Here is a 72,089-nt window from a genome sequence, read left to right on the forward strand (position 1 = left end):
GGAGAGGAATTAATAGCGGAAGGTGAAGTCTGTGAAGATGTGGGAGACATAGGAGAAGAGAAAGACAAGGTACGGGAAGGAGATGGAGATATAGAGGAGGGAGTAAGGGGAAGAGAGATAGGACACCAGCTATCTAGAACTGTGGTGGGTGATGGTAATGGTGATGCAAGATCAGCAAAGGGAAATTTATGTTCTACGAAAAGAACATATCGGGAAGTATAGATTTTATGGGTTTTGGGATCAAGGAAATAGTAGGCACTCTGTGTGGGAGAGTAGCCGACAAAGATACAGGGAAGAGATTTAGAATCAAGCTTATGATTAGTGTATGGTTTTAGCCAAGGATAGCAAAGACACCCAAAACTACGTAATTTGTGGTAATTTGGCAATTTGCCGAAAAGCTTGAGATAAGGAGAGGCATTTTGTAAAGTTGGGGTTGGAAGACGATTGATAAGGTAGACAGCGGTGGAGCAGGCATTAGTCCAATATTTTAGTGGCATGGAGGAATGCATTAAAAGGGATAGGCAAGTTTCAATAATGTGTCTGTGTCGTCTTTCCGAGTAACCATTATGTTGAGGGGTATGGGGAGGGGTTGTAAGGCGAGAAATACCATCAGTAGCGAGATAATTTTTAAGGGCTTCATACTCACCACCATTATCAAAGTACAGTGTAATAAGGGGAAGTTGGAAAAATTTCTCAACAAGTGCTTTGTATCGAATAAAGACATTATAAGTGTCTGATTTTAGCTTCAAGGGATAGAACCATATGTATTTAGTAAAATGATCAACAAAAATAAGATAATATTTGTAACCATCATGTGAGAGAATTGGAGAGGTCCATAGATCAGTATAGACATATTGAAGAGGAGCAGTAGAGGAAATAGTAGAAACAGAAAAAGGAAGTTGGTGACTTTTATTGCAAGAACAAGAATTACAATCTAAAGTGGATATGCGAGAAACATTTAAATAATTTCTAGAGACAATATGCTTGAATATTTTGAGAGAGGGATGCCCTAATCGATGATGCCAATCTAGGGAGGTGGCTTTAATGCTTGTGAAAACTTAAGGTGGCTGGACTGAATTTCATAAACTCCAGACTTAACTGGACCTTGAAAGAGAGACATCCATGTGTTGATATCCTTCACACAGAAACAATTTGGTAAGAATTCAATGGAGGCATTATTATCAGCACAAAGTTGAGAGATAGAGATGATATTTCTTGAAATAGACGGAACACACAGAACATTATCAAGTTTGATAGGAGAGGAGGAATGAGGAAAGAGAAGAGAGCCAGTATGAGAGATTTTTAAACCTATACCATCGCCGATAATAAGCTCTTCGGTACCGTCATAGGGAGCATAAAGAGCAAGATTTTGAAGATCATTGGTGACATGATGAGAGGCACCACTGTCAAGCAGCCATGTGGAAGGAGATGAGCTAGGCAAGTGCGCAGTATGAGCTTGTGGAGAATTAGATGTGTAACCTGATGAAGCAGCTCTAGTGTTGATGAAGGAGAATGAAGGTGGTGTAGCATTTGGAAATTGCTGATTAAACAGGTGACATCGAGACACAACATGGCCTTGTGCGCTGCACCATTGGCATTTACCCAAGAAGGGACGAGGTTGTCTGGTTGAATTAGGATGTGGAGTTGGAAGTATTCCAGGAGTAGTGGGACGTCCGTAGTTGCGATGTTGAGGACGAGCAGAGGCTGCAAAGGCTGTAGCAGGAAGAGAGGAATCATGGTGATTTTGCTTGATGGTGAGTTCTCGGGTGATTAATTTTTCGTGCAATTCTTCAAAGGATATTGGAGTATCCTGGGCATTGACTGATTCAACAATTGAGTAGAATTCGATCAACAAGATCCTCATGCTCAATGGTTTTTCCTAAAGCAGCAAGTTGATCTGCGCAGGCTTTAATATTCTGCATATACTCTGTAATGGTGTCTGTTCCTTTGGAAATTCTGTGAAACTGATCCTTCAATTGCTTGATGTGGCCCCTGCTAGGTTTTGCATATGTATTTGCAAGGATATCCCAGAGATCCTTGGGAGTTTTGGCTTGAGAGATTAAGGGGATGAGAGTTTGAGAGAGGGAACCAACTAGGGCACCAAATAGGAGTTTATCCTGTCTGTGCCAGAATCGCAATTCAGGATTTAGGGTTTCAACTTCATTAACAATTACGGTAGAGGGAGGGGAAGGAAAAGTTCCGTCAACAAATTTGTATAGATCATGCCCTATAAGGATGGCTTGAATTTGTAGTTTCCATGAGAGGTATGTGGTGGGGGTAAGCTTAATAGTATTTGGAATGGTTATGAAAGTGAAAGGCTTGGTTGGATCATCATTGTTTGAGATTTGAGAAGAGGGATTTTGATTTGCCATGGAAATTGTGTGAGAAGAAACAGGAAAAAGAGAAGGAGAGTTGGCAAAGATAAGAAGAGGATCGAAGATCTCTGATACCATATAGAGAATATGAGAGGAAGTTGTATATTCATTGAAAAGTAGAACGATATAAATAGCAGTACAGTCCTAGAATATTGAAAGAGATAAACTAAGATATTAGTTACAACAGAAAGATTTAATAGCTAATTTACAGCTATTAAATAACAGATAATATTAGAGGATATTAACAAAACTAATCCTTATCATAATTAACACTAAAACTTAAATGACAGGCCTTTCAAAAAAAAATTAAGGGTAAATTACAAAACTAGGTCAAATGGGAGGCCCATTTACATATTTAACCTATTTACCCAACCTACTACATATCTAGACTGTTTTTGTGTGACTTTCTCATAATACCCTCAATATTTACGCGCGTTTGTCTTCCTCCCGTCTAACTTTGCAAATTCAATCTTATGTGAAGCCTGCGAAGCTAATGTTTGGTTTTACTTGATGAAATTAATTAGCATATGCGAAGCCTGTGAAACTAATGCTTGGTTTAGTTGATGATTTTAATTAGCATATGCGAAGCCTGGATGTGTGTTAAAGCTAATTCGCGAAGCGGTATATAACAAAAAATGCCAAACAACAACGAATTCTAACATTAAAATCATAACATTATCAAAATTTACAACAAGATTGCCACAATAACAACATTAAAATCATAACATTATCAAAATTTACAACAAGATTGCCATCTGGACGGAAATTTCTCTCTCTACAGGAAGTCCAGACCTTTTGGGATGAGAAATGGAAGTCCAGAACTTTTGGGATGAGAAATGGAAGTCCAGACCTTTTGGGATGAGAAATGGAAGTCCAGACCTTTTGGGATGGACGTGACTTATGGTGCACACCAAGATTGGCACAATCTCTCCAAACCAGTCATTTCAAAGTGAATGTAAGGAAATTTCTCCCTATACAGGAAGGAAAGTCATCTCCCCTGCAGCCCAATGCGTCGCCTTTCAGAAAGTGATGTTATGTAATCAACCACCTTAAGGAAAAATTAATCGTGTTAGGCAGGGAAAAAGACGATTTTGGATTCGCGAAATGAGGATTAGCGAAGCATGTGAATGTAAATGTGCAGGGAAAGAGACGAGTTTACTTCGCTAATCGATGTTTTCGCGAGGTATGCGAGGTCTGAAACGTGACGATCTACGTCGCATATCGATGCTTTCGCGAAGTCTGCGAGTGAAATCATGAACTTTTCTACTCGTAGACTTCGCGAACTAATCGATTCGCGAAGTAGATCGTCGCGTTTCAGGCTCTTTCTCTTCGCAGATCTTCACGAAATCATCGACTACGCGAAGTGTATTCATGGAAAAACGCAGAAAAAACAGCAGGTGCTTACATTTTTCGCGCCTTTCACCTTTAAAAGCGACAATAACAATATGATAAACTGGGAAAAACGATGGAAATGACGTAGAATAACCATTTCTTTGATGGTAACAATAAGAAAGAAACCAAGTAACGAGCAGGAACAGAAAGATGAAGAACCATGGCTTCGTTTTCTAGGATTAGAAAGTTGCAGAATCAAGAGATGAAGAGAAGAAAAAGAGAAATTCATTGTGATTTGGAGAAATGGCTCAGATTTCGTGCAATTTAAAAGAAGATAGGAAGATCAAAAGTCTTGGAATCATTAATGGAGGAGCCAACAGCCATTTCGCGCACCTAAGGAGAAAATGGGAGAGAACGTTCGCGTAAGGGGAAGTGGGAAGGTTAGGGGTATTATGAAAAAGTTACACAAAAACAGTCTAGATATGTAGTAGGTTGAGTAAATGGGTTAAATATATAAATGTGCCTCCCATTTAACCCATTTTTGTAATTTTTCCAAAACTTAATTGCCTGGATTTTTTTATTATTATTTAAAAATTGTGCACAATGCACTTACATTAAACAAAAGAAAATTACATTAAAGATAAAGGAAAACCCTCAACCCATCTCACCCCATGTGATTCGAACCTATGATCTCTATGGTCATAGGTAAGCTCTCAACCAACAGGCTAAGAGCTTCACCACAATTGCTAGGACTTTAATAACAAACTCTTCACGAACAAAAGTTTAACTTTTTTTTTATCTATTTCCTCATATTATTATAAATCCAAATGGAGTTATTTACGATATTGAGGTATAGAGCCTGTTTGGTTCAGGCGTTGCGGTTGCTGTTGGCTGCTTGCAGTTGCAGTAAGCTATTAGCTGTTTAATTGTTAGTGTTTGGTAAAATTATGTTGAACTGTTGCTGTTCGGATTTAAAATGTCCAATATGGACATGTTTTAAATTAATCAACAACGAAATTATAAAAAGAATAAGGTGAAAAAATGTCCATAACGTTTACAACTATGAGCAATTTTACTCTTAACGTCTAAAATGATACAATTTTATCCATAACGTAGGCAACTAAGAGCAATTTTACCCTTAACATTGACAAATTTGATCAATTTCAGACATTATTATAAAACACAGATATTTTATTTCTTATTCTACATTAATTGCACATATCAGTTAATTATATATAAAAAAAGATTTCATATTTTTTTGTGATTTAATAATAAAATTTAAAATTAATATTTATAAATTTGGTGAAATATTTAAAATATTTTTATCCAACTCGTACCAAATACAATATATATACATGCAAAGTATAGATGACAATATTTATGACTAAGAAAACAGTTTGGTGAATTATTTCTTAAATTGACCCAACTTGTCAATGTTATGGGTAAAATTGCTCTTGGTAGTCAATGTTAGGGTTATAATTGCGCCATTTTAGACCTTAAAGGTAAAATTGCTTCTAGTAATAAACGTCAGGATTATTTTTACACCTTATCCTATTATAAAATAAAAAATATGTTACACAAATTAATAAAAAAAATTTATATAAAAAAATTATTGAACGCAACAAAACGTTGTTCTTCCGGTAATTATGTTATAGAAATATAAATAATGTTAAAGAAGAAACATATTTTGTGGAAATAAGAAGGATAATTTTGTCAATAACAAATAACTACAAACAATTGTTTATAAAAAGCTCCAAAATGTTGTAGTTTCTAGAGAAAATGTTAAACGATGCGGTTATATAAATCTAACCAAACACTATATTTCATGCGGTTTGGAGTGAAACGCCAAACGCTCTTCCGAAAAGCTGAAATAAACACCTCCTTAAAGTCACTTAGGTCCAACTCTTCTATAACGCTAAGATTTATGGATTTTTTTTGGAACAATAGGTTAATATAACATAAAATTATATTAAAAATAATTGGATTAAAGTCCCTCGTATTATTTAATATAATAGGCAAGAGTTATATATATATATATATATATATATATATATTTATTGAAGAGTTAAATAGATATATGATATCATATTATTAATGTCGTTAATAACCTAACTATTTAAAAATCTTTGGGAGATGTGATTGATTATAAGAATCTACCCATCAAAATTAGTTGAAGAGTTCTCAGGTTGGATGCTAATTAAAATAGGTAACCTAGCCGCTAAAGGATTTGAAAAATTATTCGAATTGATATAGATGGTGGTTAACTTGAATAAAATAATGGAAGAAATTATGTCTTAAAGTCCTAATAATATAATTGAATTAAATCAAACAAATAATAATATATCTTTCGACATCTCAAGTATTAGTTTTATTTACTACCAGTGAACATGTCTTCTAAAATGGATCTACGTAGCATTTTCACAGATAACAAACTAAATGAAACAGTTTCACTGACTCGTATATAGGCCTTAGAATTGTTCTAAAGATCCAAAAGAGTGTCTATGTGCTAGATACACCACTGTCCAATTCTCCATTTGATAATATACCCTTGAAGGTTATTCGTGAATATAAGAAACATAAAAAGGATGACGACATGTCAATTTTTATCATGTTGGACTCAATACCCTAAGCTACAAAAAAAAAAAACATAAAAACATGAATGCTAATTCTAGGCTTGTACATATTAGGGAACTGTTTGAGAAACATATCAAATATGGGATTTCCAAGATGCTCTTCCATTCGAAGACCCAAGAAAGAACCTTTGTTATGACACAATATTTTAAAATGATAGGGTACGTTAAGAAGCTTGGAGACCTCAGCTTCGCCATGGACAATGATCTAAGTATTGACTTAGTTTTTCAGTCACTCTTAGACTATTATTCCTACTTTATTATGAACTATCAAATGAACAAACTGGAAACCTCGTTGATTGAGCTTTTAAGCATATTAAAAGTAGTAAAATCAACTCTCAAGGAAGAAACTGTGGAACTAGTAGTTGATACCTTAAAGAAGTGGAAGGTTAGAAAGCCTAGGAAAGGGCTTTTGAGAAGCACATGTGGATCATGGAAAAGTGTAAGAGCGTCAAGCCCATCAGCTCGAAAGTCACATGTCACCATTGTGGCAAAGAGGGGCATTGGAGGAGAAATTGCAAGGAATACTTGGATTCTATCAAGAAGAGGAAGCTTGATGAAGCTTCTAATTCAAGTATGTAATTTATTAAAATGCATACAGTTCAATCTTTAACTCTTGGATATTAATATTCCAAATATGGATCTTATATTTGTACAAATATGGAGGAACTAAAAATGATTAAGAACATGAAGAAAGACGAGATGATAATGTATGTTGGAAATATAGCAAAAATTGTTGTATTAGCTGTAGGGGTTACTCTCTTAATTTACCATCTTGAATTTTATTAGAAATAAAACAGTGTTTATATATTTACAATATGTCTAGGAATATCATTTCAACTAATTGTTTGGGTACTAATGGGTTTTCAATTTTAATAAAAAACAATAGTTTTTTTGGTTTATAAAGATGTAATTTATTAGTTTTCTTGAGTTTCAATGACATTTATTAACTAGAAAATGGTAATTTTATTTATCCTGTAGCTACCAAGAAACCCAAAAGTAGATAATAGTTAGCCCAACCTATCTATGAAACTGTCGTTTAGATCACATAAATGAGAAACATGTATCTAAACTCAATAAAGATGGTTATTTAGAACCATTTGATTATGAATCATCTGACCAATGTGACTCTTGTTCATTTAGAAAAATGACCAAATCGCCTTCAATAATAAAGGAGAACACACCACAAAATTATTGTCACTAGTACATATTCATGTATGTGGGCCAATTTTGTGTAACGATTTTACTAGGAACAATTCAACTTATAGAAGCTTAAAAAAACATAAATGAAGTTTCAGGATGAAACACTTTAAGAAAAACATAGTTTTTTTTATGTTTAAACTATTCCATTGATAGATGTCTCGAACTCTCACTCAAAAGCCTAACAATTAGGGGCAAGTGTATCATGTTGCTCACAAGTAATATATTCCGGTTAAGACCATGTATTGAATTCATGGGAGTTATTTTGTAACAAGTATGATACTATGCTTTAATTAATAGACAACTGAAAATTCTAAGTTTGTTTTCTAAGTTATTCTATCCATACTCTTAACTATATGAAACAAAAACTAACATGCTTGAATCTAGCACAAAAAAGGAGCAGTTGAGGGCTCAGTGGAGCAAGAGACAGGGCGAAAGGTCGAGGAGTCCTTTGCTCGTGAAAAAAAGTGAGGAGGTTGCAGAGGAAGTGATTCTGACAACTAGCGAGAGGATGAAGCGTTGAAAATTGGAAACCAAGAAACCCCAAAGTGTAGATACACTTAGTCGGATGATGAGGAGGCTATAGGGGAAATGAGAGCTTGTATGAGGAGGAGTAAGTGCAGACTGTTGTTAGTTTGGGGACCTAGACTGCCGATGCAGAAAACAAAAAGAGGTGGGTTGAGGAGGAGCAAGACTTCGGCAGGGATGGGTCCACTAAGAGGCAGATTGCTTCAAGTGCTGCTAAGGCCACCGAGTTTTCCTTGCTACATGCATTCAGTACGCACTTGTCCAACAATGTGATATTCTCCACTCTAGGTTGTAATAAAACAAGATAAACCCGGATACAAAAAGTAGTACCACATCTATTCTATCTCATATTGCACTTAGTGAACACTTGCTGAAACCGTTTCTCCCGTTCATAATCAGCATGAGTTTTAAGACTCTGTGTTTACTTTCGTAATCAGCTTTGAACTCTTTCTCCATCTTGTCGGTCATAGAAATCTCGTATTGGTCGATGAATTGCTTGAGTGTGCTATTCGAATTTACGTAACCAACAAAATAAGTATGCTACTCTCGCTCCTTTGTGTTGAGATCATTCCACCTAAAACATATCCCTGAGGTACACTAGGGCCTAACTTTCCCTTTCATCGTATAACTTCTTTAACCACTGGTTGCACTCTAAACCACACCTCTACACAAACTATTCCCATTTTATTTCGAAGACTTCATTGGAGTGGCAGTTATAGATTATGGCCTTAAACTCATTGTATCTTTTTTTTTCAAATTCTACAAAGTTCTTGAACTTTACAAGTAATTTAGACATGATGTGCCACATGCATAATCAGTGAACTACATCAAGAATTACATGTTTAATAGCTGCTCTTATACTCTCACATTGATATGTAAGTATTGCACAAGGTCCTCGTCCCATTGCTGCTATCCAAGTAGAGAAAAACCACTTGAAAGTATCAATATCTTTATTAGACAACAAGGAACAACCTAATACAATCGATTTCTTATGATGATTAATGCCTACAAATGTAGCACATGGAATTTTATATTGGTTTACAAGATAATTTGTATCAAAGATCACAACATCACTGAATTCTTCAAAAGCTGCTTTTGAACAAGGATGGATCCATACAACATCCTTTAAATTTTCTTCACCATCCTTTTGAATCAGATAGAAAAAGTCCTTATCTTTCTCCTGCATATTCAAGAACATTATGTTTATTGCCTCAACATCTCCATCACCTAGCCTTAGCCTCCTCATACTTTTAATAAAATTTATGCAATCCTTTTATTAAAAACATGTGTTCTGTGGTCAACAATTTTGAACTTCCAACAACCTATAGCTCTTACTTGTCTTTAACCCTGCTATATCAAATGCTTCTAATTACCTCTTATATTGAGTAGTCATATTCCTTTGACTAGGCATCATTCTAATCATGTCTCGAATCAACTCGTAGGTGTGCTCATGTACTACTTGAGTAACTTTACAAACACCATTATTGTCTGATGCTCATATTCTTGTTGGGCAGTCTACCCTTTTAGTCATTTTCTCACTTTCTACTTTCCTTCCTCCATCACAACTGAGTGTCCTATATCTTGTGAATTGCTTTTATCTTTGCTTGAAGATGACTAAAAAAATACAAAAACCTTGTACCAGACCATATTCTTTGTGCATATTCCAAAGACTCAAAACTTGGGCATTTCACACCTACTTTTGGACACAGTATCATCTTCAAGGTATCATGATTCACCATGATTAACATTGCCAGTATCACTTGTAAAATGTGCATTGCCCTCTCTTGATGTTCCAAACAAGGCACACGTTGTACCTTCCATTGTCCCTCCATTGTAGGTTTCTCATATTCGTCTATTGCATGTTGCTCATATTCCCTCATTGCAGGTTGTTCAACAACAAATTTATTTTTTTACGAAAATAAATCTTCCAATTAACAAATCAGATATTGGATGTGCGAATTGCTTAAGAGGAATTATGTAAAAGTTTGCATGGAGAAAGTTCGAAAGATGTTCAGCCTTAATGGCGCATGCATATTTTCTAACATGATTACAAATTTCGAGAATATGTTTGTAATTGGTTAAAATAAAAAGAACGTTATAATTACATCACTAACTTCTCGTGAGCTTAATACTTTTTGTAAAGATGTAAAAAAACAAAAGAGGTGCATTGCAAATACATTAGTATATGATACGGGCACAAACTAAGCCCTTTGCAAAACATTTTTTTTGTATCGCATTCTTTGACATGCCTGTTACTAAACATGTTGTTTTAGTATCTTTTAACAGTTTGTAACAGCCTCATTCGTTACTTAAACCCCAGTTTTTTTTTTACCATTATTGCTTTTACTACTCGTTTCTTAATGAGGTTTAGGGTTACCATACTAATATTTAATTCTTTTCAGTCAATTATTAGAATTTTTTTTCAAGAATAGAGTATTAATTAGAAGCGGATTTTAGCGGCTGTCATATTTGACGGGGAGAGGAAGATGTACAAAAAGTTATAAAGACAAGTTAGAATTTCCCGCCACAAAAAATTAATTCTTGAGTTCCATTTTATTAAGGGTACTATAGTAACTTCAATCTAACACGTAATATTTAATTGACACAATTTGCATAAAATAGCACAACTCTTTTTATATTTACCAATTGGCCATAAATAACTTTTGAGTTGCTCTTAGAGGGTTGAGTTTTTCACTTCTATGTAGCAAAGTGATTGTGGAAATATGAATTGGTAACCCAAATTTCTTCCTTTATAGTGAACCTAAACCTAAACCGTAAGTTGTCATACATCAAGATTTACATCCATCCTTTTTCGAGTATTTAAAAAGATTAAAATGGAATTACAATAAAACCTATATAAATTAATAATGTTGGTACCATGAAATTTTATTAATTTATAGAGAATTTTAATTAATTAATAAATTATTAATTATTAATATATGATGTTGAAACCAATCATAAGAAATGAAGCAATTATAGCATCAACCACTTTTTGTAATTTTTTATTACAATTTGACAAGGGTAAACCAGAACTTTTGAATGCACTGAGAATAGTTAGAGATGAAATTCAAGTAGATTTAAATTTCAAGAAAAAACAAATTACTATAGAGTCATATTTTGCTAAATTATTCTAAGTATATATCTATATCTACTTAGCATATGTATTTGAGAAATTATTAATTTATAGAGATAATAAAACAATGTATTTATAAAGGGTTGTTCCAAAAAATTATTATCTTATTAATTTATTAAAATTGATCATTTTTGAACTGGCCCAAGTCGGGACCAGAAGAAAATATTATTTTAAAGTGAATATTAATTTATCGAGTATTAATCTATGAAGGTTTTACTGTATGATTTATTGAAAAAAAAAAGAAAAGAAAATGAGATAATATTATTTGATTAAGATGGCAACATGTACTGTATCTGTGGGTATCTAGCACTATCCGGTCCTAATGGGACTACCCATACCATGTATAAAAGGGTATGAGATGGGTATGAGATCAAAACTAGTACCTGTTAGGGTAATGGGACGGGTATGGGAATACCCCCAGGGTACCTGGTACCCGTTACCCGTCATCACTCTTTTATATATTAAAAGATATTATTATTTTTTAGATGTAAATGTGAGATTTAAATCCCAAACTTTTGTTTTTCAACCATTGAGTGATATCACTAAGCTAATTTATTCTTATTAATTAAGATTCAATTTGATCAATTTTTAGATAAATGATTTATTAAATTTATACTTTGTTAAATTTGTAATATATTTTGTTTTATTTATTGATTTTTAACGGATATCGGTGAATTAAATGGAACGAGTATGAGATGCAAAAAATATACTTGTTAGAGTAATAGAACGAGTACGTATAATTAAAAAATAAAGGGTAAATTACATAGAAATCAAGAAACACTTGGTATATTACAAATGACTTAAAAATAATACAATTATGCCAAACCATAACAAACATATACAACTTTTACCCATAACCGACCATTCCTTAAAAAGAGGAGATACTTATTTTTTAGGGAAAATTATAAAATTGGGTCAAATATGAGACCCATTTACATATTTAACTCATTTACTCAACCTACTATATATTTAGACTATGTTTGTGCGACTTTCTCAAAATGCCCTTACCCTCCTTTCTCTTCCCCTTTCCCCTTCTTGGTTACGTGAATAGTTGGTCTTCCCCAGACCTTTGATCTTCCTCTTTTCCTTTATATTTCGTGAAATCTGCACCATTTCTCTACATCACCATGTCTTTCTTTCTTCCTCTCTTCATCTCTTGATTCTTCGTCTTTCTATTGCTAAAAAACGACGTCATGGTTCTTCATCTTCCTGTTTCTGCTCGTCTCTTGGTTTCTTTTGTCTTGTACAGATCGAAGAAATCGTTATTCTACATTATTTTCATCATTTTTTCCAGTTTATCATATGGTTATTGTCGATTTTAATGGTGAAAGGCGGAAAAAATATAAGTATCTACTGTTTTCTCTGTGTTTTTTTCTAGAAATTCACTTAGCATAATCCGTTTTCCCGAAGGTCTGCAAGGAGAAAGAGCCTGAAATGTGACGATTTGACTTCACGAAAACGGATTACGTGAAGTATGCGAAGAGAAAAGTTCATGATTTTTCCCTCGCAGACTTCACGTAATCATCGTTTCGCGAAGTCAAAGCGTCACATTTCTCCTCGCAGACTTCGTGAAACCATCGTTTCGCGAAGTAAAATCATCCTCTTCCTTGCACATTTATATTCGCATACTTCGTGAATCCTCATTTCGTGAAGCCAAATCTTCCTTTCTTCTGCATAACACGATTAAATTTTTCTGAAGGTGGTTGAATGCATAACATCCCGTAGGAAGGCGGTCTACTATGATGTAGAGGGGATGACTTTCCTTCTGATACAGGGAAAAATTCTCATCCAGATTGGTCACATTTACTTTGAAATGATTTGTTAGGAGTTTATTATGGTAATCTTGTTGTGGACCATGTGGAACATCCGTCCCAAAAGGTATGGACTTCCATTTCTCATCCCAAAAGGTCTGGACTTCCAATACAGGGAGAAATTTTCATATAGATTCGTCACGTTGACTTTGAAATGATTAGTTAGGAGTTTATTATGGCAATCTTGTTGTAACTTTTGATAATGTTATGATTTTAATGTTAGAATCCCTTGTTGTTGTGCTTTTTTTTGTTATATACCACTTCGAATTTTTTTGTAAAAACGCGTCTAGACTTCGCATATTACGAAATCTGCGAATTGAAATCATCTAATAAACCAAACATTATTTTCACAAATTTCACAATATGCGAAATCTGCGAAGTCAGACGGGAGGGCGAAAGACGAAAGACTAAAAAATTTCTAAGTGTTATATATATATTAAGGGTATTTTGAGAAAGTCACACAAACATAATCTATATATATAATAGGTTGAGTAAATAGGTTAAATATGTAAATGAGTCTTCAATTTGACCCAATTTTATAATTTTCTCATTATTTTAATGTTTTTAAATATTTATAACAATAAAAAAATCCAAAAGAACTCCTTGTTTGAAAAGTAGAAATCGGACTCTAGTTTCTTCCTTCCATTTTTGCTCTCTGCGAAAATGAAATTCATAAATTTATTCTTTAATTTTGGAGTCCTTTGTAATATTCCGTTAAATCATTAATTGCTATTCATGATTTAAGTCTTGAATCCATGACTTCAAAAATGAGGAAGAACATTCAATTCATAGTACACATCTACTTGAAAGATAAACACAACTTCTGGAATGGAATTTGTTTACGAAAGATACATCGCAAAAGAAATCGAGATAATCGAATAAATTAATAAGAAAATTGCTATGAATTGAATCCTGCATAAACACTAACTCTAGAAAAAGGAAATTGAAAAACAGAGAACTAAGAAGAAAATTAGAAAGACGCAGGACACAAAAGGAACACAGCAAAAGCATATAGATAGTCCCTACCCGAATATAGAAATAAATATTTAATTAATAATTAAAAAAAAAATTAATGTTAGTTAACTGTAATATTGACAAAATTAGAATTAATTCAATTGATATTTTAAATTACAAATATCATATAATGATAAATGAGAATTTTAAGAGAGAGTTAATTGTAATTAAACATCCAAAATTGTTTTTGCGTGTAATTTCTTCAAAAATTAACAGATAAGAAAGATTGACAGTACCCGTAGATACCATAGCCGTTGCCATCCCTATATTTGACAATGGTAATCGTTAATACAGTACAAATATAGTGGTGTACAGTGGCGGAGCCAGGATTTCGTATCTGGAGGGGCTAATTTTAGCCATACGGTTTTGAGTAATTTTTTAATGTCCAGCCCGTCAAGGCTGGGCAAATTTTTTTTGCTCTCCAGCATAAATTGTTTCGTTTTAGTGCATATACATATTTAATTTTCTAAAATATAACGTTAATTTCCTAAATTAAAACTCCTAAACAAGTATATTATTCTTTATTTGAATATTTACATTGGCATTTTGATTAAAGAAAAACATTATAATTAATTAATAATAATAAAAAATAATTAAATTAGATAATAATATTGATATTTTAATTTAAGGAAAAATTATAGTTAGATAAAAAACAATGATGAAAAAAAATTAATATTCACATTACACAATAGAAGAAAAAAAGAATAAATATGAGATATATTTAAACAAAAACTGAGGAATACATTACAAATAAGAAAAAAAAAATATGGGATATAAGGAGTAGATTACAAAATAGGAAAAATTAGAAATATATAATTAGACAAAAAATGAGGAATACATTACAAATAGGAAAAAAAATATGGGATATAAGGAGCACATTACAAAACTGGAAAAGAAAAAAATATGGGATATACAATTAGACAAAAAATGAGAGGAGGAGGCTCAAACCTGGGCCATTCTGGAAACCAAGGGATTGTCAAATAGCGCCTAAATCAACAGAGCAAACCCAATTTCATGTTATATAATTGCAGCCTAAAATATAAGTACTAATTAAATTATTTTGGGGCTATCCGGATTGAACCACTATAACTTAAGGGTGGTGTCGGAGTCTGAGGGGGCTGGAGCCAGAGGAAAATCCAGGATTTCTCCCCCATGGGGGCAAACAATACGACTAAAATCATTTTTTTCCAAAAAATAATAATCATAGAAAACTAGAGATCAAAGCTCAAGTTCAAGTAAAATAGTAGCAGAAATATCAAATCAAAATTCAAGTAGGAGCAAAAAAAAATACCAAAGCAGAGAGCAAATATCGGAGATGGAGTGTCGGACCAACGATCCAACTACGGAGGGATTGGCTGCCAAGTTTGATTTAATCTTAGTTAGGATTATGGATTTCAATTTAGGTTTAAGAAGAAAGAGGAATCGAGGAAGAAGAGCTAAAGAGAGTAAGAAAGACTAATGGTTTGTTTTACGACCTATTTAATTTTATATTTAAATATTCACTTTTTATTTTTTTTATTTTTGTGGTAAACAAACGACGTCGTTTTGCTTTAAAATAGAATTAAAAAATAAAAATAAAATATTAAATTTAAAACCATTCTTCATTCTCAATTATAAAACCAGTAAACGTTAAACCTCCATTGATAAAAGGGGCAAAGCTCTAAAACTTTTAAATTAATACCTGAGTTTTTTTAAAAAATGCAAATGTTAGTGGGGGCAATTGCCCCCAATGCCCCCATACTGGATTCCCCTGACTAGAGCCCCCGGGCTGTCTGCGCCCCTGGTGGTGTAATCATTTATAATGTTGAAACCATGTTTTACACTAATATTGATGGAATCCTTTGATTTTAATTGTATTGATACGATTTCCTTTTTCTTTTTTTCATAAATTTTTTGCATTTTCCTTCCTTCTCTTTCTCCACCAATCGACAATTCAAAGGAAGGCGAGTGCTCAATTTGCTAACCATTAAAATAATTAAAAAAAAAAAAGTCAAATTACTTTTTCTTTATGGGTAGTTCATTATTCCTTTTATGTGGACTTTATTATTAATCGTGTTTAACAAGATATATTATAATTTAACGGCATCTATTGTTCAACATAGTTTGTTTTAGAATAAATAATTTTGTTTTTATATTTTTATTTAATATACAATTTTAGTCATTGTGTTTTAATAATTCATTAAAAAAATTTAAATTTTATTTTATTTAACAATTTAATCTTTTAAATATTTAAATTATAAAACAATCTCAATACCTCTAAAAGTGTTAAAGGACTAATAAATTATTTATACTTTTATATATAGTAAAATAGCTCTCTCAGTAAATAAAAAAAATGGGATCTAATTCTCTTCCCATTTGTTTGGCTAGGTTAATATGGCTATATCTAACCCGTACAAACTTTTGACCTATTATTTAACAATAAGAAAGTCTTAAAGTAAATGTGGATTTATGGCTATTGGGTTCTTTGAAGGCCAATTTGTTTATTTATCACATTACAATCACATATTATCAGTGTTTTAAAAATTGGATTTGACAATCTGATAATCAATGATTCACTGGTTCAACCAAATAAAACGAAATAGTTCAATTAAATGATTTAGTAAATATTATATATATTCAAACATTTTATTTGAATTTTTAATTTTGTTTTGTATAAGCTTAATATATTTTATTGCAATTAAAAATATAAATGAAATTAAAATCACAAAAAATGTCTAAATTTGGTCCAATGCATCTTCAAATGAAAACTACATGAATTTACATACAAATTCACTTTTTTTTTTTTTTTTGAATAAAGAATGAATTGAATTAATAAGAATCAGCCACAACGGCATTACAAGCAAACGGAGGGGGGCTGTTTACCCAAGCTCCACGATCAGACACAAACCCAGCCGCTCTAGCGAGACTATGAGCGACATGGTTCGCAGACCGTCTTATAAAATGAATTGAATAATTGTCTAACGAGTGTAATAAGGCATAACAATCGCCTAGAACAATTTCCAACGGAGAGTTTATGGTAGGGGTGCGTTTAAGAGTGTATATTAATAACTGTGAGTCTGATTCAACCACTACATTATTCCACGAGCTATTCTGAATCCACAATAACGTTTCACGACACGATAAGGCTTCCGCCAGGAAGGGGTCCTTAACGTAGCCGTTGAGGCCATTACCTGCTGCGATAAACCTATCAAAACTTCTGGCAACAAATCCATATGCTGTTGTTCTTGATTCAGCAAACAAGGCCCCGTCGAAATTGATCTTCAACTTACCCTGAGCAGGTTTAATCCACCGAGCTACAGCAGCAGGAGCCGACGCCAATTTACACCTTGTTTGCGCAGCAAACTAGCAGGCATACATCGAGGCAGCAGTTGCGTACAGAACCGCCGGTGCACCACAGCGTTTATTCCACATCACCTCGTTCCCGTTACTCCATAAAATCCAACTGATAGTAGCAGCTAGTCCCAACATTTCCACAAATTTGGTTGCCAGTAGATATACCCAAAATTCCGTAAGATTACTAAAATCTTCACTCATGTTTCCCATAGGTGAGTTGTCCCATACCTGACGTGCAAAACCACATGAGACTAATGCGTGAAAATTGTCTTCATCCACAGTCTTACAAATTGGACATGTCGTAGGGACCAGGATGTGTTTGTGCCTCAGTGTAGAAAGTGACGGCAAGCAATTAGACAATGCCCGCCATAGCAAATGCTTCGTTTTCGGAATTGCTGATATGCTCCACAGCCTTTGCCAACCTAGAGGCCCCGAGGTAGTACCTACAAACAGTGATATATTGAGTAATCTATATCTAGTTTTGACACAGTAGTTGCCCTTCGAATCTAGGCACCATCACCACCCATCCTCGATAGGTCATCTGCTGAGGGGTATTGCGATTATTTCCTTACAGTCCCGATCTGTAAATAGGCCACTAATCAGGTCAGTTTTCCATTCACGTCCATCTGTAATGCATAAATCCCTCACCACCCTCACATCCGTACCCGACAGTCGAGTACTCTCCACATACGGGTTCTCCGCATCACTAAGCCACGGATCGCGCCAAACATCAATTTGCTCGCCATTACCAACCATTCGTCTCGCCCCTGCAGTAACAATATGTTGCGCAGCCATGATGCTTCTCCATATGAAGCTCGGGTTAGCCGTCATCTCTGCCTCTAGAAAGGTAGTGTTTGGATAATATCGGGCTTTAAACATACAGGCAACCAGAGATTCATTCTTGTGTAACAATCGCCAACCTTGCTTTGCCAAGAGTGCCAGATTGAAATAACAGAGCTTCTTGAAACCCATTCCACCAAATTTCTTTGGTCTACACAGACTATCCCACTTGAGCCAATAGACTCCTCTACCACCCTTACCTGTCGAACCCCACCAGAAAGAGTTCATCATCTTCTCTAAATCTGCGCACAGTATGTGTGGAAGAAGAAATAAGCTCATGACATATGATGACAAGGATTGAAGTACCGACTTAATGTAAGACTTCCTTGCCTGCCTTAGACAAGAGTTTAGATTGCCAACTGTGGATTTTAGCTTTCACCATATCCTCCACGTATCTAAACACATCCATCCTGCTACGCCCAACTATGCTTGGTAGCCCCAAGTATTTCCCCGGCGTCTCAAGCATTGATACCCCCAGGTCTAAGCTCACAGTGTTCTTAATTCCCTCTGTGCAATTACGGCTAAAAGATATAGATGATTTAGAGTAGTTTACCTTATGTCCGGAGGCTCTCTCATAGCGTATTAGACATTCCTTCACCTCTCTACTCTCCTTTGTCGTTGCTCTGAAGAACAGGTAGCTATCATCCGCGAAGAATAGGTGTGAAATAGGTGGTGCACCTCTCGCTACCTTACACCCATGTATTTGGCCCCCTGATTCCAGTTGAGATAGGGATGCAGAAAGCCCCTCTGCACAGATTAGAAACAAAAAGGGGGAGATCGTATCCCCTTATCTGAGCCCTCTGCTAGGTGTAATAGGCCCGATAATATGGTCCCCACTTGCTATGTGGTATACTGGTTTGGTGACACATTGCATGACTAGTGAAACCCATTCTGGTGCAAAGCCCATTTTAACCATCATTTGTCGAAGGAAATCCCACTCCACTCGGTCATATGCATTTGCATGGGTAACTTTAGTGAAGCAAAGCCCATTTTCCCTTGTGTTTTCCTATTGAGATAGTGATTTACCTCAAAGGCCAGCATAACATTGTCTGACAGTAGCCTTCCTGGTATAAAGGCACTTTGATTCTGAGAAATGATGTGCTCCATAGCATTACGGAGCCTGGTGGCAAGGACCTTAGACATAATTTTGTAAATTACATTACACAACGCTATAGGTCTGAGGTCAATAGCCTGGGCTGGTACAGCTTTTTTAGGAATCAATACCAAGGTGATATCATTGATATTATCTGGAATCGTACCTGCATTAAGCCATTTGAGACATTCATTAGTCACTTCAGTACCCACTAAACTCTAGTTATTCTGGTAGAAGCCCGGGTTGAAGCCATCCGGACCCGGGCTTTTATCTGGATGCATGGCAAACACCACAACACACACTTCCTCTGCCGCGAATGGTGCTAATAATGATAAATTCTGGCTATGCGATACTCTTGACCTGACCGTTTCAATCACAGGCTCAGCTACACACCCTTCCGATGTGAACAAGTTACTGTAGTAATCCAGAAGTAGCTGCTCCAAACCAGACTCCCAATCAACCCATACGCCTACACTGTTTAGGAGGCGAGTCAAACAATTCTTCCTCTTCCTGTTAATAGCTGCTGTGTGGAAGAATTTGGAGTTCGAATCTCCTGCTTGAAGCCAAACCTTTTTGGCCCTTTGTTTCCAACATACAAATTCACTTTTAAAAAACTATCAACAATTATATCAATTCATAATTTTAAATTATATTAAACTAATAAAATTATTATTTTTAAAGGTTAGAGTTTATAAATTAGGAATTCATAATATCAGGGCCGTCTTAAAAAATTTGGGGTCCCTATGCTAAATTTTTCTTAAACCCTTAATAATTAATATAATTTTGTATTAAGGTTGTAAATTTTGAACGGTTGAATATCTAAATCACATACGCATTCAATATAGTGAAAAAATGTAAATAAATCTTATTACATTATGTTATTATTATTTTTAATTTAAACTAATATCTATATATTTTACTAAGTACATCTTAAAATTTGGAGCCCTTATAATTTTGAAGCCCTGTGCGGAAGCGCTCATTGCACACCCTTATCTACTCCCCTACATAATATATTGCGTAGAGTTTTGGATTTGTGGATTGAGGTTTAATTTTTGTAAATTAGATATAAAAATATATTTTATTTATTATATATAGAAAATAATAATATATTAAGATTTGAATTTAATAATATGATTTAGTTGCCATTTTATAGTGAATTATGCTATGTAAAAACGAAACACAATTGAGCCATATACAATCCATCTGTAAATCCATTACCAAATATGTTATCCAAAGCCCAATACATTTTTCAAACGGTGAGTTACAAAAGTTCAATATTTATAATTATAAGTGTCTTTTAAGAATCCATTATAAGCCCAATCCATTATAAGTGTCTTCTCTTTGTCTTTTCCCCTTTCTAATCTTTTTTTCCATTTTTCTGGCATGTTCTATTATATTAAGCATTGGATTTGTTTTTTTTACCATGTTTTACTAATCTTCTTACCAACTATTATGTTTGTTCCAAATCCTATAATTTCCACGTCATCGGAAACAACACAGGTTCGTCCTTGGCTGGAATTTTTTATTTTAACTCTCTAATAACCAAATCTTTCATGTTGCCTTCTTTCATTTTTTTCAAATTCTTATAGAATCAGGATCATTATGGTTTACCAATTTGATAGCGGTTCACCAATTTATCACGATTCTGACTGGGTTAATATTGTTGACCTTTATACATACAACCGGATCAGATGTATAATTAGTTCGCGGTTGAACTGGCCGGTTTGGTCTGTTTTTAAAACACCACATATTATTGAGTCATTCTTCCACTCTCTTTGTGGTAACTTTTTCATTTTCTTTCTTGATAAAGTGTTTATAAAGTGTTTCATTAATTCCATGAATTTATTTCAAATGATCTAGTAATTTTTTTAAATTAATAACTTATTACATTCCTAAATTTATATAGGAGTAATTTATTGACCTCATAAACTTATTTAAAATGATATACATTTCAATTTGTTTAAATCTCTTTTGTTTTGCCACATGGATTTAAAAGTTTAATCATATCAGTTTAAGCAAATTTAAGTAACTAATGACATACTTTATAAGTTTAGGGGCATCGAGTTTTTTCGACTAAATCCAAGGAGCTCATGATGTATTAAGCATTTTTTCTTTCCAAATAAAATAAAGTATTTGTACATGTAATTAGTAGCAGTTAAATATAATCAGGTTGGCCAATGCTTAGACCAGTAGTGCATCTTCCTAGAGTTGAGGATTGGAAGGACTATAAAACTATTTAGTATACCCAATATTTACATGTAGAATAAAAAAAATATATACCATTCAGCCCAATCCAAAATAATTAATATTTTAAATTTAAACCCCAGTCCAACTCTCCATTAAATATGCGTAAGCCTAACTAGTAATTTTAACTTATTCTATTTCTAATATTTCTCAAAGAAAGAAACCCATCAACCAATAAGGACAACGTTCTAAAAAACGCAACTCTTGAGTTCTTCTCGCGCTTCAACTTAATGTTGTCTTTTTCAATTTTTTGTTTCAATCTCTAGTTCTCCTACTTCGGCAATTACTTGCCATAGCTTCCACTGCCCCATCAACATTCAGATATTTGATCTGAATGGCCACTCTTTGGAACCGTTCAGCTCACTCCTTCAAAGACTCGCTAGGCTCTTGTACCAAATAGTTAAGATCTTGCACTGTTTTACTTTCAGGAATAGAGGTGATAAAATGATCTGAAAATTCCTTAGGTATTTGCTTGAAAGATCTAATAGATCCTGACAAGAGTTGGTCATACCAGTAAGCGACTGAATCCCTCAATGTCGTTGAAAATAACCGACACATGAGTGCGCACGTCGCTGTTGTGGTTTGTCGAGCTCTTAATAAATTCTTTACATAAAAGGTTAGATCAGTCATGTCATTGTAATCTTTGAGCAATGGGTACTTGAAACCTCTTGGCACCGACTGACTCATTATTTCAGCACTCAAGGGTGTATCCACGTTTGTGGTCTCTGGCATCCTGAACTCTAGCCGCTCATCCTTTATCATGTGTCGAAGCTAACTCTTGATGAGATTATAGACTTCCTCGTTTAAGGAGGATTCACCTTCTTTTTGCTTCGACTGCTTGTGATCGCAATACTCAGGAGATCTACTAACCTCCAACTTCTTATTATGGGCCTCATAATAATGAATCAGAGATTCGATGGAATCATGACGAACGCCCCTACACCGTTTTGGGGATCTAGATTCTCTCTGCTTTGGAACATGCTTGTTAGGCGAAGGTGAATGATGACACCTTATATGCGGGCTTTTCGGTCTTTCCTTTGATCTTCCTCTAAACACCTCAGGCTGAGACTCCTCAGAAAATCCTCGCTTCCAGGGGGACATGTTGGTGCAACATGATGTTCCGTAGAACAAGCAACTAACCCTCTTCCATCACCATATCTTCTAGCATCTCTTGCTTCCTTAAGCCCCAGATGCATAACTTCCAGTTGTGTAGCATGCTCCGTCCGGAGAATGTTCATGGATTCTTGAACAGATCTCATGTTATATATCAGTCATCTGGTTAGCCCGTCCATAAAACTGTGCTGCTCAGGATCTAATGATCCTAAGCAAGCATGAATTCGTTGGTCCAAATTTGGTGTAACTATCAGTGACGAAAGTGGATGATTACGGGAATCAATCAAGCCACGATGAAATGCCGAAGAAGTTCCGGGAATATCTTCAACCCGTTGATTGAGTTGAATTACCGGCTGAGTGATAGATTGTATCGCATGCTGAATGGCATGATTAACGACTGAACTTTGAACTTGAACTATCTTTTCACAAAAAGCGCTCCACGCTTACCGCACCAAATGGTGTCATTCTTTTTGTAATTTGTCTTCTGACTGTTTCCGATGATCCGAATCAGTGAACAATCGTTAGAAAAGGGGTCGGAGGTCCGATGAACTCTCTCTGATGCTAAAGTCAGTAGATATTTGGGGAAATACTAAAGTAACTTTGAGCAATAAAATAAAGAGTTGAGTTTAGAAGTGATGTACATGTGACAGCTGAGTCTTAAGCTATTTATAGGCAAAATGTTGTGTAGCTGAATACGTGACGTTATTTGATTGTCCTATATTTCTGTTCTGAAATACGTGTGAGCTTGGGGAGTATGTCTTTGAAATCCAGCGTTTTCATTGATCCACGTGTCATCCTTAGGCAGCTCCCGAAGAGATGTTATTTAAGCGAAGGTCAGTACTTGACCGAAACAGGGTTTGTTCATGGGCCTTAATAAGAATATGCCCAAGTGTTGACTTCGGTATAAAGCTTAAAATGCTTTGACTTACGACCTAATTAAATGATACGGTATATATAATTTTAATTGAATTTATATAACAATTTGTTGATCAACAAATAAAAAATACAAAAATATAGGCCCTGTTTGGGAATTAGCTGTTAGCTGATTACATTAGCTGATTTGACTAGCTGTTTGTGTAGACCTGTTTGATAAAAATTAGCTGATTGATAATAGCGGTTTGTGCAAAAAGCCGAATAAGGGCATTTTTTTTAATATATAAAAATATACATAAAATAATTAGGGTTAAAAAAATCCATTAATTTTAATATTGCAAAACGCTAATTGAAAAAGCTCCTAAAATGAGCTTTTTCTAAATTAGCGTTTCTCATCCCAAAACTCTCTCCCCAAACCTCTCTCCACTAAACACTTCAATCAACGGTTTCAGTGGTCAAACCGTTAAAGTTGGTCAAAACCACTCTTTTTATCTTAAAAGTTATTTACCAAAAGTGAGCTAAAGCGTTATTAACGTTTTTTACAACATCCTGAACTCCACTCTTTTTTTCCCCAATGAGGTTAAAAGACTTTGGTTAAACGGACCGACTGAATGGGTCAACTTTTTTTTTTTTTTTTTTTTTTTGTGAGGCGTTTCAAACTCAAAAGTGTGAGACCCAAAACCAAGCAAACAAAATCGCACAATTAATCGGATTCTTGTTTGTTTGTATTCTTTTCTTTGATATTTCTTCCATACAGTGTATATACGAATACATGTACCATTACTTGACTGCAAAGACTTCCAAATTCCATTGAAGATATCGTCTTTCCCTTCCCAAATCCCTCATCTTTCTTTCTTTTTTCCTGGATTTTTCCTCGATTCGCATGCGATGGTGAAATCTGGAGAGACTCTGCCTGTGGCTCCGTTTCTAAAGAAATGCTATGAAATGTTGGATGATGACTCCACCGATTCGATAATCTCATGGAGCCACACCGGTGACAGCTTCATAATATGGGATATGCCTCAATTTTCGGCTCAGTTGCTGCCCAAGTACTTCAAGCACAACAATTCTTCTAGTTTCATCAGGCAACTCAATATCTATGTGAGTTCCGCTAGATTTTCTTTTCTTCCTTGAATTTAAAATCTTAGTTACTGTTTTATGCTAGGTGTTCATTCTTCTATTTATCGGTCGTTCATTAGTTTCTAATTTAGGTGTTAACATATGACTTAGAGGTTGAATTCCATTTTGTATTAGATAGAGTCGGCATATATCTCACAAATTTTTAGTTTCACCTTCATTGTTTAAGTTTCTTGGGACCAAAACGGGAGGAGCAGATTGTGACTGAAACTTTGCAAATTCAAAGTGTAATAATTGAGTTCGTTGAGTGTTGAGCAACAATTTTTAACTAGAATGGATTTCGTGACCAGATATCATAAAGTTGTCATTGTCTTATTCTGCCTAGCGCTTAGAATCTGTGGCCTGAGGATATTAATACAAGAAGTATATTGTCTTGCAATTGTTGTTTAGCTAGATTGTTTGGAGCTTTCGCTGAGTATCAGTCGCGACAATGCCCTTGTGTATAGATCAATTCTCTGTGGAACTAACTTGGTCTGGGTCATGGATTGATAAAGATCTTACTGATTGCTTGATCTCTACCTTCTGTGTTTTAGAATATTGATCTTGTTAGTCTTTTTTTTTTTTTTATTATTATTCTTTCATACTTTGTTTAATGATAGTTTTTTTTTATACTGTTTTGTTTTGAAAGAAGGATTGTTTGCTTGTATGATGTCCCTGGGACTGGGAGAACCAGGTTAGAGGATGAAATAGGTAAAGAAGTGTAAAATCTTTCTAAACTGTCATCTAGTCGTTGGCTGCAATTGTGTTGCAGACCCCGTCCTCTAAACTGTCTTTACTTGCATCTAGTGATGCTAGATTTCTATTGCCTGCTATTTGTTTTAGTATCTTTTATATGATATTATAGTTCATTAAGCATTTGATTTGGCAAATGTTATATACATAAAATAGGATTTATCTATTTAAACTTATTAGTTTAACTTTTGCCAGACTCCCTCCTCCCTTTCTGGATGCTAATTTTCGTACTAGGTATCAGCTTAGTGGCTTTATTTCCATTTATTCAGTTTCGCTGACTGGGAAGTCTTCATTTGGGGATTTTACTGTGTGCTACATTAATTTTCTTATGGAATTGACATATTGATTTGCGATTGAACATTTAATTAGGTTGTGTCCTGCTAAGACATTGCATGTTGCATCCACTCTTGCATTTCTTCAAGCTTGTTATTTGTTAGTAAAATTTCTTGTGTGATTCGTGAGGCTTAGAAATTTCGGTAGTGGAGAATTTTTGTTTAAATCCATTTAGTTTCTCCTTTTGATTGTATATGTGAAACATAATGCTAGAATGCGAGAGTTAGTGATGGTAAATATTTTTCAGGGCTTCAGAAAAGTTGATACAGATCGCTGGGAATTTGCAAATGATGGTTTTATCCAAGGCAAAATACATCTGCTAAAGAATATCTCCAGGAGGAAAAACTCTCAAGTTACAGAAAATCGAAAATTTTCACAGCAGCAGGAGAGCTCAGGTGAGCCTGGTGACAAAAATGAAAATGAGGGGATATGGAAGGAAATAGAGAATCTGAAGACTGACAAAAATGCACTGATGCAGGAGCTAGTTAAACTTAGGCAGTGCCAGGAAAATGCAGACAATAAGTTGCTCCTTTTGAAAGATCGTGTCCAAGGAATGGAAAAAAATCAGCAGCAGATGCTATCATTCTTAGTTATGGTTGTCCAAAGCCCAGGATTTCTGATTCAGCTGCTTAATCCAAAAGAGAACAACTGGCGGATGGCTGAGCCAGGAAGCATAATAGAAGAAGATGAAGAAGAAGAACAATTGGCTTCTGATGGAATGATAGTAAGGTACCAGCCACCAGCGGAAGAGATGACTACACCTATGGTTACAGAAATACCACAAGAATCTGACCCTTTTTATGACGGAATAAAAGATCCTGTTATAAGTCCTGATTTTGTGAAATTCCTTATGGATGAAAATTTCTCTTTTGAAAACCATGCCTCACTTGTTCTACCAGAAATCCCAGATGAAAGTACGTGGGAGCAGATCTTTATGGCGAGTCATTTCTTGCAGAATGTTGATGATAGAAATCAAGATGGTGAAGTGCCTAATACTGACAAGGAGATTGAAACAGCAGAACCTGGGACTCAAGTTGATCCATTGAACGACTCCAAAAATTCCGGATATTCAATGGAGCGAGTAGATAAATTTCAGAGCTTGGGGGGGAAATCTATTTGCCATGAGCCGCATTCGGAAAAGGCACAGAATCTGGAAATTGTAACCAAGCAGATGGCACGTTTGGCATCTGAAACCAACCAAGAAAAATGAATATAATTAGAAGTAGTTTTAAAATAGTTATATAGGCATCTTTTGCTCTGATCCATTGCACAGGCCAATTTTGTACCAAAACCATGTAAGTTGGTTCACACTTGTGCTTATCATACCATTATTCTACAAAATTTGCGAGAGGGCATGAATCATTTCACCAATTGCTATAATAAACAATAGGGTCATCGTTATCTTTTGGATACCTGGGATTAATTTTGTGGATCCTGTTACCTTGTGCTGATGTTTCTATTTGTTTCATTAATAGATATTTGGTGTGCTGGCAGGATCTTGTTTCCGAACACTCACGGCTGGGACGATGGCATGGCATGGCATGAGAGTTTTTGTTGCATGAAAATGAAGTCTTTTTGCAGTGGACGTATAACAATTTGTAGTTATTAGTGATAGGTGAAATGAGATTTATGAAACAAAAGATGTATTGTATTCTCTGCACTACTCTGTGGTGCAAGTGCAGCTGCGTATTGATGTTTGCCAATTGCCATAGTTTGTCCATCATGTTTATGTATGAGATAATATGTTGGACTGCAGATAGTATGGATTCTGATAAAGTTTATTTGAAGTTTTTAGTTTCTTAGGGGTGGCAATCCCCACAGGTGACAAGGAATCTCATCACCCAAAAAAAACCCTTAAGAATGATTATTGAAACTGATGTGAAACAACAAGGCTAGTTAATTCGAAAATCCAATGTCAGAAGCGTCAAATCTAGAAAAGAATTAGGAGAAGAGAAAGGGAGAGAATATGAGAATAGAGTAGGAAGAAGATGATTGTTTGTATTAAACCGTTGTTAAGGAGGAAGAATTAAAAATGAGCTTCAACAGCCTCTTAGTGGCTCATCAAATCACTAAGAGCCTTTCTATCATCTCTATTAATAGTCATGTCAGTTCATGAACAGTCTTGTTCGTTCATGAATAGTCGTGTTCATTCGAGAACAGACATGTCCATTCAAGTTTTGTTCTACTCCGGTGATAGCTATTATACACTCGGTAAGAGTTCGCTTAAGGAAACTGCTAATACATGCCTCAGATTTGTCTAAACTCATTCCTTTTAATTTATTATTTACTGATCATGTTTTCTTTCTGTGTTTATTTGTTTTTTGTTTAATCATTTTCTAACAATCGCAAAAAGGACTATTATCCTAATTAGTAAATTCGACAGGTTAATCTATCCATTTAGCGGAGTTGATGATAAAATGGTTTGTGAAAGAAATTAAATAAACAACTATCTACTTAAAGAGTAAACAGAACAAGTCGCAGGGTGGATTGTGATTCAACATAGGTTACAACCTAGGATAGGGAATTCATTGATTAATTCCTAAGTATGGGTTTAAGGATTCCAGGTTTATGTTCTACTAGAAAAGAATTAGGAGAAGAGAAAGGGAGAGAATATACTCCCACAACTTCTTAGTTTGGCTCTTAAGTTAAAATTTGAGGAGGAAGAATTAAAAATGAGCTTCAACAGCCTCTTAGTGGCTCATCAAATCACTAAGAGCCTCTCTATCATCTCTATTAATAGAGAGTTTCTCTCCACCTTTTAGTGACTCTTAATTCATTTTTTATTAATAATTTATTATTGAGAAGTCTTTCTCTTTTCACTATTGGTAGATACAACAATAATTAATAATTTTATGAGTATATGTAACACTCGACAACTAGATTTGATTACAAAGACCCGATCTCAGTCTTCAACAACCAAGAATTAAAGCCGGTCGTTCAATTGTGACAAAAGAATGCAAAACAAGGTCGCAAAGACCCAATGCTCTAAAAAACGGGAAATTATTAGAATCACCTGATTCTTCATGTCAAATGGAGGACCGCATATATATATATTTTGATATGTATAACATGAACAATAGTGAAGTTTTCTAAATGATTTGGGGATTAAGCAAGAATATGTAAATCTGCAAGTTCCAAATATTGCCTGGAATTGCAAAATATTGTCTCATGTTAGGAATGATGTGAAAAGAAAAAATGGAACTACCGTTGGTTTGATCCCGGTAAGTGGGTACATAGGCAGACATTGTCAAAATGGTGCAAATGGATAACACAATTTTAAGTTCTTGCTCTGGATAATCACAATCTCTATTTTTTTTTTTAAACCTACATGTTGTTCTCCAATTGCTATCCAAAAACAAGCCCTAAGAAAATAAAATTCAACAGTGAGATAAAAGAAGACTATGGGTGGACAGCCTTAGCCATGGAAAAGGCAGCAGCAGAAGCAATGGCGCCAATAAGGGCAGTCTGGAAGGCACTCTTAAATGGGTTGTTGCCTGTAAAGTAGGCTTTGACATAGCCGAAGATGAGCAACGCCATGATGGTTAAGATGACTGAACCCAACACAGCATCCTGAGCTCTTGGAATGAACATGTAAGGAACCAGTGGTACTACACCACCTATTATGTATGATATCGCAATCGTTAATGCACTTTGTAACGCTCTTCTTGGGTCTGGCTTATCTAATCCCAGTTCAAACCTGCACACAATCCCATCACTATTTCTTCAAACCTTATATCATATATAATATACATGGTTGTAAAAAACACTAGGCCCTAGTCGATCGGACAACACCTTCGAGGATTAATAGGGGTTAATCAGATTTGTACTTTTCTATTTTTTTAGTTGTTAATGAACAAATTGTTATATAAATTCAAGTGTAATTAATTTATTAGTCCCTATATTTTAACAAAACACACTCTTTAGTCCCTGCATTTTCAAAAACACATGGTAAGGTCTCTAACCTTTTTCTCGGTGAACTATTTAGATTTTTTACCGTTTATAAATTCGGAAATGACTAAATTACCCTTTACTATTTACCTTATGCTTACGAATTTGAACGATTAAGAAGAAAATCAAGAAGAAGAACACTCAAAGTTGATTTCAGATACAGTAGAGTTTAAAGGAAAGGAAAATAAAGGAAAAGAAGAACGCAAATCCAAATTGACTAACAGAATCTTCATGAGAGTCTAACCGCAGGGACTAAATAGTTCACCGAGAAAAGCGTTAGGGACTAAACAGTTCATCGAGAAAAAAGTTAGAAACTTTACATGCGTTTTTTAAAATACAAGGACTAAACATTGTGTTTCATCAAAACATAAAGACTAATAAATTAATTACCCTAAATTCAATTCAAATATTTATTATACTATTTAAGAGTAATAATATAAAATGATTTAATATAGAAAAAGACGTATATTTGTAACATATATATTTAAAAATATGCAAATATTAACATTTCAATAATAATATTATTAAAACAACTCAAACAAATAAAATATAATGTTCACAAGTAATAATTCACCAAAACCTATGGAACAATTTCTTTAAATTCTTAAAGCACATCACAATTAAAAAAAATATCTCGAAATAATAAACACAACGTCCAAGCGGCATATGCAGAACCCAAGCTGTTAAAAATCGCTAAAAGGGCAATAAAACGCTTAGAGGGATTAGTTATAGAAAATCTAAATTGATTCTCGATTTCGAGCCTCCGTCTATGTTGCACAGATACGGACACAAAGAAACATTATTTATTTTCAAAAACATACCAAATAAAAAATTAGTATTTATGGTCTACAAAACTAAATAGAAATACAAATAATTAGAAAATTTGAAAGAAAAAGTATAATGAATTAAGAAATTATAGTTAAAATAAGTTTCAATTAGGTGGAATTGTATTGTGTTGTTGGTGGAGGATAAAAAAAAACGTCCTTGGAAATGTTTTTGAAACGGACATATGTAAGGTTTAAAGGATGGGAAATTAAAAGTGAAAAAAAGCTTACTTCATCATGAAATCAAGCCATGCTTGAGGCCTCTTCCTAAGAGCATTAACTACAGGCTCATATTCATGTGGCTGTATTCCATATTCTGCTAATATCTCTGCTATCTCTGCCGCCTCTGCATTTTTCACATCAAATTACACTCTTTTTTTCTCAATTTCCATCCAAACATACAAACATACAAATTTAGCTTCAAGGAACCTGTATCAGGAACTGTGTTGATCTCTTCTTGTTCTCTCTTTAGTTCCCTCTCATAATGATCTGCCTCGCTCTTAGCAGCTAGATACCTACGCGGATCACTCGCTTTATTAACTACTCACTATTTACAAATACAGGAAAACAGAACAAACAATTGACAAATACCCTCCGAGTCCCATGGATATAGCACCGGCGGCTACTTCTGCAACACCGGCAGTGAGGACGATTGAAGAAGTGGCATTGGCCCCGGACAAACCGGCGGCGAGGGCGAAAGGGACAGTCAGACCATCAGATACACCGATGATGATATCACGAACAATCTCTCCGGCGGTGAAGTGCCGCTCCTTGTGGTGGTCGAGCAGGGTCTGCTTGTCTGGAAGCCGATCCATTCAGATTTGATTTGATTTGAGCGTAACAAACCGAGCGACAGATGCGGCAAAGAGAGATTCTGAATAAATTAGAGATTGTGTCGTAACCTAAATTAATGAAATTATTTGTTGTGGCAGTCACCAGACTAGACTGAGGAGATGCGGTGGCCTATGTTCCACTGGAAGCAACTGTTTGGTATATTCTGTGTTCGCATGCCGATTTTTGCCTTATTTTCCGCACGTGAATCTCAGACAAATTTCATATTTTCTTTCCTTCTCACTTTTAATTTAAATACTAACGAACACGTCTTTTTTATGAATAGTCGTGTCAATTCGTAAACAGTCGTATCAGTTCGTGAACAGTCATATTCTTTCGTTAACAGTTGTATCTGTCTGTGAATAGTCATATTCGTTCGTAAACAGACATGTCGTTTTGAGTTCTATTTATACAGAATGGAACTGTCGTATTCACGGACTAGAAAAAATAAAAATACTCTCTGACATTTTTTGTTCTATTTTTCTACTTCGATGGTAACGAATTTATATACAGTAAGAGTTCGCTTGCGTAATCTACTGTATCCTGAGAGACGATTGTAACTAGCGATGAAATGTGTTTTAAGGAGACTACTAATATAGAGATATTACAGTCCATGTCAAATAGTACAGTTTCTGATTTTAAGGTAAGCTGAAAACTTAATTGATGATTTTTGTTTAACTTAAAGACCTAATTGATTATTTTGATAGTTTAAGATTCAAATTGACGTTAAAGTTTTAATTTTAAGTTTAAATTAGTGTTGTCTAATAATTTATTAAAAAACAAAAATAAACCTAATTTCTAACTTTCAAAATAATTTTTTAATGAATATTTATAATAAATATTTTTACATAAATATTTTTTTAGGATACATAAATATTATTTAATATAATAAATATTTATAAAAATAATAAATATTACTTTCCATATACTTAAAAACTATATTTTTTAACTAAAAAATATTTTTTTTATATAAGAATTAGCAGCGGCTTCCATAAACCACTGCCATGGATTCCTACAACCATTCATTCCATTACGACGACTTTTACCACCGTAATGGGATAAATCAATAAAAATTATCTATCCATTATGGTGCATTGAGCACCGTAATGGTACTATTTTTAACTGTGGGTTAAAAACAACCCTTTGTGAAGAAATAATTCCTAACTATTCCTATATTACGAATTATTTCATTTATTAGCACCGTGTTTTACCCTTCTTAATCTACCCTTCTATAGTTTGGTATCAGATTGTGCGTGTTTTACCAGGAAGAATAGTACATTCAAACGCCCGTCTAAACAAATATTACCTCTATTTAATGATTTTATTTTTTGAAAAAAATAATAATGATGAGATGTAAACAATAACATTTTCAATTTAACATCTCTTTATTTACTAGAAACGTAATAATTGCTGAAATATTAAACATTAGCCCTCTCCATATAAATATACATGAATATCAAATTTTACTATATTCATAAGAGAGATGGGTGACCGGTATAGAGACCAATTAATGCAACAGATATTTGGATCATCATATGACGATAGCGACGATGATAACACAGACCTGCATAATGAAGTAGACGATGATAGCGACGACTTTAATGAAGAAGTATCTGACGTTTCAGTTGAGCGTAATACCATTAATGAAAAAGCAGGTAGGTCTGATAACAAAATACAGACGTGGAACATGATCCACAAATAAGAATGTCATGTCTGACTTTTATAAAATTTGACTGATGCATAGTTTCAAAGGTTTTTATGTTATAATGTCATTGTCCAAGAAAGAAAAATAAGGCGAAGATAAGTATATGGCGTTAAGTTCTGACAGAGGGAGGAAAAGAGCAGCTCATGAAAAAAAAAAGTGTAGGTTGCAAAGCTGAAATCAGTGTTGCATTTGAAAATGGTTGTTGGATAGGTAAAAGTTGAATTGATGACCATAGCCAGGGATTGCATCTAGAATTGAGAAGAATGATGCATAGTGAAAGAACTTTTACTATCCACACGAAGCGTCAATTGAAACCAATGGTATAACAGAGTTAAGGGTATCTAAGAGGATTAGAATGATGCAAATTGAGAGTAATGGACTAGAAAACTTTGGTTGCTTACCAAGAGATTGCAGAAATTTCATTGATAGTAACATGAAGCGAAGGCTTGATGTGAATGCAATAAGCAAAGTGCTCTACAATTTGAAAAAGAAAGATTTTGATTTTTTTATTTAATCAATATAGATGATAAAGGAATACTGAAGGATGTTTTGTGGATTCATTGCTCAAAGGTATCATACTTCAACACAATCCTTTTAGGACCCTTTACGCAAACACCAATACTGGCCCCTTCTTTATTGGAACTTCCATCCATAAAAAATTCCCATACGTCCTTGGGTACTGGGATTGTAACTTTGTCACAAGCAATCTCAATTAAGAAGTCAACTAATACATGAGCTTTGAATGATTTTAGGGTTCGAATGTGACATCGAACTCTGTTAACTTCATCGCCCATTCAGAAATTCTTTCTAATGATTCCGGCCTTTGCACTTCACTAGAGTGTCCCTTCATAATGATAGAGTGACATTGAAAACAATGCCAGAGATCACAACTCCATAAGTGTTATCATCGTAATTTATAGTATTTATAGTATTTAATTACTAGTTATTTTGTACCATTTTAATAAATTGTAATAATGGTTTTTGTATATTTTCTTCATTTTATATATCTAAGCCACTTTGTATGTTTTCTATGCACTTTCGCAAGGTTTTCAGCAAAAATAACCAAGTCGGGGCTTAAGACGACAACTCGGGAGTAAAAAGGAACAGAAGAAAGGAGTTTTAGTGACACCCAGCGTGCACCTCGTCGCGGATGGGTGCTGTAAGATAGAAGTCCAATTATTCACACTAGGACAGATTTGACACATTTTCGTATTTTCAACGTATCTCCCTCATACAGACTCGGATTGAGGCGATTCAAAATGAGTTACAAAGCTAAGACAAAGATGAACAAGTAACTAATACTAATCATCTCCAAATTCGAAGTGTATCAGACCCAGACAATTATCCAAAATTGATGAACATGTTGGAGCCCATGATTCCTTTCCCACCTTTACACATTTCAACTTCTAAATTGTCAAAGTCCTCCACCACCCTCTGTTAAAGGCTGAATTGATAAGATTAGGGAGTGGGAGGCCATAAGGAGACTTGGTCTTTGAAATTATGTGTGTCATTTTACTATAAAAGGAGACTTTGGGTGCCATTTGAAGACACACCAAGCTTAGGCTTAATTTTTCTCTCTATAATGGTATTTTGCTGATTTTTCTCTTCAAAGATCAGTTGTATTTGTTGTTGTAATTGTGGTTATTGTTCTTAAAGTATTGTTTGTGCAAAAGTTCATCCAATAAAAGTAAGTTTCAAGTTACCGAAGAAGTTCGTTCGGCAATCGTCATTACGGTTTCTTCTAAACTTTAATATTTTTTATTACTATGAACTCCATTATCTATCTTTCTAAGGTGTGTTTTAATCTAATCATGGGCTAAAACCTCCCTTAACTAAGACTAAAAGCGGATCTTAACCTTAATTATATGGTAATTATGTTTAACCTATTTAAGCTATGTTTATCCTTTTTAAGAACTAACTTATGATTCTTAATGCCTATAGGAGATTGGCCAACTTCCTACTTGAATATAATTAATCGTTTATATTGACCGTGATTAAATTGATTAATCAAAATTCATAAGTTGGACCTAATGACCATTTAGTGTGGCTTATTGGTTTTCCAAGGTTTTTCATGAATCTTATTACAAATCTTAGATTTATTACTTGAACCGGACCAAGGAAAAGTAATAAATCGAAGGTTTGGAAATAAGAAAACATAATGCTTCTTTGGATTAATTACTTGATCCGGACCAAGGGAAAGTAATTAATCGAAAGTTTAGAACTAATTACTCGAGCGGTTTTTCTTGAATCTTAAGTAATCACTTTAGTCGGACCAAAGTAAAGTAGGTTAAAAAGGTTTAGATTAATAAGACTTAATGCGTCTCTAGATTAATTACTTGAGCCGGACCAAGGGGAAGTAATTAATTGAGAGTTTAGAGCCAATCTCGAGAATCGATTAGTTAATAAGAAAAAACGACATCTTAAAAAGGATAAAATGACTTAAAAGGGGTTAAGTGTTATTACCAAGCAAAGAGGATAAATGAAGCTAGAAGTCTTAGTTTCTTTCAATATAAGTAATCCAATTTGTATAATTTTCATTTCATTTCTTGATTAAGTCTTAACTTGGTTGTCCAACAAACTCTACATTTCGATTGTTTAAATAATAGATAGTGAGCAAAGAGATTAGTACTTATAATCACCATCCTCGTGGGAACGATACTCTACTTTCACTTTATTACTTGATACATGACTAAGGTACACTTGCCTTCACATGCACGTATACGTAAAACGTACATTAATAAGCTAGCTTTTCCAACTTCGAGTACCTAGTTTTGGCATCATGTAGGACCCTACTAACATTATACACTAGAAATTGTTCTTTGTTCTCTTCCCTGATTAAAACCATCTCATGAAATTCCTCGGCCATATTGATGTATAAGTAATTAAAGTTTTTCTCCAGGAATAGGGCAGCTTAAAAGAGGTGGATAGTCCATAAATTCTTCAATCTTCTAGAACGATGTCTGACACTCGGTCGTCTAGTTGAAGTCTTCAACTCATTTCAATCTTTTATAGAATTGTAAAAACCTTTTGGCTGAACAGGATATGAATCTTCCTAAGGCATTCATTTTATCGTTCAATTTGTGGACATTGTTCAAATTTTTTGGTGGTGTCAGGTTGATGATAGCCTAAAATTTTTTCGGGTTCCCTTTGATTCCTCTTTGAGAAATTATGAACCTCAAGAATTTTTTCTGATCTACATCGAAGGTGCCCTTTTCTGGATTCATCTTAAGCCATATTCTTACGATGTTCCTTTTCACTTGGCTTGTTATCGTAAAAAAAAAGCATTCAACATAGTGATAGGTGTTGGGGTTTAATGTCCTATAGACAATTGTTCTAGGATACAAACTTAATGTAAATGAATTGTTCTTTATATCATTTGTTTAATGAGATATATGTTTTATAACTATATAAAGGCAATCCCTTTTAAGCACTAAATAAAGTCTAATAAAAGGAAATCCGTAAGTTTATTTAAAGTGATTATAAAGTGTTCATACAAGCATGAAGTGAGACAAAACTTTATAGTAAACTGATAAACTTAAAACCACCCCAAGTCAAATGATATGTTTGGGATTGACATATCATTGTTGAGACTTGTATGTAACAATGTCTTCTGTCCGACAGAAAGCTGATCTCACAAGATTCATATATACAGATATCTGGACAGTTACATAGATCCGATGAAACGTTGTTCATTAGGATTGGGGATCCAATTTGAGATAACAGGATGGGTAGATTCATCCTTATCACGTGTTCATCTCATTGGTATTAATAGGTATAACTAATCCTCAGACTCAAAAGAATATTAATTGGTATTCTGGATTACGGAATGTGATGCTTTGACTCTGGTGTAACACGATCCTTAACAGAGATGACTCTGGGGTGTGAACAGTAGACGTTGGGTATCACAGGAAGTGATTGCGGAGTCGTTATATATTGGATTGAGCATTTATCACTCCCGATAAATGGGAGATACATCCATGGATCGCTTGTGGAAGACTCGACTCTAAATCCTTGCAAGGTGATAGCTTAAGAGTAAGAAATACAGATTTCACTTAACCTATCCTTTTGAGTTGACTCGGCCTGTACAAGTAAAACGAACGTCTCGCTATATGTGACTTGACATCACGCATAGTCATAAGATTCAGTTCAAAGATGTAGTTGATAAAGGATCGAATTATACTGTAACTAATACGGAAAGGTTAACGACAGAATCAACCTGTCTTCTTATAGCTCTGGGGGAATGATTACGGACTTGCTAATCACATACTATGTACATCATTCCGTTATGCAAAGATTAAATATAATTCTTTGAAAATTAATTTAATAACGTTACATACGGCTAGAAGCAATAAGAACCTAATGGATCACACATAAGACTTGGAACCTAAAAGAGAGATAGATGTTAATTAATTGATAGAAGCCCAATTGAGCCCAATAAGGCCCATGGACATAAGGGGGTCGAAATTCATGTAGTAATATACATGAATAATTAATTTGATTTTGTTAATCCTAATTAGATTAGGAATATGAATTAAATTAATTAAGAGATAATTAAGTTAGGAGTTTTAATTAGATTAATATACTCCTATTATTATCCAATAAGGTTATTATTATTATCCTTAATAAATTAGATATATAGTGAGATAATAAGTAGGAATTCTATTCCGAATGGAATTCCTATTCAGTAACCTAATTCTATCTAACTAGGGATTAGATACAAGAGATTATAAATACCCATTCCCTTGAGATTTTTGAAATCTAAGAAGCTATTCCCCTAACTGAGATTTTCGAAATCCCCATAGTGAGAGAGAGAGAAAAACTCGACACCCCTAGTTCGAGGACGAGATTTCTCTACGGCTTCCTTCCGATCAATTGATTTCATCTATTTCTTTTATCCTTGATCTTGTGTTGATTAATTAGAGACAATCTACTTTGGTTGCTATTCAACGGCTGATTCCAAATTAATCTTCCCGTGTTTTATTTCTTGTTTGGGAACTCGAAGAAGAAAAACAAACAAAAGGGAGAAATTCGTTTTACTACTCCTACATCAGGTCAGTTCACGATTTCATGGATTCCCGGAGATTGAACTGTCGGATCGTCGCGATTTTTGGACAGGAGCTTCTAGACATATTCTTCCACGTTTCCACCGAAGGGATTGTCGTTCGAAGGTCTAGAAGGTCTGTTTCGGATAGGGGCAGATTGGTAGACAGTTTCTATCTCTTTTGAAGTTGTGGGCACTTTGTTTGCAACGGTAGATAGAACTTCTAAAAGGTATTTCTTCTTATCCTTCTTTATATGAAATAACGGTTAACGGATCTTGTGGTTAAATGGAAATAGGTTAAAATTTTTATATTTCCGCTGCTATACCTTAGCCTAATTTCCAACAGTGGTATCAGAGCCATCGTTAAATCCACTATTTCATATATGAAAATTTAGAAGTTTTCAATAGGATTGAATAAATATTTATAGTTAGGATTAATTAACAAATTGTTTTGATTAATTAATTCTAAAGATAAATAAGTTTTAATTAATTGTTAATTAAAATAGATTGTGCGTATGTTCCTAATTATTTTGGTTGATAATCATCATAACAAAATCTATTAGTTTTATAGTTAGATTGATAAAATTAGTTTTATTAATTCTAAAGATAGAACGGAAATCTATAGTAGTTTTTCCTATTTTCTGAAAATCATTTTAAAACCGTTTTAGAACTGATATATATATATTTAAAATCGGTTTTATATATTTTAAATACATATGTTTCAGAAATTGATAGTTTTCTGTTTTGATTATCGAATGAAAAATTCGTTTAAAAGTTTGTTTTACCAATTTGTAAATCAAAATGTTAAATGAATTAAAATCAAAATAATTGGGACGTGCATAATTAAAGTTTTGTATAGTTATATTAATCTAAAGATTATTATAAAAGATACGAAACTATTAGAAGTAAAATTGGATGAAAGTTAATTTGATATGTTAATGTGATTAACATAAATATTACATAAGATAGTTATGTAATCAACCAATTAAATTTATTTAATTGAGTCTATGCATGTTTGGAGTTATGGATATATTTGGACCCTCTTTAGTCTTTTGGTATTTTTGAATAGGGCATGCGAGTCCTGCCTTTCTACTATCTATTGTAATTTCTCCTCTCATCTGATTCCCTTCAATTCAATTGAAGTTTTCTTTAGTAGTATAAAAATTAATATGTAATTTCAAGGCGCCATGGAGAAGACGGAGGACCTAAAGAGAAATATGTAATAGTTAGTATTTCCTTAGGTTTGCCCTTTTATTCCGTCTCTGGCTCGACGGAATAATTTAGATGATATGTCCATAACGCCAATGTGTGTGAATGTATATGTCTGATGTATGCTAAAGCAAATCAAGACTAAGTTAGATTATGAGACCTAAAACAAAATCCCTCATTAAAAAGTTAAGTAAATAAACAAGTTATTAAAATCGGTTGCCCCTCCCTAATATTATAATTCAGCCGGCAGTGCTGAGGGCCTTTGGGTTGTTGAGTAAACTCAAGCTCGGGGTCCTTTCGGTAACACCTGAATTATCGAAAAACATTTTTCATGAATATGGGGTAATACTTAAATTAGATTATGATAATTGGATGAGTAAACTCATGTTGTCATAAACTAATGGGCAAGACGGTTGGGATTAATATGAATAGCATATTAGTTACTAATGTGGTTAGTAACCCAATAACCTAGGAATCACATTAAAGATGTGATTGATTACATGAATCTACCTAATGAATGAGACTAGCTTGTTGAGTAAACTCAAGGCGAAATCTCAGGAGTTAGGATCCTAGCTCACTAAAGGATTTGTGAAATTCTTCGAATTAATATGGATGGCTATTAATTTGGCAAAATAGTGGGAGCAATCTAAAATAAACTGAAAGGCCTATTATTTTAGATTGATATACTTTAAGCAAATGAATGACATACGTTTACTCTTTCTCACTCTCAGGTTTAATTAAACCCACTCTTATAATCATGACTAAAACCAATCTGCAAAACATTCTTACCGATAACAAATTGAATGGTTCAAACTTCACCGATTGGTTTCGTAACCTCAAAATTGTTTTGAAGTTCGATAAAATAGGGTATGTACTTGATACATCGATACCCCCTCTCCCTGCCGATGATGCTCCCATTGAGGAAATTGATGCTTACCAGAAGCACAAGGCTGATGATGATCATGCCGGATGCATCATACTTGCATCGATGACACCGAAATTACAAAGGCAACATGAGGAAATTGATGCCTATTCCATCATCATGCACCTAAAGGAATTGTTTGGGAAACAAACCAGGTGCGAACGCTACGAGATATCCAAGTTGCTATATCGTAGTAGGATGCAAGAGGGTACATCTGTCATGACACATTGTGTCAAGATGATTGGCTAAATTACCAAACTTTCTAGTATTGGATTTGCGATGGATAACGAATTAAGCATAGACTTAATTCTTCAATCCCTCCCAGAGAGTTATTCACAGTTCATTATGAACTATCAGATGAATGACTTGCAAACCTCTCTTGAAGAGCTTGCAAATATGCTCAAGTCAGTTGAGCCCAATATGAAGAAAGACAAAGCCATACCAGCTCTTGTCATTGAGGGATCAAAGAAAAGGAAAGGGAATTATCCCAATCCTAATTATCCCAAGAAAGGTAAGAAAGTCGTGCCCTACAAAGCTAAGGGAAAGGAAGTGAAGAAGCCCCCAAAGGAGAGTGACACTTCTGTGGTAAAGACGGGCCTTGGAAAAGAAACTATTGGTGTACCTAGCCTTCCTCAAAAGCGGAAGAAGCTGGGACTTCAACATCTGGTATGTTTTATATTGAAATTTCACAGTCTGAATCTTTTGGTACTTGATACCGGATGCAGCCTGAGGATATTCCAGGAATATCTAGAAATATTATTTCTATTAGCCGCCTTGTTGACGACTGCTTTTCATATTTCAATAAAAGACAAGAGTTGCAATTTTTATAAAGATTCGATCTTTTATTTTTCAGGAATATCACAAAATGGGATTTATGTGTTAGATGACAAAAATTCCTGTTTTTGCAATTGATACCAAAAGACATAAGCTAGATAATTCAACTTACTTGTGGCATTGTCGTTTAGGCCATATAAACAAAAGACGCATGCTAAAGCTACATTCAGATGGGCTTATAGATCCAATCGATCCCGAATCATTGGAAACATGCGAATCATGTTTAAAAGGTAAAATGACAAAGACAACCTTTAGCAATAAAGGTGAGCGTGTATCAGACACTCTAGGACTCATTCATTCAGATGTATGCGGTCCTATGTCAGTCCAAGCAAGAGGAGGATTCAGATTCTTCATAAGCTTCATAGATGACCATACCCGATATGGTTACATCTACTTGATGAAGTACAAATCAGAAGCTTTTGAGAAATTCAAATGCTTCAAGAATGAAGTAGAAAATCAATTAGGAAAGAAAATAAAGATGCTTCGATCTGATCGAGGTGGCGAATATCTTTCAGATGATTTTCTGAATTATCTAACTGAATGTGGGATATGCTCACAATGGACACCTTCCTATACACCACAACACAATGGTGTGTCCGAGAGGAGAAACCGTACCCTATTAGATATGGTACGATCCATGATGAGCATGGCCTTACTTCCAAAGACGTTCTGGGGCTATGCCTTAGAAACTGCCCTCTTCACCCTAAATCGAGTACCAACTAAATCCGCTAGTTCCACACCATATGAATTGTTCGTTGGTAGGAAACCCGTGTTTTCATTTATGAGAGTATGGGGTTGTTCAGCCTTTGTCAAACGCATTGCGTCCGACAAACTAGATTTGAAATCTGATAAATGTTTCTTCATTGGATACCCTAAGGAAACTATGGGATATTACTTCTATCATCTAGATGATCAGAAAGTAATCGTATCCAAGCACGCAACCTTCTTAGAGAAAGAGTTTCTCGAAGAAACACAAAAGGGAAGCATGATTGAACTTGATGAAGTTCAAGAAGAAGAAACACCGACTGAAACAACAGAGGCGGTTGAGGTACCCGAAGGAGTCCCATTAGATGAGACTCCAGTGCCACCTATTCGTAGATCACAAAGAGTTCATGAACTCCCAGTTAGATATGGTTTTCTAGTGGGAGATGATAATGAGGTTCCCATGTTAGACGACGAACCCGAAAACTACGAAGAGGCTCTTACTAGTCCAGATTCTAAAGCATGGCTTGAGGCCATGGATTCTGAAATGGATTCCATGTATACTAACCAAGTGTGGACTTTGGTTGATCCACCCGAAGGGATAATACCCATTGGGTGCAGGTGGATCTTCAAAAAGAAGACAGACATGGATGGAAAGGTTAGCACCTACAAAGCTAGGTTAGTAGCGAAAGGATATCGTCAGAAGCAAGGAATTAATTATGACGAAACTTTCTCTCCTGTGGCTATGTCCAAATCAATCAGAATCATGCTTGCAATTGCCGCTCACTACGATTATGAGATTTGGCAAATGGATGTGAAAACAGCTTTCCTAAACGGAAACCTGCTTGTGGATGTATATATGATGCAGCCTGAAGGTTTCATATCAAAGGATGCAAATAAAGTTTGCAAACTTCAGAGATCCATTTATGGACTCAAGCAAGCATCTAGAAGCTGGAATAAGCGTTTTGACGAAACCATAAAACAATTTGGTTTCGAACAAAATTGCGAAGAAGCTTGCATTTACAAGAAAGCAAGTGGGAGCTCTATAGCATTTCTCATACTATATGTGGACGATATATTATTAATGGGAAATGACATTGCTCTCTTACAGTCAGTGAAAGTATGGTTATCTGGTAACTTCCCAATGAAAGACCTTGGTGAAGCAGCTTATATACTTGGTATAAAGATCTATAGAGATAGATCGAGAAGATTGCTTGGTTTTTCACAGGCTACATACATTGAAAAGGTGCTAAATCGGTTTAGCATGCTTGAATCGAAACGAGGTAACTTACCCATGTTACATGGAGTAAAGTTAAACAATCATCAATGTCCTAAAACCGATGATGATAAACGACGCATGGCTGTAGTCCCGTACGCCAGCGCAATCGGTTTGATTATGTATGCTATGCTATGCACTAGACCTGACGTAGCGTTCGCGTTATCTGTAACGAGTCGTTACCAAGGAAATCCGGGAGACGAGCATTGGATTGCCGTCAAGAACATTCTTAAGTACTTGAGAAGGACTAAAGAAATGTTCCTAGTGTACGGAGAAGGTGATCTGAAAATAGAAGGATTTTCAGACGCAAGTCATCTCACAGATGAGAATGATTATAAATCCCAATCAGGATACCTGTTTATCTTGAATGGGGGCGCGGTCAGTTGGAAGAGTTCCAAGCAGGGAAGCGTAGCTTTCTCTACGACCGAGTCAGAGTATATCGCAGCTGCGGAAGCAGCAAAGGAAGCGGTTTGGATTAGAAAGTTCATTACAGAACTAGGTGTGGTGCCTGACATTGTCAATCCCATTACACTGTACTGTGATAACAATGGAGCCATTGTGCAAGCAAAGGAACCACGGTCTCATAATACATCCAAGCATTACCTTAAGCGATACCACATCATTAGAGAGATTGTGGCTAGAGGAGATATGAGAATAGAAAGAGTACCTACAGAGGACAACATTGCAGATCCGTTGACAAAGCCTTTAACCCAGAGAATACATGATCGTCATTTAACTTCTACTGGGATAAGTTTTAGAAACAATTGGCTTTAGTCCAAGTGGGAGTATGTTGGGGTTTAATGTCCTATAGACAATTGTTCTAGGATACAAACTTAATGTAAATGAATTGTTCTTTATATCATTTGTTTAATGAGATATATGTTTTATAACTATATAAAGGCAATCCCTTTTAAGCACTAAATAAAGTCTAATAAAAGGAAATACGTAAGTTTATTTAAAGTGATTATAAAGTGTTCATACAAGCATGAAGTGAGACAAAACTTTATAGTAAACTGATAAACTTAAAATCACCCCAAGTCAAGTGATATGTTTGGGATTGACATATCACTGTTGAGACTTGTATGTAACAATGTCTTTTGTCCGACAGAAAGCTGATCTCACAAGCTTCATATATCTATCTGGACAGTTACATAGATCCGATGAAACGTTGTTCATTAGGATTGGGGATCCGATTTGAGATAAAAGGATGGGTAGATTCATCCTTGTCGCCTGTTCGTCTCATTGGTATTAATAGGTATAACTAATCCTCAGACTCAAAGGAATATTAATTGGTATTCTGGATTACGGAATGTGATGCTTTGACTCTGGTGTAACACGATCCTTAACAGAGATGACTCTGGGGTATGAACAGTAGACGTTGGGTATCACAGGAAGTGATTGCGCAGTTGTTATATATTGGATTGAGCATTTATCACTCCCGATAAATGGGAGATACATCCATGGATCGCTTGTAGAAGACTCGACTCTAAATCCTTGCAAGGTGATAGCTTAAGAGTAAGAAATACAGATTTCACTTAACCTATCCTTTTGAGTTGACTCGGCCTGTACAAGTAAAACGAACGTCTCGCTATATGTGACTTGACATCACGCATAGTCATAAGATTCAGTTCAAAGATGTAGTTGATAAAGGATCGAATTATACTGTAACTAATACGGAAAGGTTAACGACAGAATCAACCTGTCTTCTTATAGCTCTGGGGGAATGATTACGGACTTGCTAATCACATACTATGTACATCATTCCGTTATGCAAAGATTAAATATAATTCTTTGAAAATTAATTTAATAACGTTACATACGGCTAGAAGCAATAAGAACCTAATGGATCACACATAAGACTTGGAACCTAAAAGAGAGATAGATGTTAATTAATTGATAGAAGCCCAATTGAGCCCAATAAGGCCCATGGACATAAGGGGGTCGAAATTCATGTAGTAATATACATGAATAATTAATTTGATTTTGTTAATCCTAATTAGATTAGGAATATGAATTAAATTAATTAAGAGATAATTAAGTTAGGAGTTTTAATTAGATTAATATACTCCTATTATTATCCAATAAGGTTATTATTATTATCCTTAATAAATTAGATATATAGTGAGATAATAATTAGGAATTCTATTCCGAATGGAATTCCTATTCAGTAACCTAATTCTATCTAACTATGGATTAGATACAAGAGATTATAAATACCCATTCCCTTGAGATTTTCGAAATCTAAGAAGCTATTCCCCTAACTGAGATTTTCGAAATCCCCATAGTGAGAGAGAGAGAAAAACTCGACACCCCTAGTTCGAGGACGAGATTTCTCTACGGCTTCCTTCCGATCAATTGATTTCATCTATTTCTTTTATCCTTGATCTTGTGTTGATTAATTAGAGGCAATCTACTTTGGTTGCTATTCAACGGCTGATTCCAAATTAATCTTCCCGTGTTTTATTTCGTGTTTGGGAACTCGAAGAAGAAAAACAAACAAAGGGGAGAAATTCGTTTTACTACTCCTACATCAGGTCAGTTCACGATTTCATGGATTCCCGGAGATTGAACCGTCGGATCGTCGCGATTTTTGAACAGGAGCTTCTAGACATATTCTTCCACGTTTCCACCGAAGGGATTGTCGTTCAAGGTCTAGAAGGTCTGTTTCGGATAGGGGCAGATTGGTAGACAGTTTCTATCTCTTTTGAAGTTGTGGGCACTTTGTTTGCAACGGTAGATAGAACTTCTAAAAGGTATTTCTTCTTATCCTTCTTTATATGAAATAACGGTTAACGGATCTTGTGGTTAAATGGAAATAGGTTAAAATTTTTATATTTCCGCTGCTATACCTTAGCCTAATTTCCAACAGTGGTATCAGAGCCATCGTTAAATCCGTTATTTCATATATGAAAATTTAGAAGTTTTCAATAGGATTGAATAAATATTTATAGTTAGGATTAATTAACAAATTGTTTTGATTAATTAATTTTAAAGATAAATAAGTTTTAATTAATTGTTAATTAAAATAGATTGTGCGTATGTTCCTAATTATTTTGGTTGATAATCATCATAACAAAATCTATTAGTTTTATAGTTAGATTGATAAAATCAGTTTTATTAATTCTAAAGATAGAACGGAAATCTATAGTAGTTTTTCCTATTTTCTGAAAATCATTTTAAAACCGTTTTAGAACTGATATATATATATTTAAAATCGGTTTTATATATTTTAAATACATATGTTTCAGAAATTGATAGTTTTCTGTTTTGATTATCGAATGAAAAATTCGTTTAAAAGTTTGTTTTACCAATTTGTAAATCAAAATGTTAAATGAGTTAAAATCAAAATAATTGGGACGTGCATAATTAAAGTTTTGTATAGTTATATTAATCTAAAGATTATTATAAAAGATACGAAACTATTAGAAGTAAAATTGGATGAAAGTTAATTTGATATGTTAATGTGATTAACATAAATATTACATAAGATAGTTATGTAATCACCAATTAAATTTATTTAATTGAGTCTATGCATGTTTGGAGTTATGGATATATTTGGACCCTCTTTAGTCTTTTGGTATTTTTGAAATAGGGCATGCGAGTCCTGCCTTTCTACTATCTATTGTAATTTCTCCTCTCATCTGATTCCCTTCAATTCAATTGAAGTTTTCTTTAGTAGTATAAAAATTAATATGTAATTTCAAGGCGCCATGGAGAAGACGGAGGACCTAAAGAGAAATATGTAATAGTTAGTATTTCCTTAGGTTTGCCCTTTTATTCCGTCTCTGGCTCGACGGAATAATTTAGATGATATGTCCATAACGCCAATGTGTGTGAATGTATATGTCTGATGTATGCTAAAGCAAATCAAGACTAAGTTAGATTATGAGACCTAAAACAAAATCCCTCATTAAAAAGTTAAGTAAATAAACAAGTTATTAAAATCGGTTGCCCCTCCCTAATATTATAATTCAGCCGGCAGTGCTGAGGGCCTTTGGGTTGTTGAGTAAACTCAAGCTCGGGGTCCTTTCGGTAACACCTGAATTATCGAAAAACATTTTTCATGAATATGGGGTAATACTTAAATTAGATTATGATAATTGGATGAGTAAACTCATGTTGTCATAAACTAATGGGCAAGACGGTTGGGATTAATATGAATAGCATATTAGTTACTAATGTGGTTAGTAACCCAATAACCTAGGAATCACATTAAAGATGTGATTGATTACATGAATCTACCTAATGAATGAGACTAGCTTGTTGAGTAAACTCAAGGCGAAATCTCAGGAGTTAGGATCCTAGCTCACTAAAGGATTTGTGAAATTCTTCGAATTAATATGGATGGCTATTAATTTGGCAAAATAGTGGGAGCAATCTAAAATAAACTGAAAGGCCTATTATTTTAGATTGATATACTTTAAGCAAATGAATGACATACGTTTACTCTTTCTCACTCTCAGGTTTAATTAAACCCACTCTTATAATCATGACTAAAACCAATCTGCAAAACATTCTTACCGATAACAAATTGAATGGTTCAAACTTCACCGATTGGTTTCGTAACCTCAAAATTGTTTTGAAGTTCGATAAAATAGGGTATGTACTTGATACATCGATACCCCCTCTCCCTGCCGATGATGCTCCCATTGAGGAAATTGATGCTTACCAGAAGCACAAGGCTGATGATGATCATGCCGGATGCATCATACTTGCATCGATGACACCGAAATTACAAAGGCAACATGAGGAAATTGATGCCTATTCCATCATCATGCACCTAAAGGAATTGTTTGGGAAACAAACCAGGTGCGAACGCTACGAGATATCCAAGTTGCTATATCGTAGTAGGATGCAAGAGGGTACATCTGTCATGACACATTGTGTCAAGATGATTGGCTAAATTACCAAACTTTCTAGTATTGGATTTGCGATGGATAACGAATTAAGCATAGACTTAATTCTTCAATCCCTCCCAGAGAGTTATTCACAGTTCATTATGAACTATCAGATGAATGACTTGCAAACCTCTCTTGAAGAGCTTGCAAATATGCTCAAGTCAGTTGAGCCCAATATGAAGAAAGACAAAGCCATACCAGCTCTTGTCATTGAGGGATCAAAGAAAAGGAAAGGGAATTATCCCAATCCTAATTATCCCAAGAAAGGTAAGAAAGTCGTGCCCTACAAAGCTAAGGGAAAGGAAGTGAAGAAGCCCCCAAAGGAGAGTGACACTTCTGTGGTAAAGACGGGCCTTGGAAAAGAAACTATTGGTGTACCTAGCCTTCCTCAAAAGCGGAAGAAGCTGGGACTTCAACATCTGGTATGTTTTATATTGAAATTTCACAGTCTGAATCTTTTGGTACTTGATACCGGATGCAGCCTGAGGATATTCCAGGAATATCTAGAAATATTATTTCTATTAGCCGCCTTGTTGACGACTGCTTTTCATATTTCAATAAAAGGCAAGAGTTGCAATTTTTATAAAGATTCGATCTTTTATTTTTCAGGAATATCACAAAATGGGATTTATGTGTTAGATGACAAAAATTCCTGTTTTTGCAATTGATACCAAAAGACATAAGCTAGATAATTCAACTTACTTGTGGCATTGTCGTTTAGGCCATATAAACAAAAGACGCATGCTAAAGCTACATTCAGATGGGCTTATAGATCCAATCGATCCCGAATCATTGGAAACATGCGAATCATGTTTAAAAGGTAAAATGACAAAGACAACCTTTAGCAATAAAGGTGAGCGTGTATCAGACACTCTAGGACTCATTCATTCAGATGTATGCGGTCCTATGTCAGTCCAAGCAAGAGGAGGATTCAGATTCTTCATAAGCTTCATAGATGACCATACCCGATATGGTTACATCTACTTGATGAAGTACAAATCAGAAGCTTTTGAGAAATTCAAATGCTTCAAGAATGAAGTAGAAAATCAATTAGGAAAGAAAATAAAGATGCTTCGATCTGATCGAGGTGGCGAATATCTTTCAGATGATTTTCTGAATTATCTAACTGAATGTGGGATATGCTCACAATGGACACCTTCCTATACACCACAACACAATGGTGTGTCCGAGAGGAGAAACCGTACCCTATTAGATATGGTACGATCCATGATGAGCATGGCCTTACTTCCAAAGACGTTCTGGGGCTATGCCTTAGAAACTGCCCTCTTCACCCTAAATCGAGTACCAACTAAATCCGCTAGTTCCACACCATATGAATTGTTCGTTGGTAGGAAACCCGTGTTTTCATTTATGAGAGTATGGGGTTGTTCAGCCTTTGTCAAACGCATTGCGTCCGACAAACTAGATTTGAAATCTGATAAATGTTTCTTCATTGGATACCCTAAGGAAACTATGGGATATTACTTCTATCATCTAGATGATCAGAAAGTAATCGTATCCAAGCACGCAACCTTCTTAGAGAAAGAGTTTCTCGAAGAAACACAAAAGGGAAGCATGATTGAACTTGATGAAGTTCAAGAAGAAGAAACACCGACTGAAACAACAGAGGCGGTTGAGGTACCCGAAGGAGTCCCATTAGATGAGACTCCAGTGCCACCTATTCGTAGATCACAAAGAGTTCATGAACTCCCAGTTAGATATGGTTTTCTAGTGGGAGATGATAATGAGGTTCCCATGTTAGACGACGAACCCGAAAACTACGAAGAGGCTCTTACTAGTCCAGATTCTAAAGCATGGCTTGAGGCCATGGATTCTGAAATGGATTCCATGTATACTAACCAAGTGTGGACTTTGGTTGATCCACCCGAAGGGATAATACCCATTGGGTGCAGGTGGATCTTCAAAAAGAAGACAGACATGGATGGAAAGGTTAGCACCTACAAAGCTAGGTTAGTAGCGAAAGGATATCGTCAGAAGCAAGGAATTAATTATGACGAAACTTTCTCTCCTGTGGCTATGTCCAAATCAATCAGAATCATGCTTGCAATTGCCGCTCACTACGATTATGAGATTTGGCAAATGGATGTGAAAACAGCTTTCCTAAACGGAAACCTGCTTGTGGATGTATATATGATGCAGCCTGAAGGTTTCATATCAAAGGATGCAAATAAAGTTTGCAAACTTCAGAGATCCATTTATGGACTCAAGCAAGCATCTAGAAGCTGGAATAAGCGTTTTGACGAAACCATAAAACAATTTGGTTTCGAACAAAATTGCGAAGAAGCTTGCATTTACAAGAAAGCAAGTGGGAGCTCTATAGCATTTCTCATACTATATGTGGACGATATATTATTAATGGGAAATGACATTGCTCTCTTACAGTCAGTGAAAGTATGGTTATCTGGTAACTTCTCAATGAAAGACCTTGGTGAAGCAGCTTATATACTTGGTATAAAGATCTATAGAGATAGATCGAGAAGACTGCTTGGTTTTTCACAGGCTACATACATTGAAAAGGTGCTAAATCGGTTTAGCATGCTTGAATCGAAACGAGGTAACTTACCCATATTACATGGAGTAAAGTTAAACAATCATCAATGTCCTAAAACCGATGATGATAAACGACGCATGGCTGTAGTCCCGTACGCCAGCGCAATCGGTTCGATTATGTATGCTATGCTATGCACTAGACCTGACGTAGCGTTCGCGTTATCTGTAACGAGTCGTTACCAAGGAAATCCAGGAGACGAGCATTGGATTGCCGTCAAGAACATTCTTAAGTACTTGAGAAGGACTAAAGAAATGTTCCTAGTGTACGGAGAAGGTGATCTGAAAATAGAAGGATTTTCAGACGCAAGTCATCTCACAGATGAGAATGATTATAAATCCCAATCAGGATACCTGTTTATCTTGAATGGGGGCGCGGTCAGTTGGAAGAGTTCCAAGCAGGGAAGCGTAGCTTTCTCTACGACCGAGTCAGAGTATATCGCAGCTGCGGAAGCAGCAAAGGAAGCGGTTTGGATTAGAAAGTTCATTGCAGAACTAGGTGTGGTGCCTGACATTGTCAATCCCATTACACTGTACTGTGATAACAATGGAGCCATTGTGCAAGCAAAGGAACCACGGTCTCATAATACATCCAAGCATTACCTTAAGCGATACCACATCATTAGAGAGATTGTGGCTAGAGGAGATATGAGAATAGAAAGAGTACCTACAGAGGACAACATTGCAGATCCGTTGACAAAGCCTTTAACCCAGAGAATACATGATCGTCATTTAACTTCTACTGGGATAAGTTTTAGAAACAATTGGCTTTAGTCCAAGTGGGAGTATGTTGGTGTTTAATGTCCTATAGACAATTGTTCTAGGATACAAACTTAATGTAAATGAATTGTTCTTTATATCATTTGTTTAATGAGATATATGTTTTATAACTATATAAAGGCAATCCCTTTTAAGCACTAAATAAAGTCTAATAAAAGGAAATACGTAAGTTTATTTAAAGTGATTATAAAGTGTTCATACAAGCATGAAGTGAGACAAAACTTTATAGTAAACTGATAAACTTAAAACCACCCCAAGTCAAGTGATATGTTTGGGATTGACATATCACGGTTGAGACTTGTATGTAACAATGTCTTTTGTCCGACAGAAAGCTGATCTCACAAGCTTCATATATCTATCTGGACAGTTACATAGATCCGATGAAACGTTGTTCATTAGGATTGGGGATCCGATTTGAGATAAAAGGATGGGTAGATTCATCCTTGTCGCCTGTTCGTCTCATTGGTATTAATAGGTATAACTAATCCTCAGACTCAAAGGAATATTAATTGGTATTCTGGATTACGGAATGTGATGCTTTGACTCTGGTGTAACACGATCCTTAACAGAGATGACTCTGGGGTGTGAACAGTAGACGTTGGGTATCACAGGAAGTGATTGCGGAGTCGTTATATATTGGATTGAGCATTTATCACTCCCGATAAATGGGAGATACATCCATGGATCGCTTGTGGAAGACTCGACTCTAAATCCTTGCAAGGTGATAGCTTAAGAGTAAGAAATACAGATTTCACTTAACCTATCCTTTTGAGTTGACTCGGCCTGTACAAGTAAAACGAACGTCTCGCTATATGTGACTTGACATCACCCATAGTCATAAAATTCAGTTCAAAGATGTAGTTGATAAAGGATCGAATTATACTGTAACTAATACGGAAAGGTTAACGACAGAATCAACATGTCTTCTTATAGCTCTGGGGGAATGATTACGGACTTGTTAATCACATACTCTGTACATCATTCCGTTATGCAAAGATTAAATATAATTCTTTGAAAATTAATTTAATAACGTTGCATACGGCTAGAAGCAATAAGAACCTAATGGATCACACATAAGACTTGGAACCTAAAAGAGAGATAGATGTTAATTAATTGATAGAAGCCCAATTGAGCCCAATAAGGCCCATGGACATAAGGGGGTCGAAATTCATGTAGTAATATACATGAATAATTAATTTGATTTTGTTAATCCTAATTAGATTAGGAATATGAATTAAATTAATTAAGAGATAATTAAGTTAGGAGTTTTAATTAGATTAATATACTCCTGTTATTATCCAATAAGGTTATTATTATTATCCTTAATATATTAAATATATAGTGAGATAATAATTAGGAATTCTATTCCGAATGGAATTCCTATTCAGTAACTTAATTCTATCTAACTAGGGATTAGATACAAGAGATTATAAATACCCCTTCCCTTGAGATTTTCAAAATCTAAGAAGCTATTCCCCTAACTGAGATTTTCGAAATCCCCATAGTGAGAGAGAGAGAAAAACTCGACACCCCTAGTTCGAGGACGAGATTTCTCTACGGCTTCCTTCCGATCAATTGATTTCATCTATTTCTTTTATCCTTGATCTTGTGTTGATTAATTAGAGGCAATCTACTTTGGTTGCTATTCAACGGTTGATTCCAAATTAATCTTCCCGTGTTTTATTTCGTGTTTGGGAACTCGAAGAAGAAAAACAAACAAAAGGGAGAAATTCGTTTACTACTCCTACATCAGGTCAGTTCACGATTTCGCAGATTCCCGGAGATTGAACCGTCTGATCGTCACGATTTTTGGACAGGAGCTTCTAGACATATTCTTCCACGTTTCCACCAAAGGGATTGTCATTCGGAGGTCTAGAAGGTCTGTTTAGGATAGGGGCAGATTGGTAGACAGTTTCTATCTCTTTTGAAGTTGTGGGCACTTCGTTTGCAACGGTAGATAGAACTTCTAAAAGGTATTTCTTCTTATCCTTCTTTATATGAAATAACGCTTAACGGATCTTGTGTTTAAATGGAAATAGGTTAAAAAATTTATATTTCCGCTGCTATACCTTAGCCTAATTTCCAACAATAGGTTTATGATGCATTCAGCACAAAGAGAGTCCCTTGTGGTGACAACATCATAAACCTCATTACCAAGTTCATTGTTCAACAAGTACAATCCAAGTGGGAGGAACATTGTAAAAGGGTCAATTTAGGCTACTTGCATGTTCTAATATGCCTTGCAAACGATAAGCTGTCTTTTGATATGACTTGAATATACATATACATACGAACTGAATAGCAAGCTCTACGTTATATTACAAAAGGGGGGGGGGGGGTTGAGTGTTTCCTTTCGAGTATCCTTCAAATTCCAAATCTCCTTTACTATCTCATAGTAAAGATAGTAAAGAAAATTTGGAATTTAAAGGAGAACCACATTTGGAGCCCCTCATATCCACATTGCATACTCCTCAGTCCATCTCTAGACGAGCCCCTCATAATCTTCCATATTGCTGAGGTATTGCTCAGCAACTTCTTCTTGCCCAAGAAATGGCCCCTCAATTTGGGGTTGTAGTAGTAGATCATATATATGCCACAACAGCTACAAAATGCATAGAATAATTAGATCACAAACATGATTAAGTGTTTATCAAATGAACTAGATAAATGGTGGCATATCTATATCGTGGCAGTGGGATAGGGAGGGTGAGTAAGGAGACGGGGAAGATAAATCATCCCCCGAGGAGCCACGTTAAGATGATAGATCTTATTCCATAAGCAAAACTGAGAATAAGAGGAGACATTGATTAGTGTATGTGTATACAATGTCATGTAGGTTCATATATCTTAATGAGATAAGTTAATATTACTGTTGGAGGTCTGTTTGGGAACTCCTGAGGGTAGCTGATTTTGATTTCAAATATAGCCCTTTCATATGGGGTGTATTGGGGGCCTTTTATTCTGACCGCCCATTTGAAGAAGTTATCATCCAGAGGACCTGTTATCATCCAAGATAAGAAGAATCATTACAAGTAGACAGAAGAAATCAGGAAGAGTTAAAGATGAAAATATGGATTGACATACCATCGATGGCCAGAAGCCACCCTGGGTTCTCCATGTACAATTTCTCTATGTCAGCAATTACCTGTTCCTGAACAATCGCAAGGGGATCCATTGTACAATGTAAGTTTTCTGGGTTGAATGCATACACACTGAACGATTGTGGTGCTTATTATTTATAGTGATATGATAGTGGTGGCTAAGTGAGAGGTCTTTAGTGCGTTTAGAGTTTTGTGTAATGATGCTAGTGTATTAATGACCTGCTTTGGGTTTTTCAGATATCAAGACTTTGGGATTATAGGCCTAATAATGACTCCAATATATGGAGATACATTAAGAATGATTTGTTTTAGAATTTGGATATGTATTGGTTATTTTTTTTAGTTTTAATTCAGAAATGCATGTGTATAAATGTAAACAGATTATGAGCATTGGTCTCCAATAAAATTAAAACCATTGATATACAGAATTTTATGTTCATATTTGAGTATGTTTCATTATTCAGGTAAAAACCAAAAATTCATACGAAGAAGAAGACAAAATGTGACATTTTAATTTTAAAAAATGTCATCTGAACAACAATAAAGGGACATTAAAATAAAAGAATCTGTCATCTGAAAACAAATCCTTTGACATGATTGATTAAGACGCATGTCATCTAAAACAAGCTATAATGGCATAAATTATTATACGAGCTGTCATCGCAAATTCAATATGCCAACTTCCCACACGTCAACTTGACGGTTTTAATTATTAGTATGTCATGTGATGACATTAAAGGTGACAGTAGTAATAAATAAGGTGCATCGTAACAAGAGTAAGATGACAGTACGTAAATAGGCTAATGTCATGTGTGCCGTCACATGATAGAACCTAACCGTCGTCTGAAGGTGCAACAGACGGCAGCGAGTGATGGGTGCGGCGCCTAGGTAGAGCTTACGAAATATATATTATGATGAGTACGTTACAACTATGGATGTGATCTTCCTAAATGCTCTATCTCTACTAGACGCTACTACTTAGGGGCAAGTGTACCCCGTCGTATCAAGTAATAATCCGGTTAAGACCGGGTATCGAATCCACGGGATTTATAACTACAAGTATTAAACGACTCGGTTTTATATGTTATCTCAGCTGTGAATACTTTGAGTTGATTCGGGGAACAACTACATGTTGGTCCCTTATAACGTGACAAGTTAGTTCCAAGGGGGGGGATAGGAACTATTTAAAAAAATTGTCCGTTAAGGCTGACTTCTTTTCTTATGAAAAGGATTACACAGCGTCACTAAGTAGATTCAAGACACAAGCTTAGTCAACTTGTGACTAATTAAGTCTGCTTCTTTACTTGAGTCAAGAGATAGCACTTAGAGTCTATTCTTGAACTCAGCTTCTTAGTAAACTTAACTCAGCGTGAGCTCTTTACTTAGTCAGTTTTCACAGCAAGCAATATATATTAAAGGAGTTTAAGGGTTGGAAAGATATTACTCAGCAGACTTATCCTGGTTCGGCCTCTCCGCCTACGTCCAGTCCCCGGAACTCGTTCCGAGCTTTTTGAATTCTCTACTGAGCTCTTTAAAGGTAGAGCATGAAACCTTTTACAAATAGAAGCTGAGTATAACAAGATTACCTCCCTCTATACCTCTACTCACTCCTATATCTACGCTGAGTACTATAACCGAGTACTCAGCCTCTCCTTTCTATTCTTCTAGAAATGATAAAGTGTTTGTCCTAAACAACGATTGCTAAGACACTTTAGATGATTGGAAATCACTCTAGACTTTTACACAATAATATGGAAATTGGTGTAAGGTATTTGCTTTACTTTTCTCACAGAATCTTCGAGTATGAATTTGGTCAGCGTTTCGACAACTTGAAGTTATGCATCGATTGAAGCAAATGGATGGCCTTTATATAGTGACACTTGAGGCACCTGGTCATTTTGAATTTTGAAATAACCGTTGGAGGGAAACGGCTTCCTGTCGTTGTCACTCTGGGCATGCTCAGCGTCGTTGGCCAATAGAATTCTTGCATCTTCTGTCTTCGTCAGTCTATGGCAGAATGTTTCACCATTTAAGGAAAAGTCCACGAGACAGCTTTCTGCGCCTTCTGAACTTTTCCGAAAGTAGAAATACTTTGTATAGAAGTTGAACATTGCCTGTCGCTGTCCAGACTGCTTTGTCGTCCAACTCAGAAGCTTCTTCTTGAAGCTTTTGCCACGAAGGCTTCTCGATCCTTCTCTTGCTGAGTCGTCGTTTTAGTTGATACGGCTTCGTTTTGAACTCTTAGGCCGAATGGTATTGATGCGTTGACTTGGGCTTGACTTCCACTTTATGGGCCTTTGGGCTTTTTAATCTCAATGTCTTATACACAATTAAACTCAACATTGTACAAACACATTAGTGTAATAAATCAAAGCATTTTAAATTTAATGTGATAGAATATTTTTATCATTACTTAAATAATTTTGTCAAATCAAAATCATGTGGAAAGGTGTTTCAACAAACTCCCCCATTTTGATGTTGGCAAAAATATTCAGTCGAAGAACTCAGTGTTGAGCTCCCCCATGATAGTTGACCTTATTTTATGAAATAACTCCCCCGTAAGGGTTGAACTACTGACTTAGTTTTACTCTAAACATTTCAAGGTTTAATTGAGTAAGTCTAAGGTCAGTTTTCAGAGATAGGTCAGCTCATGGAACATATTCTATTTAACTCAGTTTTACGCGGAAGGTTTAAATATCAGAGAGCGCTGAGAATGCTTTGTTCAATGAGTTTTAGACAAGTGGACATATAAGAAGTGGTCAACGTGTATGATCAACACAGCAGACATATCATCAATTAAAATAGACAGTGTAGCACAGTTGATTTAATGAAGATGCGTTTTAACAAATTATATGAATCACTTAAGTATACATCACACAAGAGTAGTCAGTATGAAAGAGATAGAGATGCATATAATTTGTTTCGAGTTTAAAGTCAGCACAACATGTTTCACAAAAAGGAACACAGATCTAAAGGTTCAAAAAACAAAAGCTAGCTATCCTAGACAATACAAGTTAAGTTACTTTTTTTTGCCCTTGCCCTTGTGTTGCGGCTGACTAACTGAAGCTTGCTGAGTTCTTGGGGCTTGTTCTTTCTCCCCCATTTTGCCATCATCAGGTTTGGGAATGAAGGTGGCTTCAATTGCAGCTTGAGTGAGGCGATGAGAAAATGCCTTTAGCTTTCGCGTGCTTTCATTCATTCCGTCGAAAATTGGAACACCATCATCCACAATGGATCGAGGAATTCCGATTGATGCAACACTCAGCATACTTAAGACAGCGGCTTGAGACTTGCCAATCCAGTGCATGGTTTCAGTGAGCATGGCAAAGGCTTGATGAAACATCTTTAGCAAAGAGGAGTCATAATACTCATGCTGAGCGTTGATTTCGCGCACATTGCTAAAAGTTGCTCGAGAATACTTCAGAATCTCGTTGGTTTTAAGCTCGTCAGTTGCCATCTCTTGCCTGTTTAAGTTCAGCAGACGCACAACCTCACTAATTTGCTCAATAGAGCATTGAGAGGAGGTGGAAAGCTGGTGATTGGTTTTCTCTTGCTCAGTGTGAAGCTGGCTGAAGAGATGATGCACTTTGGCAGAAGTGGCATATGCTGAGTTTGTAGCTGACAGTTGATGAAACTCCCTTTGCAGTGAGTTTATATGGTTGACCATGGTCAGCTGGAGTTCGGCCAGCTTCAGAATACAGTCCTGCCTGGGCTGTTGAGATTGTAGTGTTGTCATGACACTCAGAAGATCCTTCATACCTTTGATCTCGGTGAGAAGCTGAGTGACAGACGAAAATGGAGTTGTCTCAACAGTGTTGGATTCAGCGGCATTGGTACTTGATTGATGAAGGTCCTGGATGAGAGCTTGAGCTGAGTCAACAATTCTTCGACCAGACTCAGAGGCAATGAGGTAGCTAAAGGATCCATCTTGTGTTGGCCCAGATGCCGGAGGTGGAGTAGAACCAAATAAGGGCAGTGTTTGGTTCTGCTCGTCATTGGAAGGCCCAGCATTGTCAGCGGCTGGCCTGGAATGAGTATTGTCAGTGGAAACTGACTGAATCTGATTCTGCTCATTTAGTTGGGGAAGTGGAGGATCGGTAGAAAGAGTTGCTTGCTCAGTGTCAGGCTGAAGCTGACTAGGTGATGGAATTTGAGGAAGTTCAGTGTCCACCTGAGCAGGAAATTCCTTATCTTGCTCAACAGTTTGAGGAGCAGAATCTTCGAGCACTTGCTCGACATTACTTAGGTTGGCGGAGGCATTTAATTCGGCATGTTCCTTTGGAGAAACAGAGGCTTGATTTTCTAGTTTCCCTTGTTGAGACTCAGGAGGGATTGAAAAGTATCTAAATTGGACATCTGTAAGATCGGGAATCTCATCCCTCAGTGGTGAGTCATCCATGAGGTCAATGACGGGTGTTTTGAAGGCTTTCTTCTTTCTCAGTCTTCTAAGCTTCGGAGGAGTAGGGTCACACGGAATAGACTCAATGGAGTCAGTGGGTGAGGCATCCCTTTGAACAGCAGGAGCATTTTCTTGGTTCTCAGTTTCTTCTTCATCAACCAACTCAGTGTTGATTAGTTCAAGATGCTCATCATCTGCTGGTTCCTCAGTGTCATCCTGACCACTTTCTTCTTCTTCAGACTCATCATTCAGTTCTTCTTCTTCTAACTGGTCATCCAACTCTTCCTCATCAAACTGACCACCCAATTAGTCTTGGTCTTGTTCTTCCTCAACCTGTTGCTCAGCGTCAATCCCTTGACTCTGTGCATAGTGTGAGTTAGGAGGAATGACGATATCTATTGGCATGGCCTCAATAGGTCTTAACTCAAAGTTGAGCTTCTTCTTCTTCTTCTTTAATGGTTGGTCATCAACCTCTCTTTCTTCTGTTTCAGGCTCAGCTTGCCTAGGTCTTTTCGAAGCTGACCTAGATCCACCCGGACTTTGCTGAGTTTGCTTTGTTCCTTTACATACAACTTTGATCCTCTTTGGGGTAGAGGCAGCTCCTTTAGATGTGCTTTGCACAGCTTTCCTCTTCCTTTGTGTTCTGCCCTTTCTAGTCATAGCCCCCTCAGCATTTTCCCCCCCAGCGTTCTGGACAGCTTCTCCTTCTCCTTCCTTTGCCACAATTGGTAGGTCACGTGCCAAACCAAATAGGGCAGCAGCTGTAATTTCGGTTCCCCGAACTTGGATTTCCGCAACCGTGTCCACCTTGTGATCCTGGAGGATTCGAGTGATGAAGGAGCCTAACCTAAGGGTTCCTGTACTTCATAGAAACCCACCGATTATGAATACGGGCATGTTTATCGGTGTGTAGGTCAGCATGTGCCTTATGAAACACTGCTCGAAGTTGGTTGCTGAGTTGGTGCAATTGATTTTGGGGTAGAGGAAATTTGTCAGTATGTAATGGGCCATCTTTTGATGCTGACCCATGGAAGTGCTTGAAATTTCACCTACATGACCCTCAGGTTTGCAGAAGGTCTGAACGTAGTCGGTTTTGGTATGGTCACCAGATTTACGAAGTATAGCTCCTTCGTTTTTCAAATTGAACAGTGAGGCTAGATATGCTGGGTTGATGGAGATGTTCTTTCCTCGAACATGAGTTGCTAGGTAGTTCCTGTTATTATTAGCGACTTTCAGATTGGCGTAAAATTCTCGTACCAACTCAGGGTAAGTGGGATCTCGAACTGAGAACAGCTCGGTCCAGCCATTGTTCTTGATCCAGTTATAGAAAGGCTGCTCGGCATCCACGAATCCTTGTGAGAACCACCGCGAGTGGTCAATCTTCCATCCCCTCACACTCTCGAAGACCTGAGTGTAGGTGCGTTCTACTACTTTCTTACCCTTGTCCTTTTTCTTCTGTTTCCCTTTGGAAGAGGTGGCTTGGACAGCTTGAGCTTTCTTGCTCGTACCAACTCAGGGTAAGTGGGATCTCGAACTGAGAACAGCTCGGTCCAGCCATTGTTCTTGATCCAGTTATAGAAAGGCTGCTCGGCATCCACGAATCCTTGTGAGAACCACCGCGAGTGGTCAATCTTCCATCCCCTCACACTCTCGAAGACCTGAGTGTAGGTGCGTTCTACTACTTTCTTACCCTTGTCCTTTTTCTTCTGTTTCCCTTTGGAAGAGGTGGCTTGGACAGCTTGAGCTTTCTTGCTCGGCGTAGTAGCTCCAGCGTGGTCACACTGAGTAGGAGAAGTGGGGTTGTCATCGGAGCGGTTATGGGAGAGACTGGCACCGGAGATGTTTAGAGAAACTTTTGTCATGTTCTCAGAGAAGTTTTGGGAACCTTGGGAATTTTTGAGAGAGAGAGTATGAATGCCAAAGATTTCTAAGCGTAAAGAAATAAAAATGGGAATTCATCCACTATTTATAGAGATGTTGAGTTAATCCAAGGCGTTGAGTAGTCCGTTTTGCCTCGAGATTCTCAATCGACAAATATTCTGGCATTTATGACACATACAGCGCGTGTGTTTTCTAATTATAGCCTATACGTCATCCTAGGTGGCTATTTAATTCGCGTGCTTTGCATTAAAGTTTGCAACGACTCTTTACTCAGTGTTAAGAATTTCAGGCATTTAAAATTCTGAGTAGTCAGTGTTATGCAGAGGAATCGATCTTATGCGTAGTAACTCAGCTTTGAGATAGATACTTAGCATATATATTTATCTACTCAGCATGTAATAGCACAAATCATTCAGCATGAAAATTCACTCAACATGCATACTATACATGAAATTTATTGAAGAGGATTAAACATACCAATGGCTTCTCTAAGTATGTTGAATTGCTCACGAGCCAGTGGCTTTGTGAAGATATCGGCAAGCTGCTCATCCGTTGGGACATAGGCCAGCTTGATCTCTCCCTTGAGTACGTGATCTCTAATGAAGTGATGTCTGATGCTGACATGCTTCATCCTGCTGTGCTGGATTGGGTTCTTTGATAGATCAATTGTACTTTTGTTGTCACATTTGACTTCAATTGTCTTAGTCTGAACGCCATAATCTTCAAGCTGTTGCTTAATCCATAGGACTTGAGCAACACAGCTTCCAGCAGCAACGTACTCGGCTTCAGTGGTTGACAGGGCTACTGACGCCTGCTTCTTGCTGAGCCAGGACACAAGACAGCTCCCAAGGAAGTGGCATCCTCCTGAGGTACTTTTTCGTTCAAGCTTGTCTCGTCCGTAGTCAGCGTCGGTGTATCCAATAAGTGTGAAGTCATGAGTATTGGGATACCATAAACCTGCATTCACTGAGCCTTGCAAATATCTAAGGATTCTTTTTACAGCTATGTAATGAGATTCCTTAGGGTTAGATTGATATCTAGCATAATAACATACTGAGAACTGAATGTCCGGCCTACTAGCAGTTAAGTAAAGTAGAGAACCAATCATACCTCGGTACAATCTGCTGTCTACTGACTTACCACTCTCATCAGCGCAGAGGACAATGTCAGTGCCCATTGGGGTAGATATTGAGTTACAATTCTCAAGTTCATACTTCTTCAATATCTCCATAGCATACTTAGTTTGACTGATGAAGATGCCATTTTTCCCTTGTTTGATTTGAAGTCCAAGAAAGAAGTTGAGTTCTCCCATCATTGACATTTCAAACTCAGTCTGCATCTGCTTACTAAATTCCTTGCACATTGACTCGTTAGTGGCACCAAAAATAATGTCATCAGCATATATTTGAGCCAGCAGGGTATCTTTACCCTTCCTCTTAATGAATAAAGGTTGTATCAGCTTTACCTCTGACATAATTTCTAGTTAGCAGGAAACTGGTCAGCCTCTCATACCAAGCACGTGGTGCTTTCTTGAGGCCATACAGAGCCTTTTTGAGCTTATAAACGTGGTTTGGGAATTTAGGATCCTCAAAACCTGGAGGCTGATTAACATAAACTTCCTCGTTTATAAATCCATTAAGGAATGCACTCTTAACATCCATTTGAAACAGTTTAAAGTTCATATAGCTTGCATATGCACATAAAATTCTAATAGCCTCTAGCCTTGCCACTGGGGCAAAGGTCTCACTATAGTCAATACCTTCTTGCTGACTGTAGCCCTGAGCTACAAGTCTTGCTTTGTTTCTGACCACGTTCCCTTGTTCATCCAGCTTGTTGCGGAAGACCCATCTTGTTCCTATGGTCTTCTAGCTTCTTGGTTTCGGCACTAGATCCCATACTTCATTTCGTCTGAACTGATCAAGTTCTTCTTGCATTGCATTCATCCAGAATTCGTCATACTCAGCTTCAGCGAAATTCTTTGGTTCCTGGATTGAGACGAATGCTACGTTGCTGAGGTATCTCCTGAGTTGATTTCTAGTCATCAGGGTATTCTCAGCGGCATCAAGAATGGCACTCTCTGAGTGACCTCTTGGTATCCTAATCTCCTTTGGTAGATTGATGTCTTGTGCTGGTTGTGTTTCAACAATCTCTGCAGGTGTAGATTGGTCAGTGAAAGTAATTTGAGTTTCACTTTTACCTTTGGTCAGCCCTTGAGGGAATGACTCAGCGGCTGTTTCTTGGTCAGCGGGTGCTGAGTGTGGGTCATCCTCGGTCAGCGGCTGGTATCTACCTGCAGGGTTAGTTTCATCGAACTCAACATGTACTGACTCTTCTAAGACTTGAGTTCGTTTATTGAAAACTCTGTATGCTTTGCTGTTTGTTGAGTAGCCTAAAAAGATAGCTTCATCATCTTTTGAGTCAAACTTAGCTAGGCTATCTTTGGTATTTAAGATAAAACATTTACATCCAAAGGCACGAAAGTATCCAATGTTGGGCTTTCGTCCTTTCCAAAGTTCGTAGGGGGTTTTCTTTAGTATAGGTCTAACAAGAGCCCTATTAAGAATATAGCACGTTGTGTTGACAGCTTCTCCCCAAAAGTACTTTGGAAGCCTATGCTCACTCAGCATTGTCCTGGCTATTTCAACCAAGGTTCTGTTTTTCCTTTCAACAACCCCATTTTGTTGAGGCGTTCTAGGAGCAGAGAAATTATGGTCAATGCCGTTGGTTTCACAGAATTCAACAAACTGTTGGTTCTTGAATTCTCCACCATTATCACTTCGGATGTGAGCTAACTTAAGGCCTTTATCATTTTCAAGTTTTCTTACCAAATTTGAAAATGTCTCAAAGGTTTCATCCTTGCTACTCAGCAAGATGATCCAAGTGTACCGAGAAAAGTCATCTACAATGACCAAGGAAAATCTTCTTCCACCCAAGCTCAGCGGCTGGACTGGTCCAAAGAGATTCAAGTGTAGTAACTCTAATGGACGCTTAGTTGAGACAATATTTTTACTATGAAAAGATTGTTTGGTTGGTTTTCCAGCTTGGCAAGCATGGCATAGTTGATCTTTTTCAAATTTAAGTTCTGGCAGACCCTCAACCAATTGCTTTCTTGCTAATTTGGCCAGGAGGTCCATGCTTACATGACCAAGTCTCCTGTGCCATAGCCAGGAATTTTCTTCCTTTGACACTAAGCATACAGTTTTTGAAAACTTCTTTTCCAAGTTCAGCATAAAGACATTATCAATACGAGGGGCAGTTAAAATTAACTCATTTGTTTTACCCACGAATATTTTACATCCAGTGTCATCAAATATAACTTTTCTCCCATTGTCACACAGCTGAGCTACACTGAGTAAGTTATATTTGAGTCCGCTGACTAGGGAGACTGACTCAATAGTAGGATTGCCACTAATGGTTCCTGACCCTACTATCTTACCCTTCTTGTTGTCTCCAAAACTTACACTTCCTCCTCGTTTACGCACAAACGTGATGAACTGAGTTTCATCACCAGTCATATGCCTCGAGCATGCGCTGTCAATGTACCACATCTTTGACTTCTCAGCACACCTCAGGCTCACCTCAGTTGAGTGTTCCTCATCGTCAGATGCAATGGAGGGGTCAGCATGCTCAGAAACACAGGTCTCAGCAAGCTCATCTGCCATGAAGCAGATCTTTGCTGACTCAGTGGCATCAGCTTCAGATGATGATGAATCATCACTATCACTCCAGGTTGCCACCATTGCCTTCTTGCCGTTCTTCCTTTCTTTCCTCAGCGTGGGACAACTTGACTTGATATGGCTAGTTTGATGACATTCAAAGCATGTAATGGGCTTTGAGCTGTCCTTCTTGTACTTGCTGTCGCTGGAGTCAGCTTTGTACTTATCAAACTTCTTATAAGGCTTCTTAGAATATTTATCATTCTTTTCGAACAGCCTTTTCATCTTTCTAGTGAACATAGCCATTTCTTCATCGTCTGTTGAGCTCTCATCAGTGGAGTCAGCTTTCATGACAAGAGACTTTTGCTTCTTGTCTTCAGACTTTTCCTTCACCTCGAAATTCTTCATTGAGATCTCATGGGTCAGCAGTGAGCCAATGAGTTCATCATACTTGTAGGTGGTTAAGTCTTGAGCTTCCTCAACAGCAGTTTTCTTTGCTTGCCAGCTTTTAGGAAGACTCCTAAGAATCTTCTTGACTTGCTCTTCCTCAGTGAAGATCTTTCCAAGTCTTTTGAGCTCGTTGATGATGTTTGTGAACCTTGCGTTCATGTCAGAGATTCCTTTATCATCATTCATTTTGAACAGCTCGTACAACCTCATGTGCTGGTTGACTTTGGATTCCTTCACCTTGTTGGTTCCTTCATAGGTAACCTCGAGCTTCTTCCAGATCTCCTGCGCTGACTCACAACCTGAAATCTTGTTGTATTCTGTAGCATCTAACGCACAATGAAGCATGTAATAGCCGAAGCATGATTTTGTAGCTTCTTGAGATCATCCTCTGTCCATCTAGTCTCAGCTTTGACAACCGTTTGGCCATCAATAGTTTCAACAGGAACAAATGGGCCTTGGACTATAGATAGCCATGCGCTCATGTTTGTTGCCTGAATGAAATTTTTTATTCTATTCTTCCAAAAGGTATAGTTAGACCCGAAGAATAGAGGAGGCCGAGTTATGGATAGACCCTCAGGTAAAATCTGAGTTGTCAAATTTCCTGGGAGAAACCGAGTGCTGTTCTCAGCCATAGTGGGGATCAGCTCAAGGTAGTTAAACCTTGCACAGTGAGCTTTTAAGCTCTGATACCACTTGTTGGTCCCTTATAACGTGACAAGTTAGTTCCAAGGGGGGGGATAAGAACTATTTAAAAAATTTGTTCGTTAAGGCTGACTTCTTTTCTTATAAAAAGGATTACACAGCGTCACTAAGTAGATTCATGACACAAGCTTAGTCAACTTGTGACTAAGTCTGCTTCTTTACTTGAGTCAGGAGATAGCACTTAGAGTCTATTCCTGAACTCAGCTTCTTAGTAAACTTAACTCAGCGTGAGCTCTTTACTTAGTCAGTTTTCACAGCAAGCAATATATATTAAAGGAGTTTAAGGGTTGGAAAGATATTACTCAGCAGACTTATCCTGGTTCGGCCTCTCCGCCTACGTCCAGTCCCCGGAACTCGTTCCAAGCTTTTTGAATTCTCTACTGAGCTCTTTAAAGGTAGAGCACGAAACCTTTTACAAATAGAAGCTGAGTATAACAAGAGTACCTTCCTCTATACCTCTACTCACTCCTATATCTACGCTGAGTACTATAACCGAGTACTCAGCCTCTCCTTTCTATTCTTCTAGAAATGATAAAGTGTTTGTCCTAAACAATGATTGCTAAGACACTTTAGATGATTAGAAATCACTCTAGACTTTTACACAATAATATGGAAATTGGTGTAAGGTATTTGCTTTGCTTTTCTCACAGAATCTTCGAGTATGAATTTGGTCAGCGTTTCAACAACTTGAAGTTCTGCATCGATTGAAGCAAATGGATGGCCTTTATATAATGACACTTGAGGCACCTGGTCATTTCGAATTTCGAAATAACCGTTGGAGGGAAACGGCTTCCTGTCGTTGTCACTCTGGGCATGCTCAGCGTCGTTGGCCAATAGAATTCTTGCATCTTCTGTCTTCGTCAGTCTATGGCAGAATGTTTCACCATTTAAGGAAAAGTCCACGAGACAGCTTTCTGCGCCTTCTGAACTTTTCCGAAAGTAGAAATACTTTGTCTAGAAGTTGAACATTGCCTGCCGCTGTCCAGACTGCTTTGTCGTCCAACTCAGCAGCTTCTTCTTGAAGCTTTTGCCACGAAGGCTTCTCGATCCTTCTCTTGCTGAGTCGTCGTTTTAGTTGATACGGCTTCGTTTTGAACTCTTAGGCCGAATGGTATTGATGTGTTGACTTGGGCTTGACTTCCACTTTATGGGCCTTTGGGCTTTTTAATCTCAATGTCTTATACACAATTAAACTCAACATTGAACAAACACATTAGTGTAATAAATCAAAGCATTTTAAATTTAATGTGATAGAATATTTTTATCATTACTTAAATAATTTTGTCAAATCAAAATCATGTGGAAAGGTGTTTCAACACTACAAACTACTCCTAACTACGGGTGAGACAAATTTATATAACAAAAACTCTACGAAATGATATGGATGGCGATAAGTTATAAATATGACAAACAAAGACTCCCAATATATATACGGTTAATGATTTACTCTTGCAATGATGACTACGTGTAGCGTGACCTACCCATGAAGTACTTAGACTACGTGGTACCTAGTCAAGGCGTGTCTAATGCTCGGGATCAGAAATTAGGGCCCGTAAGTTCCGTGGTTTGTCAATTCTTACGGTTTCCGGAGCGTCACTTCCGGTAAGGCAACACCTATATGAATCCCTAAAGATAGCCCAAATGGCATCGGAAATCGTGTTCCCCTACACAATAGTCAATTACGAGTATCAAAACAAGTAACAAACATCAACACATATATAGAAAAAGAGATTATGAATCATAAATTATAAATATGGAGAATGTAAATATGGAATACAACCAAGCCTAGTACATAGGAAGAGTACAAGCTAATTAGCAAGTGAAAAGGGAAGAATCCACCCTCGGAACCAGCTAACCGGACTCAAGGCCGTCTCTTAGGACTTGGAGGTGGAGCTTTCGAGCTTGGTGAACGGAGATGGAACGGAACTTTGACGGAATGCCGGAATCAACGAACAAGCTCTCAAGGTGATAGAGTTTTGCTATGTAAAATAAAATCTAAAACTAAGAAACAAGAGCTTAATCTATAGCAAGAATTGTATATCTAAAGCTTGTCCTAAATGAGTGCTAGTCACTCCTATTTATACACATCAAGCTAGGGGTAGAATTGTAATTTCACAAGATACAAGTATGGAGGAACATGATTTTCTGCAGATTTCCCATGACACGCCTCGCGTATTTGCCCATTCCGTCAGAAATCTTCTGCAAGTGGACCAAATCCAGATCTTGTTGTCTCAACCACGCCCCGCGTAGACTGGGGTACGCCTCGCGTGGTTGAGCTTCTGAGATTTTATTGCTTGAATTAGGTCTTTTATGTCTCGCGTGGCCTGGGGGGCGCCTCGCGTATATGAGTTCCTGGAATTTTATCTTGAAGAACTTCCCATATACGCCCCGCGTATATGGTTGTACGCCCCGCGTATTGTTAGTTGACTTAGAAGATCCTGCAGTCTGACATTCATGATTGAGACATTATTGTTGATCATTGCTCATACGCCCCGCGCGGCAGTGGGTGAGTTCCACGTGGTGCCTGCGGATTGAGAAATTATTTCTGACAGTGTGCTCCACGCCCCGCGTGGAGAGTAATACGCCCCGCGTATGTCGGTGGATTTTTGCTCCTTGCTCGTACCTGAAATACAATTCTTGAGAGCCGAGTTAGCTTGACGTTTTATTTTCTAAATTTACTCAAAATAAAGACAATTAATCGAAAGTGCGGAATTTATTTTTATTTCGTTATTTTATTAAAACATACTTATTTTTGTAATTAAACTTATTTATTTAGTCCCAAATTAAACCGTAAATCACGCTAAAAGATAGGGACGAAACGCCCCTATCAAACCTCCTCGGACTTTAAAGTTTTACTTGTCCTCAAGTAAAAGAAATCGAAAGACAAGGGATTGAGATGATTAAGAAACAGACCGTCGGGTGGTTTTACCAAGTGCGTGATCCCAAAGCTAAAGTTTTATGCAAAGATTTCGGCAAGTACCTACGCAAACAAATGAGTGACCAAGACTTGTTTGAAACCTCCATGATCAAATTTAATAGGCAATATTAACGGGGGTCGATTATCTTTTGAGAACCCGAAAGTACCGCACCAAGGGATTTCACTCTTACACTCAAATTTTGGTGGGTCGGTGTTTTTGTACTCTCCTTTGCACTTACTTGAAGTCACTTTGAGTTTGCATTTTTATCCGGGTTTTTCCTCCTATGTTATGATCTAGGCAATATTAAAAATGAACCCGGAGGGGGTTGTAATGTGGGTGGATTTTTAGTGGTTAATTTTTGGAAACTCGAGTTCAAACACCATTTTGATGATCGCACCGTGTTTTTATTTTGGCCTTAGTAAGTTCGTAAAATATAACTTGAAATTGCTCGGGTGGAGCTTGAGAATACCTTTTGCTCTTTATTGTGTTTTTTTCTTTTTGTTTTGAGAGCAGCACAAAAACGATTTCGAAAGCTTATGGTGCTTACTTATCAAGGCCTTGGCTTGTTTCGGGTAATTCATGTGCGATTTGATTTTGGTATTTAAACAAGAGGAAAAAGGGTTAATTGTTAAAAGGGTATTAACAACAAAAAGTCGGTTAATAGACTCGAGGGGGTTTCCTAGGGGTTAATAAAAACGAGAAAAATAAGTTAAGAAAAGAATTAGCCTAAGTGGGTTCGTTTTATCGTCTATTGCCTATTTTTACCAAAATAAGTGTACTTAACCCGGTATTAGGTGCAAACTCTATGAGTCGAGTGAAGTCAAAGCTCTCGAAAAATTATGAAAGAAATAGAGTTCTCGTACGAACTCCTTTTAGGCTCAAAAATATCTCACAAAATTTCGGGTCAAATTGTGTACGTTCAAGTTCTCATCAAATTTTCAACTATCCCGTTTTTATTGCCTTTTTAAATTTCATTATAGAGATAACCTTTGGGTCAGGACTCAATGCTTTTGTTTAGTACGAACCTAGGCTTCGCATAAATTCTATATCTTCAGAATCAAGACTAAAATTTCTTAATCAAACCGATCCTTTGTGTTAACGTTTTTTTTCATTTAAGAACAAATAACGGAACTTTTAATTAATTTCCGAGGGGGGTAGTGTGTCGGAAAAATTTAAGAATCAATAAATTAGTTTAATTATTTTGTTGTTTATTTGATTTTTATTTTTGTTTTTGTTAGTGCAAAACAAACGGTGAGTTCGGGGTTGCACGTCCCTCCGCGTTATTAAAATGATGTCTATTCCAAGGACGTCGAAAAAGAAAAAGAAAAAGAAAAATAAAGATAGAATTTAAAAAGGACCCTTGAAGGGCAGGTCCTACGCGTGGCGTGCCCAGGGGGGCGCCCCACGTAGGAGTTGCGTTTTGGGTTTATTTTGGCCAGAGACTCAGATACACGGGGCGCACTAAGAGGGGCGCCTCGCGTGTTCCGAGCTCTGGGCCAGTTATACGGGTAAAACGGTGGGCACGCGGGGCGTAAAATGGGGTACGCCCTGCGTGAAGATTATTAATTGGTGCATAAACAGAGAAAAATGAACACGAAAAGAGGAAATAAACAAAACGAAACGCAAGGAAGAATCATAAGAGAGACATAAATATATTAAAATAAAAAGGAAGTACAATAAAAACGACAAAAGAAACACACAAACGAACTAAAAACATAAAACATGAAAGGGAAAAACATAAATAAGAAAACATAAAACAAACAAAGGTAAACTAGGATGGAGGTGGAGCAGGATTTCCGTGGATGTTGAAGTAGGAGGAGAAGGTGTTGGTGAGGGCGTCGAAGCGAGCATCGAGATGGGCCCGATCCTCACGCCTTTGGGCCTCAATGGAGTTGAAGCGGGTGATGTAGGTGGAATGGTCCATGAGGCGATTAGCCGCAAGGGTGTCAAAACGGGTGTTGAGGGTGGCGAATTGGGAGTCAAAGTGTGCGCGATCGGCACGTTGGTGGCCCTTCAAAGCGTCCAACCGAGCATATATGGAGTTGAAGTCGTGGTTGGGCGGTGGGCTAAAGTTTAGACCCATGTCCGAGTCTGATCCCTCGTCCTCGTCGTCTTAGGGTTGGGCTGCCCCCGAACTCTCACCCGGGCCGGAGGTAGGGCGCTTGAGTGATTTGAAGGCATTTTTCTCCAAGGGCCGCGGCTCCAAGCTGGGAAGGCAGTCAAGGGCAGCTTCGCCAAGAGCGGAGGTGGCGAAGATGGTGATGAGATGGCCCAACCCAATTTTGCCACGTTTTTGGGTGGGCATGTGGTGGAGTTGGACGGCCACGAGGTAGGAAAGGTCATAGGTGAGGCCGTTTTCACAACAATAAAGGGCCAAAAGGCCGTGCTTATTGACCTTGGTGGACTCGGACTTCCCCGAGAAGTAGGAGGAGATGAAGCGGTGGAGAAGTTGGAGGATTGGATCACAGATGCAGGCCGGGCGGAGGTTGGAGACATCGTAATCGTCGGACCCGGTGATGGAGGTCCAAAAATCACGAGGGGAGACACCCCCGGGCCAATGTGCTATGCCCTCCTCCGCTTGATGGGTGAAATGGTTGTGGAGCCATTGTGTGTCGATGGAGAAAGGGTGGTTGTGAAGGCGGAAGTTGAAGAGGGCGGCTCCGGGAACATTATTAGAGTCTAGGGTGGTGTAGAACTCCACGACCAACGAAGAATAAACGTGGTGGCATGCTGGATAGTGATCGAGCCAATTTAGAGCGCGGAGGCGGGCCTCGAAAGCACCGCCAACATCATAGCGATCAAGAACGCTACGTTCGATGTACGGGAGTTCCATTAAGTGGGCAGCAGAGAGTGTTTGGTAGGATTGGGCCTCTTCTTCGGTGAGAAGATGGAAAGGAGCCCGATATTGGCGGTGAGTGGCGGTGTTCCTTCTCGTTCGGGGGCTGGTGGTGATTGGCATGGTTGGGAACGAGAAGTACGGGCCCGAGTGGACCGCGGGGGGCGCATATCGGCGACATGCTTGCGTCTTGCCATGGTGTTAATGAAGGATTGAGCAAGAGGGTAGGAAGAGTGTGGAAAGTTAGAGTGAGTTGTGAGGAAGAAGAAGGAAGAAGGGAGGAGTATATATAGGGGAGGAGTGGAATTCCAAGAGGTTCTCGGAATTCTAAGAGGGATGCGCGGGTCGTGAAGGGGCCACGCCACGTGTATCATACCCTCTGATTTTATTTTACGCAAAATCGTCGAGGTACGCGGGGCTTGCCTGGGAGCACGCCTCGCGTATTGCGTCTTCTGGTCAAAAATTTGGTGGGAGAAAGGCGAGAACGCGGGGCGTACATGGGGGTACGCCCCGCGTGGAAAAAGGACAAACAGAAGTTTTGAATTTTTATGGATTTTAATTGTTATTTAATGTTTTTATTATTTTAATAAATAATTAAGAGGGTGGTTAAAAATTAATAAAGAGGGAAGTTTAAGAAATTTGAATTTGAAAAGGTGAAGGGTGATTGGAGGAAAGAAGAGGTGGAGTGTGGAAGTGGGAAAGATTTATGGGGAAGCGGAGAGAGTGATAGGAAAGGTGGAAGGGGAAGAAGCCTGCCATGGGGAGTTGCAATTCGCAACTCCCCTAGGTTACGCGGGGCGTGCCCTATGGGGCGCCCCGCGTGTCTAATACGTGGTTTTTATTTGAGAGGGGGCTAACTGCCGAAGGTTACGCGGGGCATGGTAGGA

General features: G+C 36.8%; 2 protein-coding genes across 4 annotated transcripts; one reads left to right on the plus strand and one right to left on the minus strand.

Annotated features, from left to right (window-relative positions):
* Window positions 1-24,222: 24,222 nt before the first annotated feature.
* LOC136209479 (heat stress transcription factor A-8) lies at window positions 24,223-27,511 on the plus strand. Of its 3 annotated transcripts, none has more exons than XR_010677544.1 (3): window positions 24,223-24,620; window positions 25,969-27,016; window positions 27,197-27,511. XR_010677544.1 is itself a non-coding variant. In XM_066000954.1 (2 exons), exons 1-2 carry the CDS (start codon window positions 24,408-24,410, stop codon window positions 26,929-26,931), a joined length of 1,176 nt encoding a protein of 391 aa, XP_065857026.1. In that variant the 5' UTR covers window positions 24,223-24,407; the 3' UTR covers window positions 26,932-27,133. The 3 variants fall into 3 exon arrangements, 1 of the variants encoding a protein (XP_065857026.1); XR_010677543.1 differs by having other exon boundaries at window positions 27,216-27,511; XM_066000954.1 differs by lacking the exon at window positions 27,197-27,511 and having other exon boundaries at window positions 25,969-27,133.
* A 1,393-nt stretch (window positions 27,512-28,904) lies between these two features.
* On the minus strand, window positions 28,905-31,489 carry LOC136209168 (vacuolar iron transporter 1-like). Its single transcript, XM_066000567.1, has 4 exons — window positions 31,085-31,489; window positions 30,923-31,008; window positions 30,725-30,839; window positions 28,905-29,418 (listed from the first exon to the last, which is right to left on the minus strand). The coding sequence occupies exons 1-4, from the start codon at window positions 31,306-31,308 to the stop codon at window positions 29,121-29,123; spliced, it is 723 nt and encodes a 240-aa protein (XP_065856639.1). The 5' UTR covers window positions 31,309-31,489; the 3' UTR covers window positions 28,905-29,120.
* Window positions 31,490-72,089: the final 40,600 nt, after the last annotated feature.

Source organism: Euphorbia lathyris, chromosome 10 (genome assembly GCF_963576675.1).
Source record: "Euphorbia lathyris chromosome 10, ddEupLath1.1, whole genome shotgun sequence".
In the NCBI taxonomy this organism is placed as follows: domain Eukaryota; kingdom Viridiplantae; phylum Streptophyta; class Magnoliopsida; order Malpighiales; family Euphorbiaceae; genus Euphorbia; species Euphorbia lathyris.

Excerpts from the sequence above, each read along its gene's own strand:
- LOC136209479 (XM_066000954.1), top strand. The coding sequence starts at position 24,408 with ATGGTGAAATCTGGAGAGACTCTGCCTGTGGCTCCGTTTCTAAAGAAA. Across the intron at positions 24,621-25,968 it reads TCAGGCAACTCAATATCTAT|GGCTTCAGAAAAGTTGATAC; the intron begins GTGAGTTCCGCT and ends AATATTTTTCAG.
- LOC136209168 (XM_066000567.1), bottom strand. The coding sequence starts at position 31,308 with ATGGATCGGCTTCCAGACAAGCAGACCCTGCTCGACCACCACAAGGAG. Across the intron at positions 31,009-31,084 it reads ATATCCATGGGACTCGGAGG|GTATCTAGCTGCTAAGAGCG; the intron begins GTATTTGTCAAT and ends TGATCCGCGTAG. Across the intron at positions 29,419-30,724 it reads TGGCTTGATTTCATGATGAA|GTTTGAACTGGGATTAGATA; the intron begins GTAAGCTTTTTT and ends GATTGTGTGCAG.